The sequence below is a fragment of the Euleptes europaea genome, chromosome 21 (genome assembly GCF_029931775.1).
Source record: "Euleptes europaea isolate rEulEur1 chromosome 21, rEulEur1.hap1, whole genome shotgun sequence".
In the NCBI taxonomy this organism is placed as follows: Eukaryota; Metazoa; Chordata; class Lepidosauria; order Squamata; family Sphaerodactylidae; genus Euleptes; species Euleptes europaea.
The window spans coordinates 1,363,249-1,433,178 of NC_079332.1; the positions used below are offsets into that span (position 1 = coordinate 1,363,249).

The following is a 69,930-nucleotide window of genomic DNA, read 5'->3' on the forward strand; positions in this document are numbered from 1 at the left end:
CCTTTCAGCCAGGAAACAGAAACATTGAGGCCTGGCATGGCACGGTTCACCCCTCAAGCTCCCATCTTGCCTGGGGCAAGGCGGTCAGAATTGATCTTTGGCCAGAACCAGGAAAGGAACAGAAGGGTCTTCTTGTTGAGCCAGAAGAACCGAGTTCAAATTTGCGCTCAGTGGCTGGCCCTTGGCCCAATCTCAGGGTCACAACAGATGAGCTCCGTGATTAGGGCTTCCTCACACCCAGGAGGCCAATTTAGAGGGGTTTAACTCTCAAATCCTCCCCCCTTGTGGATTTGCTGGTCAAAACTGACCCCCCACCCACCCACCCGCTGATGCTGGCTTGCAGAAGAAAAAGGCAGCCACCTACTGACTGGCAAAAGCACACAGAAAGAGAAGAGTTACCCCCCCTTCCCTATCTCCCCAGCGTCCCAATCAGCGTTTTCCCATAATGTTGGCAGGATCCAGCCACACACCCCTCAGCATCTCACCTCCTCACTAGGGTTGCCAACCTCCAGGCACTAGCTGGAGATCTCCTGCTATTACAACTTATCTCCAGCCAATGGAGGTCAGTTCCCCTGGAGAAAATGGCTGCTTTGGCCATTGGATTCTATGGCATTGAAGGCCTCCCCTCTCCAAACCCTGCCCTCCTCAGACTCCGCCCCAAAAATCTCCAGGTATTTCCCAACCTGGAGCTGGCAACCCTATTCCTCAGCCCAGCTGGCCTCTTGTTTTTTTGGGGGGGGGGGGAGAGACACCCTGCCTCGACCTCTTCGCAAGACTGATGCGCCATTCCCTGTTCTCCTGGATCTCCCCCCCACAACCCACCTCCCTGTGGCACAGAAGCCAAGAGGATGAACCCCAAGGGGAATCTCAGAGCAGTTGCCACATTTTGGAGGCCCCATCTTTAACTTGTACTTCTCTGGGAACGGGTCTGAGAGAGAGACAGAGAGACACAAAGAGAGACCCTTTTGGTTGAGAAAAACCACAAAGCAACTGTTGAAAAGGCAGCAGGGGCCGCCCCCCCCCCCCCCCCAGGAATGGAGCAGAGCGTTGCAGTTGTTTGCAAGGTTTTTATTATGAAGAAGAGCGGCAGGGCTCCAGGTTCACACATTGCATTTCCCTAACTTCCAGGCCAAGGGTGACGACACAGACAGGCAGGGGTGTGTGTGTGTATGTGTGTGTGACAAGCAGGGAGGCAGCGTAGCGGCGGAGCTGGGAGGGGGCCCCACGAATCCTTCCCGTTGCCCGCCTCTGAACGATTAGATCCCCAGCTTTCCAGGACAATAAATCATCCTGTCTCTGTGAGTAGAAAATTAAATATAATTTATGCTTTGCTAATTGAAATCAAACACAAAATTCAATCTTTTGTGTGCAGGAGAAGGCTGACATTTGAATAGGGGAGACGACAAGAGAGAGAGAGAAAGAGAGAGAGGGTGCCAAGACTGCATTTTCTCTGAGCTGGCAACTTCCTCAGAAGACAATTGTCCTGCCCTGCAAATGCACAGGGTTAGAGCTGAGGACCTGCGGGTGGGTGAGTGGGTGGGTGGGTGAGTGGGGGGCCTTGCCCCCAAACAGGCTGGCTCTTCCTCCTCTGTGCATCCAACCCTGGGAAATCTCCATCAGTGCAGTCCCACTCCAAGAAAGCCCTGTGCTTGGGAGGAACGCTCGGTTTCCTGACAGCCGCTCGTAGGCTCTTGCTGCCAGCCCTGAAGCAGCCCCGCTTCCGCACCACGCCTTCCTCTCACTTCCGCCCTCCCAGTCTCAGTGGCTCAGGTAGGCCTTATCAAAAATAAACCTCTGAAAATATGGCGAGGGGTGCAAGATGCATGTAGCGGCTGTTCTCCCCCAACCCCGTCGAGAAAACCACGTCCGTCTCTCACAGAAAGGGCGCCCTGAAGAGGTGGCGTTTCTCAGAAACCCTTGCCAAGACATATCCGGTCATCCTTCCTTCCTCTCCGAATGCGCCAAGACACAGGCTGGGTTCTGCCAGGACGGCCCAGAGATGACGTGTCCTGGGGGCATCCTCCGTTGCTCTTGGAACGTGGGAGAGGTGATTGTACTTCTTCCAGGTGCAAAAAAGGAGCTTTGGCTACCCGCTTGTGGCAGAACATGTCGTGTGGATCTCCGGCTGGGGAAGTCAGACACTCCTCCAGCTTCAAGCAGATTCTGAGCTACGGGGAAGAAAAGGCAGGAATGAAAGGGTGGCGGGGCTTTCGGCTCAGGGCCCCCGCTGGGCCTTTCTTATGCTCTTATGTGTGTGTGTTTGCTCTGTGGGGAGGGGGGGAGATGAACAGAAAGGTCTGGTTTGCAAACAGTGGCACGGCGGCCGTGCGGGGGCCAGCCTCCCTTCTGCCGTGGACTCTGCGGGGGGCTCGGCATGGGAGATCTTGGCTGGGGGGCTCTGGGATCCCCTGGGGAAGTCTGCTGCTGGCAAAGGCTGAGGGGCCCCAGTCAGTCAGTCAATGAGGAATCCTGGTTTGGGTGCGATTTAAAAAACTAACCCTACTTCCTGAATCCATTCATCGCTGAAAATTGCATTGCAGAACGCCATGCGATTCCCATTCAGCAGAAGAAATGACAGTTTCAATAACTTGTGAAACAATTTACAGTCAGAGCTGGTGCATATTTCCAATTGTCACGTAATAGTGATTTCTAGGTTTGGAGGTTGGTGAGGAAAGAGCTCCGTGCTGGATCCTGTCTCTATACCTCACTGAGCAACGAGGGACGTGTGTGGAGACCCCCGGGTCCTGGGGCCCGGCCAGCCGGCCCACATGTGACAAACGCCTTTCCCACCCAGGCCCCAGTGCTGGAGGGTCCTGCCTGGCCCTTGAACCCCTGAAGGGGGTTGGAGCCCCCTGTGTTTCTCAGCCTGGGGGTGTTTCGGTGGCTGGATGCCAAGCAGAGCCCCTCTGGAAAAGGGTGGGGGTCACTTGATGAGTTCACTACACAGACCCAGCAACAGCCAGTTTGGCGTAGTGGGTGAAATGGTGGGAGTTGGGATGCTGGGTAACCTGGGCTCGAATCTCCACATCTGTCATGGGAGCTCGCTGGGTGACCTTGGGCCCATCACAACTCTCAGCCTAGCCTACCTCACAGGGGCTGTTGTGAGGAAATGGAGGAGGGGAGAATGATGTTCTAAATGCCACTTTGAATCTCAACTGGGGAGAAAGGTAAAGGTCCCCTTTGCAAGCGCCGGGTCATTCCTGACCCATGGGGTGACATCACATCCTGACGTTTCCTAGGCAGACTTTGTTTACGGGGTGGTTTGCCAGTGCCTTCCCCAGTCGTCTTCCCTTCACCCCTAGCAAGCTGGGTACTCTGGGGAGAAAAGCAGGATATAAATAAATTCATAAATGCAATTGCAAGTATGTGGGATGGGGTCCAGCTGCAGAAACATTCCCAGCTGTCTCCAAGTTAAGACGACTGCTCGGAACGGGCAGATAAAAAGGAATTCTGGCCCCTTTTTGGGGGGGGGGCAGAAAAAGAAACCCCCAGAAATGAGCTCAGTGTCACCCAAGAACAGAGTCCCCTGCAGTTGCCAATTCGCAGCTGGCCTTTCCTTCCCTTGCTTTGATGGAGAGCTCTGCAAGGCGGAACTGCAGGCCTCGCAGGAAGCTCCCCTTTCTCTTCGGATAAAGCAACTTACCCTTGGGTAGGAGACGCCATCCCTGGCACGCTCCCCTCCGGCCTCACTTCTCGCCCTCTTCCTGCTCCCACTGGAAATCCTCGCCCGTCATTTGGTAAAACATGACATTGAAGGGCTTGTAAAATTTCCGCAGCCTCTGGATCACGCTCGGGTCTATTTTGGGATGAGTCCGGCCCTTGGACTTGCCGAGGCACCGTGGGGCGCTGCTGTCCTCGGGCTTCTTGAGGCAGGGGAACCCCTTGGTCTGATTGAAATAGAAATACTTCTCCGTCACGACCCTCTTGAGGCCCAGGAAGTCCTGCACCTTGGCCATCTCCCCCGCCGGGTCTTCGATGAGCCGCTCGCCACTGACAAAGTGGATCTGCGAGAGAGGGAAGTACTGGAGCCAGCTCTCCAGGTGCAGCGCGTAGATCCCGATGCGGATGGCGCTCCAGGAGGCGTCGATCAGGCCCAGCGTTCGGTTCTTGAAGGCCAACACCTCGAAGGTGGGGATGTCCGGCTTCTTGGAGAGGGTCTGGGTGTAGTCCGAGATGGCCCGCGTCACGGGGTCGCGCACCACCACGATCAGCTTGGCGTCTTTGGCCATGGAGTAGATCCTCTGGGGGGCCTCGCTGGTAACGAAGTAGCTGGGGGTCTTCTCCATGGTGAGCTGCCCTTCGAGGGTCGGGGGCATCACCTCCCTGCAAGGCAAGAGAAGTTGGGAAAGGGGTTAGAGCTGATGCCAGAGGAGGGCAACCGAGATGGTGAGGGGTCTGGAGACCAAGTCCTATGAGGAAAGGTTGAAGGAGCTGGGGATGTTTAGCCTGAAGAGGAGAAGACTGAAAGGGGATATGATAACCATCTTCAAGTACTTGAAGGGCTGTCATATAGAGGAAGGTGCCGAGTTGTTTTCTGTTGCCCCAGAAAGTTGGACCAGAACCAATGGGTTGAAATTAAATCAAAAGAGTTTCCGTCTAGACATTAGGAAGAATTTCCTAACAGTTACAGGGGTACCTTGGTGAAACAGGCTTCCTCAGGAGGTGGTGAGCTCTCCTTCCCTGGAGGTTTTTAAGAAGAAGTTAGATGGCCATCTGTCAGCAATGCTGATTCTATGGCCTTAGGCAGATCATGAGAGGGAGGGCACCTTGGCCATCTTCTGGGTATGGAGTAGGGGTCACTGGGGGTGTGTGGGAGAGGTAGTTGTGAAATTCCTGCATTGTGCAGGGGGTTGGTCTAGATGACCCTGGTGGTCCCTTCCAACTCTATGGTTCTATGATACCGACTTCCCACCTAGGAAGGTAGCAGCAGAAGCGTAGCGGAAGCAGAGAGGCAGCCCTGTGGAGTGGGGAAGAGGGACGCCTCTGGCTTTTTGGCTCCCGGGCACAGCAAGGGTTAACACCACTGGTCCCAGGAAGCCATTATGCAGTCAATTTGCCATCGGCATATGTAGACAAAAGTTAATTGACAATAAACCTGTCCCGTACCTGCCGGAGCAGCAGCCATCTGCTCAATTAAGTCTCTTCACTTCAGAGCCTTGTACCAAAGTGGTACATTTAGGATTACACAAGACCTCTTTGTTAGGATGACATGCTTTTAAATGTCTCCGCTAATAAAACATAATACAGACGCAGATCCCCTGCCTCTCGTCCCATAATTAAATTTATTTACTATCTTGCGTGCAAGGAGGAACGACGACTTCTCTTTTATCTCAAATTCACATGCGCCGTCAATAATTAACTGCGTCGGGGTTTTGAGTTTCCCAGGCAAGAGCCTTTTATTAGACAGGAGAAGCAGGACTGCCTGCCTGCTGCTGATGGCGTCCATGGGCAGCCGCCCACCCTGGGCAGCGAGCCTGCGCATCAGACCGTGGGCGTCAGAGGGAATGGGCAGGGCGGGGGTGACGGAGGCTGTGGCCGTTGAGAGGACAGACAAGTCGACCCATGGAGAGGGGGATTAACGGTCCCAGAGAGTGGGGGGGTATGCATCCAAAGAGGGATTCTGCAGGCAGGGAGGTGGGTATTGTAGGGTGCCTTCCCACCCCACCCCACCCCATGCCAGGCCTGGCTCTCTTGCTCTCTGCCCAGCTCCCAGCACTCCTGAATAAAGAGAAAGCACCAGATGGGCAGAAAAGGCCCTTGTGGGGCCTCGAGCCCCTCACGGCTTTCTTCCTTCTAACTTGCCTGTGGTCGGTCGCTGGTAATTCTGGTTTGTCAGATATGTGATTGTTGGGTGCCTGCAACCCCAGATTTGGAAGCCAGCAGGGCCCAGAGAGGGCTGCCCCTTGGCACTCCTGCTGCCCATCTGCCTGGCTAGGCTCAGAGGCTGGTCCACCTGGATGTGCCAGGGCAGGGGGACACACTCAGTGGGCTTGGCAGACCCTCCTCCCTCTGGCCCAGGTGGGTGCCAGGTCAGCAGCTCCAAGAGCTACACAGAGTCTCTGCCCTTGACGCAAGCGGGAAAACCTGGCGAAATGGTTCCCCTCGGGCTGGAACAGGCCACGTCCGTGCTCCAGAGCGGCAGGCAGGCGTTATTTATCTGTGAACAGCAGGCGATCCGTCTCTCTCCCATCCACGGCTGCTGCGGAAGAGGCTGCCTCTGAAATCACCTCTGGGGTGGGGGGAAGGTGCTTGAATAATGGCTCTTAACTGCCAGCTTCAAACAAGCTCTTAATTTTGAAAGGAGGCGTTTTACAAATTTGTGAATTTGCATGTTGCCAATCCCCCCCTTGTGGCTTGTTTAAATCCAGATTATCCTGTTTATTCCTCAGCCACAGCTGCCATTTATCTCTGCACAGGCAGCCTCTTCGTTACGGGCGGGCAGTTTCCTGCCATCTAGCCCCAAAAGGCACCTTTCTTAATCGTGTCTTGTTGCCTGTGCCATGAAAGGGAAGAAGACCCAAGCGGCGCGGACAGGCCAGAGACAGCCCACTTTCCTTAGGGTTGCCAACCTCCAGGTAGTGGCTGGAGATCTCCTGATTACAACTGATATCCAGCCAATACAGATCAGTTCACCTGGAGAAAACAGCCGCTTTGGCAATTGGACTCTTATGGCATCGAAGCCTCTCCCCTCCCTAAACCCCACCCTCCCCCGCCCCAAAATCTCCAGGTATTTCCTAACCCGGAGCTGGCAAACCTAACTTTCCTCCAGGCCCCAGGGGCTTGCAAAGGGCAGGAGAGAACACTGAACAGGCCTGCCTGTCTCCCACTCCAGGCCAGATGGACACCCCTCCCTCTGCAGCCCTGGCTGTCTCAGCATCCTAGTCAGGCAGACAGGGGAGGCCCTTCTGGGGGGGTGTCGTTGACTCCAGCCTGCCTGCCATTAAAGGCGGCAATCTGCATGAAAGCCAAAGTCTATTTGCTGTAAGCCCCTGAGTCAAATCTCTTGTTGAATTTGGGGGGGGGGAGGGGGGAAGAAAAGGCCTGGGTTCGTGCAGCAATTTGCATGGATGTGATGTCTTGCAAATCTCTTCCTGGTCTCTGAATCCATATTCAAGGCTGGGCGCATTAACTCGGAACTGTTGTGCTTAATGCTGAAAATAATGTTAATCTCTCCTGAGCCACACCAGCGAGGAGGGACGCCTGGCCTCCAATCCCTTTGCATAAGCCGCTCCAGAGTGGGGGCATATGGCTCTCATTCCCCGGGGGTTCAGCCACCCTTAAGCACAGCTCGCAGTAAAGCGCTTTGTGAAGGCACACCCTGGCCATCCGCGACACACGGAGAGAGCACTGAGAAAAGCCTCCCTCTGCTCCGAGACCCTGGAGAGCCGCTGCCAGTCAGAGCTGGTGACATGGAGCTCAAGGGTCGGGCGGGCAGGTCGCTCAGCTGGGATCTGCGGCAGAGAGCACCCTGCGGAGGGGCCTCCCTGGCCGAAAAGAAAGGGACCCCCGGCTGCTTCCTGGCAGGCTGGCCCTGCAAGAGGACAGCTGACTGTCAGCCCTCCTTAATCCGCAAGGCTCAGGGTGGGTCTTGGGAGCAATACGCAGGTGCCCCCTCTTTGGGGAGGAAAGCACAGAGAGGCAAAGTGAGAAATATTGGTATGAAATATAAAACATGCTAGTTGTTTTTTTTAAAGACAACATTTGCTCAACCTTCAATCCTCCCCAGCAAACCCAAAGTCTTCTATCTTGTATTTGGATCCGACACGCAGCTCAACTAAACCCAGATCCAGCCACTAAGAGTGAACAGCCATGGAAGCGCCCCCTCTGCCAGGCAAAGGTCTGCCCCAAGCATGGAGGGGTCACAGGTGCCCCCAGGCCTGGCAAAGTGGCTGGCTTGCCAAAGGAACCTGGACCTCCTAAGTGCCCAGAGAGCATATGCCCTCCTTCCAGGAAATGCCCTCTTGGCACCCATCTGGAACACCATCTGCCCCCCACCAATGACCAACATCTTGACTTAGGGGAGGGGCTGTGGCTCAGTGGTAGAGCCTCTGCTTGGCATGCAAAAGGTCCCAGGTTCAATCCCCGGCATCTCCAGTTAAAGGGACTAGGCAAGTAGGTGATGTGAAAAACCTCTACCCTGAGACCCTGGAGAGCCGCTGCCGGTCTGAGTAGACAAGACTGACTTTGATGAACTGAGGGTCTGGTTCAGTATAAAGCAGCTCCATGTGTTAAGGGGAAGGGCCGTAGCTCAGTTTGTAGAGCATCTTCTTGGCATGCAGAAGGCCCCAGGTTCAATCCCCGGCATCTCCAGTTAAAGGGACTTGGCAAGGAGGTGATGGGAAAGACCTCCACCTTTGACCCTGGAGAGCCGCTGCCAATCTGAGTTGACACTACTGACTTTGATGGACCAGTGGTTTGAATTAGCATAAGGCAGCTTCATGTGTTTAGGGCTCTGCTTCTACAGACCATCCACTTCTGTGAACTAGAGTAATTATAGAAAACAGCAAGAGTCTAGGACCACCTTCAAGACTAACAACATTCCTGGCAGGGTAGGAGCTTTCTAGCTGTTCTGCCGCAGACTGGAACAGCTCCCTCTGAAGGCCCTTGCTGGAGAATAGGGGCCTTCGCCTTGGGAGCTTTTGGGGGGGGGGAGGCCACGGTCCAGCCATTGCAAACAAGGGCCACAGGTCTCCCCCCCCCCATGTCAGGAGAAGGTGTTTGAGAGGGTTACCGTGACAACCAAGGTGCCAACATCAGCCTTGACTGAGCCGCAAACTGATAGCATCATTAAAAGCAGATGAAAAGAGGGAAGGACCAGGTTGCTACAGCAACCTGGCAAAACGTGTCACTTGCCTGGCTAGCAAGGAAATGCAATCTCTTCCTCCTCTTCCTCCTCTCCTCACCCCTCAGCCCCAAGCCGCTGGCCCGGTTCCCAAGGGAAGGCCTGCCTGGCTTGGGATGGGGGGGGGTGGTCTTGCTTCAAAGCGCCACCCCTGGAAGTGCGAGGCCAAAGGTGGTGGCGGGGGTGCTTCGACAGAGGGGAGAGTTGTGAAGTCCCAACAGTTCGCCAGCCAGGAGGACCACCCTGGGGAGTTGCAGAGCAGGAGAACAGGAGAGAAGTCGGCCACCCCGACTCCACATTCCTTGGCAAATAGGCCACGTTCCTCTGGGCCCAGTGCAGATCCTTGGGGTCGCTCTGCCGATTGCAAACGCAGTCCGTGGAGCCCTCCTTTCTGCTTCCTGTTTATTTAGTAGCCTTTGGTCAAGGCCCTTGTGAAGAGCCTGCCTAGTCATAGAAATCATAGAGTTGGAAGGGATCACCAGGGTCATCTAGTCCAACCCCCTGTACAATGCAGGAATTTCACAACTACCTCCCCCCCACACACCCAGCGACCCCTACTCCATGCCCAGAAGATGGGCAAGATGCCATCCCTCTCATGAACTGCCTAAGGTCCTAGTCACCCTGACCCATACTCTGGTTGACACAAAGAACTCCCAAGGGCAGGTTTGTGTGTGTGTGAGGCAGGGCTCCCCTCTTTAGAAGCCAGGCTGAATCAATCTCTCGGCATGGCTTGTTCCTCCTCTGGAAGCTCAATCAATCTCTCTCTAATGGCGTTTCTCGCCAGCTGAGCAGGAACAGATGTTGGCCTCCCCTGGATTCCCTTTTTTAAAAGCCCCGTTTCGTTGGCTCCTTCCCAATCCTCCCACAAAGAGGCAGATTTTCTGTTAGGAGATCAGCAATCTCACTTGTCTACAAGATAAAAAAAAAACTGGTAAAACCTGTCCCCAAGCTCCCATCCATTTCTGCATGGCCAGGATCTCTCTGAGCAGCTGGCAGGGATGTAAATACACTCCAAAAATGCCCTGCCTCCATCTGTCCAGGCCGAGAGAGGTTTCTAAGAGGCCTGAATAGAGAACCAAGCAGCTCCATCAAGGTTTCTGAGTGGCAGTAACACCACTGCGGCCACTAATCCCGCACCCTAAACAACAAGCCAGCCGAATTCAGCAGCGGCTGGTGGACCATCTTCAAGGACTTGAAGGGCTGTCATATAGAAAGGAGGGTGCTGAGTTGTTTTCTGTTGCCCCAGAAGGTTGGACCAGAACCAGTGGGTTGAAATTAAATCAGAAAAGTTTCCATCTAGACATCAGGAAGAACTTTCTAACAGTTAGAGAGGTTCCTCAGTGGAACAGGCTTCCTTGGGAGGTGGTGGGCTCTCCTTCCCTGGAAGTTTTTAAGCAGAGGCTAGATGGCCACCTGTCAGCAAGGCTGATTCTATGACCTTAGGCAGATGATGAGAGGGGCGGGCATCTTGGGCATCTTCCAGGCATGGAGTCGGGGTCACTGGGGGTGTGGGGGGGAGGTAGTTGTGAATTTCCTGCATTGTGCAGGGGGTTGGACTAGATGACCCTGGTGGTCCCTTCCAACCCTATGATTCTATGATTCCTGCACCAAGGTGTCCAAGCGAGGCAAAATCACAGCAAGGCCCAGCTCCTTCCGGGAGTCTCCTCAGCAGCCCAGGTGTGTGGACTGATCAGCAAAGCCACACACACCTCTCCGCAGAGGCTAGCAGGCCCTCCAAACTGCCACGATTGCCAGAGCTGAGGCAGGGTGGAGCTGTGGGGTCTCTTTCCTTCCCCCCTGTCGTTCTAGAGCCGCACAGCAGTGACAGCTCGCCCCAAAGGTGGGACAGCACAGAGAGCTCAGAAGCACCCGGCTCTCTGTAGGGCCTGATCCAGCTGAGGCAATCAGGAGCCTGTGCTACAGAGACAGGCTGCCAGCCCGTGCCACCCCTCCTTGCAGGGTGAGAACAACGGCCTTCCTTCCTCACGCCCCTTGCCCTTTCATTTCTGCCAGGCTGGATCCCAGCCCTTCTGACAAGCGTTACATGGGACTTCTCCTCCTCCCTGTCGGAGGCAACTAAGCATCTTTGCAGGATAATTGAGGGAGTTGCCAAGAAGCTGCTCAGAAATCCCCAGGGAAGAAGAGCTTGTCATTCGAGAGGAAATGTAGGGGGTGGGTTACCTGATGATTTGAGAATGCCTGGCAGTTGTGGGGGCTTAGGCACAGCTGCCAAGCCGCTTGGCCTGTGCCACCTGAGCCAGCTGGGAAACATCCCTGCAGAGCATCTAAGTTTTCCCATCAAGGGAAGAAGATGAATGCACCACCGGGTGGCCCTCACAGCTCAGACCAACCTTCTGGGGCTGGATGAGATGCCCGTCTCAGCTGGAGAAAGCCATGGCTCAGGGGGCAGCAGCTGCAGTGGGCACGGAAGCCCCAGCAGTGGAGGAAGCACCCTTGACCCCAGACAGCCGGGGGGAGGGGGGCTCAGCCAGCTTTGAGGCAAAAGGGGTCGAGCGGCACCCTTGGATTCACCATTAAGAGTTTTAAAAGCAGGCTCTCTTCTTTGGTTAAACCTCTAAGCTGCTTTGAGGAGCCCCACTCCAGAGAGCAGTTGTGCGTGCTGGTGGCAGGAGGGGACCTGTGTCACGTGGCTTCCTCGGTCCGTCAACGTGGGCTTGTAGTTCCAGCCAGATCCGGCGGAAATGTCTGCACTACTGCATTCCTCTGCTCTGGGGGCCCTCCCTTCTGGGTGCATTCAACAGCCCCCTCCCAGAACTAAAACCAAAGTCCATGAAAGGGGGGAGACACCATTTGCTGCAGCGGGAGGGTCAGAGCGGCCCTTGGGAGGGGCTACGTGGAGGCATGAAAAACAGTCATAGAGGGCCGGGGGGGGGGGGGACATGCCATTTGATGCAGCTGGAGCAGCCATGACCGCGGTTGCAGAGAGAAATCCAGGCCTCCAGGACTTTCCCGGTCAATCCCGCAGTCGTGCTGAAAGAGGGTTGATAATGCCCAATATATTAGCATTACAGTTACACTCCCCAGGAAAGCCAGTTTCAAACAGGGAAGTGATAGCGAAGGGGAGTTCCCTGTCCAAACCACAAGCAAGATTGATTTGACTCAACTGTGCAATTTTAGGCCGTTCTGATTTTCCCCTGAGAGGAGCTGCCGTTCCCGAGGAGAGAGGAAGATTTTCCAAATGGAGAGTTAAAATCGTAATAACCAAGATGTCCATGGTGGAGAATTCAGTTTCATCTGCGGGGGAATTTACTCCCACCAAAAAGAGCGGGAGGAAAATAATGGCCCTCCGCAGGATCAGCCTCAAAGCTTTTCAGAGGAAAACAGTAAATACGTTCCAGCACTGGCTGAGGGTGTGGACGTCATCTGAGCACAGCCAAGCCCATCAGCTCTGACTCTTCCAGGAGACCGGCTACGGAGAAAGACCTTTTGCTGCAGGTAGACTTGAAGATGGCACACAGGTCAGAGAATCCAGATGTGTCCTGTTCTGAAAGGCATATCTAGATGGCTTTCAGCCATAGGGGGTGGGCAGGGGAATCTGCCCCAGGCAGTGGGGCGTAAAGAGGAGGTTTCCCGCAGAGAACCAGGAGAGCCGTTCCTGCTCTTGCAGAGTTTTTGGCTGCAGCGTCATTTCGTGAGATGCTTCCCACATGAACACATGAAGCTGCCTTCTACTGAATCAGACCCTTGGTCCATCAAGGTCAGTCTTGTCTACTCAGACCGGCAGCGGCTCTCCTGGGTCTCAGGCAGGGGTCTTTCCCATCACCCACCTCCCTAGTCCCTGGAGATGCCGGGGATTGAACCTGGGACCTTCTGTGTGCCAAGCAGATGCTTATCACTGAGCCACGGCCCCTCTCCATGGCCCCATTCCCCCCCCCACAAGCCTTCCCCCCTTCATTGGCTGGTGTGCCCTGCAACGGGCCCAGCCCTCCCATTTTTCTATAGGGGGCTTAATTGTAGCAGAGGGGCCATCACAGCCAGCGAAGTCACCAGCAATTGACTGAATCCTCATAGCCGTGAAGGCGGCAGCGGAGCTGTGGCAGCCGGAACAGGGCTGGAAGTGGTGGTGGGGGACGGACGGATGGACAGGGAGGAGACAGCAACCTGCCCAGCTCTGTGTGGAGCAGTACCTGGTGGGGGCGTTCCTGCCCGCGCGTGCACGCCCAGGGTGACAGTTCGGGCATTAACACAGATCGAGTATTATTTATATCAGTTTGTACATCTAATCAGATTTTTTGCAGTTTTCAGCAAGATGCGGACTCCATCCCTGTCCGAGGCGTTTGGTTCAAATCAGCAGAGACAGAGCATAATCAAGATTTATGATGCTCATTCCGACTCCGGATCGCCGTTGGTGCAGCTGGAACAGCTTGGCTTCTTCTCCTGCAGCCTGACTCTCCTGCGCGCCAGCGATTTAATGTCCATCTTGCGAACTGTCAAAACGCTTCTGCTTTGCCGCTGCTGAGAATGACAATGCAGGCCCTGTTCCCCGCTGGCGGAGCTGCCCCCGGGCATCTGTCCGCAAAGGGGGCAGCGTCCCCGAGGGGCAAAGCAGTCCTGGGCAGGGAGGTATAGGAATCCCCTGAGAGGGGTTTGGCCCAGGCAGGTATTCCCCTCTCTGCCGTGGGACGCACCACCACAAGAGAAGCCCATCCGTTCGAGGTTGACTCTGTGCACCATCGCTTTTCCGGCCAGTTTGCTGATGGCTTTCACCCGCTTCTTTGCAAACAATGGTGTGTCACTGAGAAAAGGAAATCCAACAACACGTGTCCGTGTTTGTGAAGCCATCCTTCAAACGGTTCATCTGTGCCAACAGGTCCTCTCCATGCAACCACTTCAGAAAGGCCCCGGCGAATCAGGCCAGGGGTCCATGAACACATGAAGCTGCCTTATACTGAATCAGACCACGGGCCCATCAAAGTCAGTACTGTCTACTCAGACCGGCAGTGGCTCTCCAGGGTCTCAGGTAGAGGTCTTTTCACCATAACCTACTTGCCTAGTCCCTTTAACTGGAGATGCCGGGGACTGAACCTGGGACCTTCTGCATGCCAAGCACATGCTCTGCTACTGAGCCACGGCCCCTCCCCTCCATCCTCTTTCACAAAGAGGACCAAGAAACGGGGCCCAGAGGCCAAGGCCTTCCCTACCCTGGCTTCAGCCCTCCCACCTCAGATCTTTCCTCCTGCAGGGGAGGCGATTTGAAGCAGGCTGGGATGGAATCTCCCTGGGAAAGGGAATGAAATCCTCCCGCCTGCAGCTCTACTGCCAGTTCTCCTCTTTGGAAGTGGCTTGGCTCTTGTCTTTAATGAGCTGCCGGGGTCTTGTTTCCTGCATCCGTGTCAGGTGTAATTGGACCCCTTGTAGACCCTGACGTGTCTTGCTTCTTGCCTGGACCACGGAGGACCCAGAATTATGCTATTCCGGAGGCCACAATTTGACCCAAGGCCTCCGCTACAGCACACTCCGCCAAATGGTTAATCTGCCCCATGCAAAACGTGCTCCCTCCTCAGCTTTGGCCAGCTTTGCTCTCATATCAAGAGCTGACGGCGCCTTTCAGAGGCCCCCGTCACAAGCAGACTCAGGCTGCCATCACACCGAGACAAGCCGCACTCTCTGCTCCTGAAACACTGACCCAGGGTTTCTCCTTGCTGCTCATGTGCTGCTGAAGGGCTGTCATAGAGAGGAGGGTGCTGAGTTGTTTTCTGTTGCCCCAGAAGGTCGGACCAGAACCAAAGGGATGGAAATTAAATCAGAAGAGTTTCCATCTAGACATTAGGAAGAACTTTCTAACAGTTAGAGCGGTTCCTCGGTGGAACAGGCTTCCTCGGGAGGTGGTGAGCTCTCCTTCCCTGGAGGTTTTTAAACAGAGGCTAGATGGCCATCTGTCAGCAAGGCTGATTCTATGAACTTAGGCATTTCATGGGAGGGAGGGCATCTTGGCCATCTTCTGGGCATGGAGTAGGGGTCACTGGGGATGTGTGGGGGAGGTAGTTGTGAAATTCCTGCATTGGGCAGGAGGTTGGACTAGATGACCCTGGTGGTCCCTTCCAACTCTATGATTCTATGAAGCCTCCATGTTTTTATTCCAAGGGAAATCAGGCCGAGTGAAGTAATGTGAAAAACCTTCCAGTCTAAGTCCAAGAGCAGCCAAGGAAGAAGCAAAGCACAACAGGCCCTGGCGACTCTTCCCTAAATTCGTGAACACCTGAAACGGCCTATCTAGACCAGCAGCCCCCTCTCCTCTGAAAGATAGCCCCTTGCCAAGAACTTACCCCTACCTGATTTGGCCAACTGGACTGGGACCTTCTGTGCCCAAAGCAGGAGCTCTGCCACTCAGCCCCTCCTCTTGAGGAGCTTCCTTGTTTTGCCTTAGTTTAGGGCCGGTTCAAACATTGCCAGAGAGAACTTCTGCCCCCAGGATCCATATTGGATTTATTTATGATTGGGAAGGTTTATGCCCTGCCTCTCAGCGTATGGCTCCCGATGCAACTTCCAGAAAGTGTTCAAACACAGACACGCACAAACACAATAAAACCGCAACAGTCAATTAAAACCTGCAGCAGACCAAATAAAAACCAGCAATAAACTCTGAGTTCTTGCAATGAAACCACCATAAAGCCAAGCAGGAGGGTTCTAAAACACAGGCGGGACAAACAGAAAGAGGGGTCACAGCCAGGCGGATGCGATGCAGGGCCCTTTTGGATGGCATGGCCCTTCCGCACGACAGACGGCGCAGGGCTCTGGGTGGCAGGACGGACTGGGCAGGCCAGCCAGGGGAGGGGACCCCTCACAGACTACCCCACATTCACCAAGTGTGGCTGAGAAGCAGGGGTAGGGGGGTGGTAGCTGCCCCCAGTGCTGGGGCTGACCTTCTAGCTTAATGCTAAACAAGTCTTCTGCTGCGACTGGAGCCATACACAGCCTGGCAGCAACCACCCCACAGAGGGGCCTCTCTCCGATGGAGGGGCGAGGACACAACCCTTGCCGGGCCCACCCTCTGGCCCCAGAGCCAGCCTGGCAGACCCACAGAGGGGGGGCGCTTGGCGAGGGATGGCATGGCTCAGCCACACTGGCGCTGCCGCCTTCATTGCAGAGAGCGATTGGCTCCGACGTGCCCAATGGCAGGAACTAATCCTGCCGCCACTGGACAGGTGTGACCACTGCCACCAAGGTTAACGGAAGGGAGAGGGCTCAGCTGGCACGGGGGCTTGCAAGGCTGGCCGGCTGACCAGAGAGCCGTGGCAGCAGCCTGCTTGGAGCGAGGCATCCCGAGTTTGGCTCCTCTGGTCCTCTGCGGGCCCTGATTAAAAATAATCTCCCTCCGTTTTGGAAGCTGCCAGTCAGCTCCTTCTCGTAGGTGGAATCTATTAAAAAAATTACCCTTCGGCAAAGATGCTCGAAGAGTCTTTTTGACGGCGAGCAGCTGCCAGGAAGCAACAGGCGTGAGCGAGGGGCGTGTGCGGAGGCTCGGGGGAGCTAATTGGGGCCAGGCGGGGCTGGCCCAGATTGCGGGCTGCCACCGCGACGCCGGGCTGAGTCAACACGCTGATGGCTCTGGCAGGCCATTCAGCCATCTCCCCCCAATCGGAGGGGGAGCGGCTTTTATTCTTCAGGCTAATGAAATGTAATTGCGGCACTCCAGCCAAACAAAGGCCGGCTGCACATTCAGCGCAGTCCGGTGAGTAACGCGCTCGCGAGGAGGCCTCGTTATCTCCACGGAGGAGGAGGAGGAGGAGCAAATGAACGGCGAGCCAAATGGCAGCAGCGCCTGTACTCTCCGAGCAGAGCTGCGCGCTCGACTCAGACGCTTCGGTGTCAGGCCTAAAATAACATTTTTATGGACACTCTGAGCATAAACAACCCCGCTGACTCAAAAGCAGAATGAAGCAGCTCGTTCATTTGGAACAAGATGCCCATTTCGAGCAAATGCGCCCGATAGCAAAGGCAGCTGGAGGAAATGTTCTCCCGGCAATCTGCTGGCCTTGCCTTCAAGGAAGCCACGTGCTGCCAGAAGCCCTGCCTGCAGTCTTGCACAAGAGCCTACATTGGGTCCTGAACCCGGGACCTGAGAGATGCCCAGCTGGGGTTCTGTGGGGGGCGGGGGAGAGAATCCCTGTGGCCCCTCCATGGTCCCTCTCTTCCTCCCACTCCCTGGGCTGGTCATGGCTTCATCCTTAGCAAACTCTTGCCCCTGCACGCTTTTGCAGGGAGGCTCTGCCAGCAAAAACGGCTCTCCTGGCCCAGCACTCTCCAGCGGGGTGGCTGCTGGAGCCCGGGCTTCTGGCAGGGCCCACAGCTGCTGGACCCCCACAACACACCCTTTCCCTGGCCGCTCACTGGCCAGGACCCAGCAGGGGGGCGGGCAAGTGGTCAGCTAGTTAGGGCCGTCACCCTTTTTTCACAAATCTTGTCTGTCCTTAGACTGATATTCTTAGGGGACAATTTCCTCCTTCTCGGAAGTCCTTTTATGCTCTCACTCCTCCTTAGCTAGATAGACAGCTGGAGGCTCCGTCTCTCAGCTTTCCTATCCTAAAATGTAGTTCCTTCAATAAAGGCAACTTTTTCTTTAATCAGTGAGTCTGACCCTTCTCTGCATAAAACAGCAATTTACAATGAATTAGAATGGCTTCTTTCTCCTTGTAGACAGAAAACTTCCCATGGAGTCACGGCTGGGAGTGTTAGATGTTTTTCGGGATAGAGCTCCATGAATGGGCGCCTGCCTTCCTCATCACCATCTTGGATCCTCTCCCTTCTCTGCGTACTTAGCATGCTCTGCCAACACATGCTGCCCTGGGCCATCAGGGAAAGGGGAACGGGCAGGGCAGAGGATGGCTGTAAGCAGGGCAGGATGTATGGGGGGCAGGAAGGGGACCCCCTGGGGACTCTCTGCCCAGGGCCCCCCACAACCTGGAACAGGTCTGTCAGGGGGACCTGCAGGGACACCAAGTGGAGCCCCAGACGCAGAAGTGGAGCCTTAGCTCAGCCGACAATCCGCAGGCTCCTGGGGGCAGAGGAGAGCTTGTCCCGCTGCGTGCAACGGACTATGGGGGCTCCTCTGACCCCCCCCCCCAGCCCTGTGAGGGGAAGCTGGAGAGGAGCTGGGCTGGCCAGCAGCTGGGAGGGGAGGGGGAGAAACAGGGCAGCAGAGCCGGCAGGGTTTTAGCTCCTCCTGGCAAATGGAGGAGGATCTCGCTGGTGAGCAAGGAGCAAAGCAGGCGGGTGCCAGGAACAGCGGAAGGAGGGGTGGGTGGACGGACCACAATGGCAAGATCGATAGTTACTTAACACGTCGGCTACCCTTTGGAGGCCCTTAATTGTAAATTAATCATCATTAACTGACAGTAATTGAATTCACTTAGAGCCCGGCACTCCAGAGGAGCCCCCGACCAGCGGGGGGTAGGCCACGGCCTCATCCGAGAGTGCCAGAAAGAAGTCCCCTGATAGGAACCCCCCTCCCCAATGCTCTGAGAAACCCCAAGGAGCCCCCCAGCGTAAAAGGGGGCCTCTCCTTGGCCTTGGGGCAAGAGGCCCCCCTGCTTCCCAATGAAAGGGCACCTCTGACAGAGTGACTCCACCAAGACTCTGCCAAGCCAGGTGGGAACGCCGCTCTGGCTACCCAGGAACGTCACCCATGGCCACATTCATTTCCGGGGACCAATTGTGACGTCACCAATCCAAACCAGCCCTTGACTTCCGAAAAGATCCTCAAGAAGTCACCTGGAGAGTCTCCCCAGGATGGAGAGGGCAAAGGGTCCACTCTTGGGTCACCCTCGGGAAGGCCTCGGGCCTGTGGGCTCCCCAGGGCCTTCAGTCCGTCTGGCTCTGATGGGCAGCCTGTCTCTGGCGCCTCACCCAGAGGGTCCCTCCATTGCACCTGCCACGCCCATCTTTCCCACTGAACCCTTCGCAGGCCAGCGGACGCTCGGCCACTGAGCCACGGCCCTGCTACGGCCCTTGCACTGCAGGCAGCTGCTCACCCCCAGCCGCACTCTCAAGGGACGGGGCCTTGGCACCAATGGGCAGGATCTGGGACGAGGCAGGATTCACCACCAGCCTCGGCAGCCCATGCAAACTCCTCGCCCCCCGCAATGAGCAACGGGCATGTCGAGGACAGCCGCGTCTTTGTGCTGCGCTTGTTGTGAGCCACAGAGCTCAGGCGCGTTGGCACGAATCCGGGCCTCCCGCTTCGCTCTTTTCAATGGGCCACAACAATGTCATTTCAAAGGGAGCCACCGCTCTTTAAAGAGGAGCTCTTCCCACCGGTTGCCTCTTCTGAAGCGAAGAAAAGGCAGGGAGGCATCCGAGCGCAGAGGCCTCCGCACACATTCAGTGGGGAGGGAGCGAAAGGGGAAGCTTGTTTTTACGGATCAGCAGCAGCCAGCCCGTAAAAGCAGAGGCCCCTCCCAGAGCAAAGAAGCCATGCAGCCGGATACCAACCCCTGCCCCCAAGAGGCACGGCTGCAAAGAAGAAGCATGCAGGGCTGACGGACGCACCCTGTATACAGGTGCAGCAAGAGACCCCGAACAGGTGTTGGGGTGGATGGATAGCGCTGCCCAGTTCCGAGGCATTCCCTGGCTAACTGGGAAACCGGGCGGATGCAGAGGAAAGGCCATAGCTCAGTGGTAGAGCATCTGCTTGGCAGGCAGAAGGTCCTAGGTTCAGTCCCCGGCATCTCCAGTTAAAGGGACTAGGCAAGTAGGTGATGTGAAAGACCTCTGCCTGAGACCCTGGAGAGCTGCTGCCAGTCTGAGTAGATAATACTGACCTTGATGGACCAAGGGTCCGATTCAGTATAAGGCAGCTTCGTGTGTTCATGTGAGGAGTGCAGCCGGCCTCGGGAGCAGGCCCTTTCTGCCAGGGCCAGGGGGCGGCAGGGACATCTCAGGGGAGCAAGTCACAAGCCAGGCTCAATCCCGGCAAAGACAGACCCCGGAGACACATTCACACAAGCCCTCTCCCCACCCGACCACCAAGGAAGGGAGGCGTCCCTGCGGCCTTCTCTCAGTGCCCCACCTGTTCCTTTCGGCACCATCTCCTCTGTGGCCCATAAGGCCAGGATTCCCCACAAAGGGCCCCAGCCTCTTGGAGCCACATGACACAGTTGCAGGTACCTGTGAGCAGCTCGGGGAGAGGCGGGGAGAGCTGGCTTCCAGTGCTGTGAGAAATTATACCTCTCCCCCCCCAAGCTGAAGCAATCACAGATTTATAGTTTCATCTGCAAGGCCTCAACACCTCCTTCGGCGCAGTTATGCAGCCATTATTAGGGCGATTTAGCAATAAAATGTGACTGACTTCATTACGGGCAAAGAAAAAGAGCCCGGCTGCTCTTAAATCACAGGCAGGCCACACACAGGAGCCGGGCATGTAAATGTGCTCCCGATGAGGAGGAGGAGGAGGAGGCCGCTCCCTTCGCAGCCGGAGACCCACAGACTCGCAACACACATGCATGGGGGGGGCTCTCTCCTCCTGGGCAGGCTCCAGGGAGGGGCTGTCAACAAAGGCACTCTCCCAAAGGGTGTTCAGGACGCCCCTCAGGAGAAACCGCAAGAAGGGGGTTTGGGGCGGGGGTGGTGGTGGTTGTGGCTTAGTGGAAGAGCCTCTTGATGGGGAAGGGCCGTGGCTCAGTGGCAGAGCATCTGCTTGGCATGCGGAAGGCCCAGGTCCAATCCCCAGCGTCTCCAATTAAAGGGTCAGGAAGTCCTCAGCCTGAAACCCACTGGGAGCCACTGCCGGACTTCGTAGACAATGCTGACCTGGATGGACCACGGGGGGGGTGGGGTCTGAGTCAGCAGCATTAGGGATTCATGTGTTCATGGGGCTGTTTGTTGGTGCAGAGGAGGAGGCAGTGGCCAGCCAGCCGAGGGAGCGCCATTGCCCTGGGGGAGATCTTTGGACCCAGGCTGGATTGAGAGAAGGCTGCACTTTCCTGGGGCCTCTCTTGCCAAGCTCTGAGCGAGCCCCTCTCACTACCCCCCAGGCTCAGAGGAGAGGACGGAGAGGGGCAGGTTGTCCTGGGCAGGAGCGCCTGCAGAAGAGAGGGTGAGCAGCACACCCCTTCCATCGCTCAGATGCAACCAAGGGGAGATAGGGCCGCCTGGCCTGGAGAACGGGGACAGCTATGCCAGGAAGCCCCCTCTGCTCAAGCCCGGCCCAGGCTGGAAGAGACCCGCCCCGGCCCCTCCGAGGACCCTCATCCAGCTCGCAGGCGCGCCGGCAGCCTGGCCTCTCCCCTCCACGTCAAGAGCCGTGAAATCCTAAATGTGCTTGTTAAATGGAGAGGCTTCTCTGCACTCGGGCAGCTCTGCTGTTATCTCAGATAAGTCAGAGCCAAAATCAATTTTGCTTGACAGGTGATGCACTTCAAGTAAACCTGCTCTACAGGCCTCGGGGGCCGCTGAGGAGTGGAAGCTTCTGGGCTGCTGTGCAAAGAATGCAGAGTAGGATGGCCGGCCGGCCTGGAGCGGGGTGGGGGGCTTTGAGAAGCAGAGGGCCTCCAACCCTCCCTCCCTCCACAGGATCCCAAAAGGGTGTGTGTCCAGGCTGAGGATCCAGCCCCACCACGGAGAACCTGGACCACAGGGATATTGTCACTGGCTGCCATGACAGATGGGGTGGAAGTTGAAGAAGAAGAAAAAGAAGAGGAGGAGGAAGAAGAGGAAGAGAAAGGGTTGGTTTTTATAGACCGACTTTCTCTACCACTTAAGGCAGAATCAAACTGGCTCACAATCACCTTCCCTTCCCCTCCCTACAACAGACACCAGGTGAGGCAGGTGAGGCTGAGAGAGCTCTAAAGGGATTTCAGCTGGACCTTAGAAGAATATTCAGTGTTAGCCAGAGATGCCTAAAAAAGGGACACTCCCGGATCCTGACCCCGCTCCCCAGCTGTTCTCCTAGTCATTAATAAGCCAAAATAGACACCTCTGTGTATAAATGTAGCCACTCCAAATCTAACACAGATCAACCATACAAAGTATAGCTTAACAACAGACTGTATTATACAATAACATTGACAAACACATACAAAAAGTCCTATTTCTTAAGCATAAAGACACAAAGTCACAATATTCCAAGGTTTCCAAAATTCACTATCCTAAAGACAGACAAAAAACCCAACAGATACCAATTGTGGGTTTTTTCCCCTCCTAGTCATGGCAGGGGCAGCCCCCTGCATGTGATTCACCCCCTCCAGCCTCCTGTCACCAGCACACCCCCAAGGCCACGGTGAAGCACTCCGTGGCTCCCGGGGGCAGGAGAGGCTTGGCTGGAGGGGCCCAGGGGACAGCTTGCCAGCTGGAGAGGATGGAGGCTGGGGATGCCGCAAATGGCTAGAAAAGGTCCTGGCAAAAGGACCACTCGGTGGCAGCGCCTGGCCGCTCGAAACCGTTCCCAGCATCAGAATGCGGAGCCAGGCACAGCTCCCAAAGGTCGGGTTCCTGGCATTACCGTGTTCTCCAGAGACCCTGTGGGATTTCGGCACACTTGACCTACAGAGTCTGGCTATAGCCAGTCTCCGTGCACAGAGACCCGATTTCCTCAGCCAAGGATGACGCCAACGACATCTCCAGATGGACACTGAGGACTTACGTTCCCCAGAACTGTCACTCTGCAGCAGAAGGAACTGTGTCTGTGGGGAGGGGAAGCCCAGGTGTCCCCCTGGAGAAAGCCACATTTCCCCTGGCAGATCTGTGGGGCATCTCTTGGCATCCTGCCCCATCAGTGAGAACTAATGCGAGGCACGGCTTCAGCCCTTCTTGGGACCTGGGAAAACCATTATTCTTTTCAATGTTATTTCCCACTTTATCAATACATCATCTCAAATGGGGCGCCTTGCATGACCCCCACCCCACCCAGCTTCCCTCCTTAGCACTGCAAGATGCCTAGCCTAAAAGCCTCCAGGAGCCCAGCGCCAGCTCTTGGGGGCAGGGGGGAGTGACAATATTTTCTGGGGGCTGCTTGAGTGGGAATGCCTTGGGAGTCCGCATAGGCAATGGGAGGCTGCTTGGGGGGGGGGCTCTGGGAAACCAAAAGCCAACCAGCCACAGTCATGCAATGTGGGGGGTAAAGAGGGGCATACCCTCCCGCTCAAGAAGAAGAGTTGGTTTTGATAAGGAGACTCAAACTGGCTTACAATCAACTTCCATTCCCACAACAGACACCCTGTGAGGTGTCCTGGAGTCAGTTTATGAGAGGGAGGGCACCTTGGCCATCTTCTGGGTGTGTGTGGGGGAAGTAGTTGTGAATTTCCTGCATTGTGCAGGGGGTTGGACTAGATGACCCTGGAGGTCCCTTCCAACTCTATGATTCTAGGTAGGTGAGGCTGAGAGAGTTCTGAGAGAACTGTGACTGGCCCAAGGTCACCCAGCAGGCTTCATGTGGAGGGGTGGGGAAACCAAACCAGTTCAGCAGATTAGAGCCTGCCGCTCCTAGCCACTCCACCAGGCTGGCTCAAGGGCAAAAGGATCCCCGGCTTTACAAGGCAATTGGCCCATTCTGTCCAGGGCTCCCGAGGCTATAAATCCTGCCTGTTCTGCAGGGGAACAGCTGGCTCGGCCGGCCAGATTTCCACGGCACTTTTATAGTGGCCACAACTCTGATCTATCTCTTTTACTGCAGCAGCAGCAGCAGCAGTGTTTGCACTCCCGTAAAGATCCGCCTGAGTCAGCACTCGTCACCTGACTGCCGGGCCTTTATTGCTCGGGGGGGGGGGGTTATCGCCATCAGGGATGTGAGGCAGGGGGGCTCCCTCACAGCAGACTTAAGGCCCGAGTGCATCATGCCTTTCTCCGGACACCCCCCCCCCACCTTCAGAGGCCGGGGGAAGGGGAGGGGAGAGGGGGCCATCCTCTGGTGGCAGCCGCCTGGAGACTCCCCTCCCCACAGTGGCTCGCCTGCCAAAGACCCTGCTAAGTTCCAGAGGCCAGGCAAAAACAGGTTTGTTCCCCTCAACTTTCAGATCATTGTTTTGTGCTCTCTTGCTTGCCGTCCAACTTGGGGGGGGGGGCGGGAATCTCCTTTTAATCTTTCCCTTCAAACTGTTTTGTTTTCTCTGAACCGGAGGTGTCACTTGGGTTCTCTGGCCTGTCCTTTTTATTGGCTTTATGCGACGCTTGATTGTGCCAGGTTTTAAACGCCATGCAGAAGGTGCCCTGGGAGCGGAGCTGGTGAGGGCAGGGGACCAATCAGCTGGCCTTGCCTGCCAGAAAGGACCTGGGCTGATTCTATGACCTTAGGCAGATGAGGAGAGGGAGGGCACCTTGGCCATCTTCTGGGCATGGACTAGGGGGTCACTGGGGGTGTGTGGGGGAGGTAGTTGTGAATTTCCTGCATTGTGCAGGGGGTTGGACTAGATGACCCTGATGGTCCCTTCCAACTCTATGATTCTATGGGCGACATTCTCCCTTTTGTGGACCTGGCTCAAAGGCTGGATGAGATGGCCACGTTCTCTCTTGAGTGGACCTTGAGCTCGAGCAGCTGCCCGCTGGGCAGATTCTGTCATACTTCCATGCCTCCATGCCTCAAACCTTCTGCCCACAACCCTGTTCACAGGAACACATGAAGCTGCCTTATGCTTAATCAGACCCCCCTCGGTCCATCAAAGTCAGTATTGTTTACTCAGACTGGCAGCGGCACCCCAAGGTCTCAGGCAGAGAAAGGTCTTTCACATCACCTACTTGCCTAGTCCCTTTAACTGGAGATGCCGGGGATTGAACCTGGGACCTTCTGCATGCCAAGCAGATGCTCTGCCACTGAGCAATGGCCGCATTTATGCCCATGTTGCGAGGTTGGATCCTGACCTCCTGTTGTCAGTGGGGATGGGGGCTCCAAAGACACCTGGGTCACCCGGCGTCTGCTTCAGGTCAACTCTCTTGCCAGTCAAGACCTGCCTTGCCTGGAGCCAGCCTAGGAGCTGGCCATGGTCCTGACCAACAGACAGCTACTGGAAGAGGCAAGGGCAGAAAGCCCACCTTACCTTTCTAGGATGTGGTTGGCTTCAGCCCCATGAAATGCCAGCCAAACGCATTCCCCCCCCCCTCCAGTCCCCCTGCCCTTCTGCAGATGAGAGGCAAGGGCTGCTTTTCAGTCACTGGCTCTCTCTAGCCGCCCTTTCTTGCTGCCAAAGGGGCACATCCGCTCCAGCCCCAGGCAGTTGCTAGTGAGGCACCCGGACCCATGGGGCTAGGCACCTCCCAGGACAGCTAGCCACTGCAGCCAAGGAGACCCAGGAGATCAAAGCCGACTTCACATTCTTTCTGGAGGGGAGGGGCCCTGTCAAAGAGCACAGCCCATTAGAAAGTCAATGGCGCGTTCGACTTCCCTTCCAGCGGCACACCCTCTGGCGGGACTGGACAATGATAGAAAACAGATTTGTGTTCAATACTGCCAATAGCGCCTCATTGTTCAAGGTTACGTGGTTCTTCGCGGGCAGCTGCTGCATGTAATCTACTGCCTGGGAAGGAGTGCCGGGCCCCATCCGTTATCGGAACCACAAGCTTAAAATGCACAAATCCAGGCTCCGGGGGGATCCAGCTGCAGCCATAAGCCCAAGGCTCAGCGGGCTTCCGTCCACCATCAATGCGGAGGTAGGTGCCAGGGCAGCCTGGGCAGAAACCGGCCACTCTGCAGCTGGCCCAGCTCTGATCAGATTAGACCTCTGCACCTTTCAGGGGAGCCACACAAGTCAGATCGTTGGGCTCACGGCTTCGTTCCACTGGATGCAAACGTCAGGTTTGGGATTTGGTGCACTTCTGCACATCTGACCAAAGCCTCAACTCTGCCTTAAAATCAACAACACTAAACAAGAGTGGGAGACTGGTGCCCTTCTCTGTGCCAGGGAGAAGCCAAGGCACCGAGTTGCCGGGAGCCCCCCAAACCCACTGCAGGGCCACTGCTGCCCTGGAGGGCTACTTCACACCACAAGGCTTCTTTTTGACAGGCACCTGGGCATCTGCCCTGGTCAAAAAGCCAAACCGCTGCCGGGGCCATAGCCCAGGCCCGTGCAGATGGCGGGGCTCATGCCAAGTGGGAGAGCCCGCAAAGCCGTGCCTTTCTGCTCCATCACCAGGGCAGCGGCCTCTCTTGGCTCCTGAAGGCTGGAGGAGCCCTTTGCATGCAGCTAGGATGAGGCCCATGAGAGATTGCGTACCGCTGGGAAGGAAAGGAGGTAGGTAGGAGCTCCAGGCAAGCAGGGAGACACACGTCCCAGAAGCCCACAGAGCAGGGAGCCTTGGAGAGCCCAAAGCCGGAGGGGGCGTTATTTGCAGCAAGCTCCCTTTACGCCATCTGGCTGTAATTGGTGTGGGAATACAACACAGGAAACAGGCACACACAGCCCCCCCTGTCCCCTGTCCCATCTTTTGGGGGAAGAAGCAGCCCCTGCTAAGTGTCCATAGAGGATGCTGGATTCCCGTCTGCTGCACAGGAGCAGTGCCCTGGCTTCTATGGCTTTGGCAAGTGCCCCCCCGCAGCCTTCCATCCAAGCACATCTGCCTAGCGGGGGCCTTTGTGCCCGAGATCCAGCTGCCAGAGCCCCGCACCGAGGCCTCATTAGCTCTAGATTGAAAGAGAGAGCCAGGAGGCAAAAGGAGGAACTGAGACACGGGGAGGGGGTTGGATCCGCCTACTACAAGCCTGCAGGAGAGAACAGCCACTCAAGGGTCTGTTCAGGAGCGTGTATGTGGAGGGGGGCACGCAAGGGCTACAGATCTTTACCCCCCCAGACACCGCCTGTGCGGAATTCATTCATTATTTGCTCAGCTCTCCACCCTTGCAAATGAATAATGCACATCTCCCTCTAACAAGCAGCAGCTGCTCTGAATAAGGAAACAGACTGAGGAGGCTTCCGTGCCCCTCCCAGGCAACAGTCCCCCCACACACAACCCAGCTCAGCTTCAGCTCCTGGGGGTTGCAAGTAGGAGAGCCTGAGGGAGGAGAATTCCCTGCAGCAGCACAGTCCCCAAGGGGAGGAAGCCGCCAGCTCCCCGGAGCTGGGCCTGCACCTTGCAGCTCTGGGCTGGTGTATGGGTGCCCCCCCCCCATGGTGGGAGCTGAGCAAGTCCAGCTCTAGCCCCACCATTTCTAGGAGCAAGGCTGGGCAGCAAGGAATCACCAGAGGTGCGAGGGCACGGGAGGGCTGCAGAGGAAGCCGGCTGCTCTGTGTGGGGTTTCAGCGCACAACCCAAGTCCTCCCCCAGGCCCACAGGTAGAGATGACCCAGAAGGTGGGGCTGACCCAGAACTCCAGCAAGACAACAGAAAAGCCCGGGTTCTCAGGGGGAGGTGGGAGGCCCTCCTAGCCGTGGCCAGCCAAGGCCTGAGGGAACTCAACACTCCCTCTCTCTCCGCCTTTGCGCTAGTCCAGGTCTGACTTCAACTAGCAAAGCCCTTTGTTGACAATCATGCCCTACACACCTTGGCCCAAAATAGGAAGGTGGAGCATAAATATTTAGATAAATAAAGGGAGGAGGAGCCATCGTCCATGCTTAAGTTCCACGTCTTTGCCCGCTGAGATTCCACGCCCCGACTCGGCCACATTTTCTTCCTATTGCAAATGAGCTGGGTGTGCCTGCTTCCACTTCTCCTACTAGGGTGGCCAGTTCCGGGTTGGGAAATACCTGGAGGTTTTAAGGGTGGAGCCTGAGGAGGGCTGGGTTTGGGGAGGGACCTCAGTGGGGCACAATGGCAAAGTGGCCACTTTCTCCAGGTGAACTGATCTCTGTCGCCTGGAAATTGTAACAGCAGATCTCCAACCACCACCAGGAGGTTGGCAACTCTATCTCCTGTGCAATGAATAGTCATTGTGTGGCAACATGCAAGCCTGCCTCCAACCTGACAGTGGCCAAGGTAAAAGCATTGCCGCCACCCCCTTCCCCAAAATCCCCATAGAGAACTGCCTTTTCTTGCCACAGGAGCATTTCCTGGAAGGGAGGGGACTGAAGGAAGGACATGCAAGAGGAGGATTAGCCCGACACCACCCCAAGGGGGAAGGGAAAGGGGGCTTCTGGCAGAGGGACCCCAGGAAGGGCAAAGGCGCTACAGTGTCCGCACTGGGAGAATGCCTTTGCCAGGAATAAGCCCACTTCTTCCGAAAAAGCATTTTACTGTTTTGATTCTGGAATCTGGCTATGGACCAGGGCAGCTCAGGGGGTGGGGGTGGGGGGCCTTAAGCTCAGCAAGGCAGGGATAAAATGTGAGCCAGGAAGAGGCCACTAAACCAGGCTTTGGAGGAGGGGGGTACATGGCCAGAGGGAGCTCCCACAGGTCAGGCCCCCAATGTGAAGGGAGTCGTGTTTGCAAGCAAAGAGCATCTTAAGGCTCCAGACTGACACGCCATTCCCATTCAAGCTCTGCAGCATCTGAAAAGGCTCAAAAGGGGCAACATGATTATTAATTAGGAGGACGGGAAGCGGAGAACAAAGGCCTTCCCTTGATTGCCCGTGCCGGAGGAGGAGGCTGCTTAACGGGCAAGCGGGGGCTTAAAAGCAGGCCGGAGATTAATTAAGTGGATCCGTGTCCACATTAACACGCCACCCATTGAAAGATGTGTGTGGACGGGGGGGGGGAATCACTCAGCTGGGGTCAGCACACACCCAAAATCCATTTCTAGAGAGAGAAGCTTCTTCCTTTCCCTGGAAGAGGAATCTGTGGCCCTGCTGAGAGTCCAATACCAGGATGGTGGCAGGAACACCCAAGATGGTGGAGGAAGAAGAAGAGTTGGTTTTTATATGCCGACTTTCTCTACCACTTAAGAGAGAATCAAACCGGCTTACAATCACCTCCCCTCCCCTCCCCACAACAGACATCCTGTGAGGTAGGCGGGGCTGAGAGATCTGTGACTGGCCCAAGGTCACCCAGCTGGCTTCGTGTGGAGGAGTGGGGAATCAAACCCAGTTCTCCAGTTCAGAGTCCACCGCTCCAAACCACCTCACCACGTTTAGGAACACCCAAAATGGCACCTCCTTCCACCCAGAGCACCTCTCTTGGCAGCCCCAGGGATTCTGGACTCTCAAATGACTGGGTGAAAATCTGCAGCATTCCCCAAGCGTCCCTTGGAGGAGTGGGTAGGCTGATGCCCCTGAGCAATCCGGAAGGGGGGATGTCTCCAATGGCCAAATCCCACCTACCCACCCCGTTCTCTTGCTGATGCCGGGGAGGAGAGAGGCCTTTCTGGGTCCTGCCTTGGGACGGAGTCACAAAATGTGACAGGAGCCTGGGGAAGTCCCTGAAGCGGGGCAGAGGCAGAGGGTCAGCTTCAATAGGGGTGCCAAGACCTGCCTCTCTCCGCCAAGCATCCAAGAAGGAAGGGGAGGGATCCACAGCTGGGGGGGGGTACGGCTGACGGCGCTGACACAATCCCCCCCCCACGCACAGCGAAGCCGCCCGTCTCTTCCATTATTTATTAGCCAGATCAGTTGGAATGTTCTGTTTGCAGAAAAACACGCGCTGGAATGCACTTCAGCCCCTAACAGTAAAATATATGCTTATTTAAAAATCAATCTAAGAATCAAGGTTTCCTTTTCAAATCATTTACTGGAGAAAAGAAATACATAACAAAAACCCTTGAGTAGGGCACCTGCCGCATGACGCACGCACGCGGCTACACATTTTAAAGCATCACAAATGGGCATTGATTGTCGGACAGGCAGAATAGGTGGGCTGGCGATGCACAATGTGAAAGAAGCCGCCTCACACAGGGGCCCAGGAATTAGACTGCCAACCCTACCGGGCAAATGGGGACAGGCGAACAACGGCATTGGCAGCTGCTCCGCTGCCTCATCAGGACAAAGGAAAAGAGCAGGAGAGACTCCGCCCCCCCCAAAAGAGCAGCCCACAACCCTGAGTGGACTGACTAGAGGCAGTGTGGTTTAGCGGTCAGAGTGCCGGACGAAGGCAGGGGAGGCCAGGGTCTAAATGCACACTCCGTCTAGACATTAGGAAGAATTTTCTAACAGTTAGAGCGGTTCCTCAGTGGAACAGACTTCCTTGGGAGGTGGTAAGTGCTCCTTCCCTGGAGGTTTTGAATCAGAGGCTAGATGGCCATCTGTCAGCAATGCTGATTCTATGACCTTAGGCAGATCATGAGAGGGAGGGCATCTTGGCCATCTTCTGGGCTTGGAGTAGGGGGTCACTGGGGTTGTGTGTGGGAGGTAGTTGTGAATTTCCTGCATTGTGCAGGGGGTTGGACTAGATGACCCTGGTGGTCCCTTCCAACTCTATGATTCTTGGCCAGGTGACCTTGGGCCAGGCACTCGCTCTTGGCCCGGCCTGCCTCACAAGGTGGTTGTGAGGACAGAATGGAGAAGGGGAACCCACGTAAAACTCCCTGAGCCCCTTGGAAGAAGGTTGGGACTAAAAATGTGGCTGATAATAACAAGAGCCTACCCCACCTGTGAGGAGCCTTGTTGAAAGGCCACCCTGATAGGGACCTTGGCAGAGCTCACGGCTTCTGCCACCCAGGCAGCCCCTACACAGACAATTCACTTTCTCCCCCCACCCATGCTTCACCCCCCTGGACGCGTTCGGCCCCGAGACGCCTTCAGCGCTGGCTTCTAATGTCTCCCCTTTCCTTAGGACATTGTGTTTTCATTCTTAAAGCCTTATTTTTGAGCAGAGATGGAATCAAAAGATGACCTTTTAACAAAGCTCTCTCACCCTGGCAAGCCCATGCGCACTCGGCATTAAATAGAAGGAATCTCTGATCCTGGTCGGAAAAGTTATTTTACAAAAAATCTGTACATGAGCCCTGAGCAGCGAGCTGTTTTCCAGAACAGGAAGACCAAGGTTGTCACGGGCACAAAGAAGAACCACAGTCGAAGCACGGCTCCCTGTCTCCTGTTTCCAAGCACTTTGCTTCTCTGCTTCAAAATTAAGCCTCACTACACACAGCAAAAAGGTTGTAAGTCTGGGTGTTGCCTTCGGGGTCCTTCTCTCCCATCCCTCTCTAGACAGCCTTAGAATCCCTGGCTTAAGCTAGCCTCAGAACAGGTGGAGACCTTGGAGACAGTATTTCCCCGTTCTTACAGCCCAGGACCTCTGCCTCTCTTTGGGTCAGGCTTCAATCCACCCTCCTCCCCAGCATAGCTCCTTCTGCTGCCTTTTATCCCTCTCTCCCCCTTCAATCCCAGCCCCCACCCCTTTCTCCCAGGTGCTTTCCTTTCCCCCTGTGCCTCTGTTACCCCATGGTTGTCTCAGCCTTGGTCTGGCTCCCCCTGTCCTCCCAGGGCTATTCGTGAGCCGTCTTCCCCAGCTCTGCTGGCCTTCCCTTGCTCCCTCCACCTGGGACCTGGCCTCCCAGGTGTAGGCCTTCATCAGCTTCTCCTCCCTGCTTGGCAGCCAATGCTTTTGCAGGGCTGTTGGGAAGGAGAGTTCTGCTGTTGCATCTTCCATTGAGGCAGCAAGTGGGCAGGGCCGGTGCCCTCCTGGACTGTGGGGTCAGTGGGCTCCTGCTCTTGCCCCCTTGCAGGTAAGTGGGGCTGGGGGTTCCTGGTAGGGGCTGGCAGAGGAAGCCAGGAAGGCCTCCATGCCTGGTAGGTTTGCCAACCTCCAGGTACTAGCTGGAGATCTCCTGCTATTATAACTGATCTCCAGCCAATAGAGATCAGTTCACCTGGAGAAAATGACAGCTTTGGCCCCAGGACTGTATGGCATTGAAATCCCTCCCCTCTCCAAACCCCACCCTTCTCTGGCTTCACCTCCAAAACCTCCCACCAGTGGCAAAGAGGGACCTGGCAACCCTAACGCCTGGGCAGTTGGCTTTGATGGCTGGGATGGACTCTGCTGCTGCGGCAGAGACTGCGGCGTTGGAGTCCATTCCCGGAAAAAGGCGCACGGGGGGCCCAGGGCAAAGAGCCAGAGCTGCCCAGCAATGCAGCCCCCCCCTCTGGGACTGGGTCAAGGACAGGGTGGCCGAGGGGCAGCAACCGATCAGACTCTCTTTCAGGGGCACCTGCAACTCAAGACCAGGGTTCCGGCATCAGAGATGCAGCAAACGTGCGCTTAAAGACTCAGGCCGCAAAGCCTGGTCCTCTCAGACTTCCCATTCTGCAATCCTGGCTCTTTGTGCCAACCACTGGCCACCTCTTACCATGGGCAATCCTTGGTCCCCTCCCTCTGGGGTGAAGGGCGTGGCATGCATACTGCCTTGGCAGGGCTGGGAGAGACTAGTGTGCCAACAGGAGGGGCTGTGGCTGAGTGGCAGAGCTGCCCGCGAGCAAGTCAAGGACCTCAGACAGCAGAGAGATCTCCAGGACAGACCCCAGAGAGCTGCTGCCTGTCGAAGTGGAGCGTGCAGAGCGAGAGAGAGGTGTTGCCTGCCGTGCCGGAAGGCAGCCGCAGAGGGTCACGCACACAAGCGTCTGGCACCTTTCCGGGCCGCGATTTCATTCTCGTTGGCTGCAAAGCAGGATGTGTGTGTTATATTTATAAAAGGATCCTGTGTTTTGTTTGTATATGTTGAAACAAGTATATAGCATACTATTTGATAAAATCTTTCAAAGTTCACACAAAAGAGAAAGAAAAAAAGACCAGAGAGGCAAAGCGCCAGCTGGCACACAGCAGACGCAGGCTTGGAAACCAGAAATGACAATCTGGAGTCTGGGGAAAAACAGGAACAAGACATACGCGGCAGAGGGAACCAGCGCCGAGGAGGGAGCTGGGAACTCCCACGCAAGAAGAGCCAAAGCCCTGTGGCGCCTGCTGGCTCCCTCCTGAGCACCCTGTGGCAATGTGGGCAGCCGTAGGGCACATGGGCTTGCTTCGAGGAATCCCTCCGCCCAGAGCAGGGGTGCCGGCCGCACGGTTCTGTCCCGGGCCCAGGCCCCAGCACTGTATTGGTGTTATGCCACGAAAGCCGCCAGTGCACCCCCCCCGGCCACCTCCCAGGGACATCCCTTTTGAGTGCCAAAGTCCAGCATCACACCCCGTCCTCACCACCCTGCTGAAGCTCCCCCATCACATCTTTACTTTTTACCATTTTGAAAACCATCCACCGCTTTTCCCAAGTTCAAGATCTATAAAAAGTCCTATAAAACAAGTCAATAAAATATCAAATGCAGATCACGGAGAGGTTAAACAGCAATGGGGAGAGTATCAGACCCCCACATGCACACCACTCCCCACAGTGCTTACACAGAACAAGTCCTGCGTTGTGCAGGGGGTTGGACTAGATGACCCTGGTGGTCCCTTCCAGCACTATGATTCTAAGTCCTGGGAAGATGGGCCACGATGACACCTCCCTCCCTCAAACTAAACCCCAGGAGAGCCGATCCTAAGAGTCCACCCAGGTTGCCCCAATCGGCCCAACATGGAGGAGTGGCTGACCTTATCGAAAGCCACAGAGAGGGCCAACAGAGCCGTCACGGAAGAATTCCCCGGGTCAATCGCCCCCAGGGCCACTGATTTTGTCCCCACCCCACAACCATGCCTGAAGCCAGACTGAAGAGGTATGAAGCATGGCCTTGCCTTCAGAACGGCCAACCTCCCCCACCTAGCCCCAGCCTGCAGTCAAATCCTGCAGTACCGACGGCCCTTGATCGCCCCCTCCCAGCTGTTGAGGAGCCAGGAGCCAGAGGAGGGTGCAGGAGGGAGCTGGAGAGGGTTCCTGCCAGCCGGACAAAGCCAAAGGGAGCGGGGGGTGGGTGGGCTGTGGCTCAGTGCTTGGTGTGCAGAAGGTCCTGGGTTCAATCCCCAGCCTGTGCAGTTAAAAAGATCAGGCAGCAGGTGATGGGAAAGACCTCTGCCTGAGACCCTGGAGAGCCATTCTCAGCAAACAGTATTGACCATGATGGACCAAGGGTCTGATTCAGTACAAGGCAGCCTGCTGCACTCAAGTGCCCTTGGCTGCTTCTCTTTCCCAAAGCCTGCAGCAGTTCGTAGGGGAAGCCGCCCTGCTGTCCCCACCCAGGGAAAGGGACCCTGGCTGGCTGGCTGGCTGCAGACACCTCCTTCGGTAGCCCACTCCTGTGCCCCACGGGCCCGCTGGCATTCTGGGGCTGCGGAATTAAGGCTGGGCCCCTTAATTTGTATACAGAGAGCAGTGCGGAGCCAGCTCAGCTGTCCCCACAACCGGGTCTATCCAGCCGTGTTATTATAGATTGCTCGTTCCCTTGAAAGGTCAGATAACACAATACAATTGAATCATATTAGCGAGCCAAGCGTCTCTCGGCTTGGTATTTTACTGCAAAACCCCATAAAGCAGGCTGGTGGTGGTGGTGGGGAAACATACATTGTATAATAAAGTCGGCGTAATTGTCTCCAGAAACAAACAATCCGTTTATGAGCGGAGCTGCCTGTAATTGCCCAGCCCCCAAACAGCTGCCGGCCCAGCCAATGCGCAGGCAAAGGCGCGGGGAGAATATTGAGTGCGGATATTACCCGGACGCATCTTAACGCCATTTCAGTGCAGTACCTAAACGCCAGGCAGAAGGACGCGGGGAGGAATAAACAACCGGCGAGTGCATTGTTCTGAGACCCAATATTCAATACTCGGCGTAATGTATAGGTTGCAGTTAGCGGTTAATCTAAGACAATGGAGGGAGCGGGAGAGAGGCCGACCCCCGTTCCCCACAAGCTGCTATTAAGGAAATGCAGAATTGATTGCCGGCATGATTGAAGATTTCTGAGGAGGGCAATTCCCCAGCCAGCCGTGGCCCTTGCTGCTACTGTTTAAAATTTGCCTCTAATCTGCTCCAGCAAATCCTTTTTAGCACGTTTATTTCCTTTCCCCGTTACCATCGGTTTGATTAATCGCCGAACGTGCCCGTCTCTCCTGTCCCCCCTCCACGGTCTAATTTTTCATCGGGCTGTTAAAGGGCTTTCCATCCTAAACGGACATCATTTCTTTGCGAGATTCGTTACCGTGTTAGGTTATTAATGGGGGCTCCCAATCAGCTCCATCTCAGTCCCAAAGAGATTAGGGTATTGTGCCGGGGATCGTCAAGACTTGTTCTGCAAGCGGAAGGTGTCATTTGTCACTTCAGCAGCTCTTGCGGAACGGAGTGGGTTCTTTCTTTCTCCATCTGGGGTAGATGCAGGTTACTTCCCAGGTCCTGCAACATTGGCGCTCCAAGCAGGATGGACTCACGGGAAAGCCTCTACCTAAGAGTCCCAATGGAACAAGCTTTTAAGTCACATGAAACGATTCATTGGGGGGGGGGGAAGCGAGCTTTGCAGACCTGGAGAACCAGCAGGGCAGACACGATGGGAAGGGCCATTTATATCATATTCATGAGAGATTCACACGCTGTAAACAAGGCACCTTATGAGATGCGACAGCCATTGATCACAGTGTCACATCTGGGAAACCCAGGTTCGAATCTCCACTTGCTGGATGACCTCTGGCCAGTAGGGTTGGCAGGTCCCTCTTCGCCAATGGCAGGAGGTTTTTGGGACGGAGCCTGAGGAATGGGGAGGGACTTCAGTGCCATAGAGTCCAACGGCCAAAGCGGCCATTTTCTCCAGGTGAACTGATCTCTATCGGCTGGAGATCAGTTGTAATAGCGGGAGATCCCCAGCTACTACCTGGAGGTTGGCAACCCTATTGGCCATTCACACTCTTCTCAGCCCATCCAACCTCACAGGGTTGTTCTGAGGATAAAATGGAGGAGAGGAGAATGGGGTGAGCCTCTTTGGGCGCTCGCTGGGGAGAAAGGGGGGACAGAAATGACACAAAAATAAATAAATAAATCTGACACAGGGAGCCTGGCTGGTCTATGCCCACTTCCTCAGCCAGTTCACTGCCCGGGTGATAACAAGTCATGGGTTCAAAGAAGTGTGCATGGCCACCCTCCCCCCCCCCCACTGCGGCTGGCCTCTGCCAGCCATCTGGAGAGTAGGAAAGGTCATTGGAAGCGCCGCCTGCCTGCTCGCCGCACCACTCTGCGCATTTTAGTGCTCCCTCAATGACCTCTGTGGTGTGCCAGCAGAACAATCAGATGTAAATCTGCTCTCCTGCTGCTGCTGCTGCTGCTGCCTCTTAGCTGCAGGGCCAAAGAGAGAGAGGACTCGGCCGGGCTGTTTGGCCCAGGGTGAAGGAGAGGGAACCGGGGATGGCTCCGGTCAGACTGCTGCCCACCCGCCCCCCCCCAAAGGAGAAAAGGACTTCCGGGGCAGGGTCAGCCCTTCACGCAAGCACACAAGGCAAAGAGTCTCCAGGATCGCTGCAAACCTTTCCTGCCATCTTCAGAGCAAGCTCCCATCCTCGGCCACCAGCTTGGCCGGCTCTCAAGGGGCCGTGGCTCAGTGGTAGAGCCTCTGCTTGGCATGCAGAAGGTCCCAGGTTCAATCCCTGGCATCTCCAGTAGGTGATGTGAAAGACCCCTGCCTGAGACCCTGGAGAGCTGCTACCGGTCTGAATAGGCAATACTGACTTTGATGGACCAAGTGTCTGATTCAGTACAAGGCAGCTTCATGTGTTCAAGACTGGGGGCTTCAGCAAAGAAAGGCCAGTGCCATATCAACACCCACACCCACCCACACATCGACTATTTCCAGGAGAAAAATGCAGCTGGAGATGCTGGTTGTGGGGATGCTGAATTTGATCGGGGCCCACGGCTCCCCCACGGCAAGGCCGGTTGCTTGGTCAGGCCAGGCAGCTCACAAGCGAAAGCAGAGCACCTTTGACAAGAGGACCCCTCTGGGCCTTTGGCTGGAGGGGGCACGGGTGGGGGGCAGCGTCCCTCCTGGAAGCTCCCCTCCCCTCAGAGGCCCCCTCACCCCCATTTTTAATAGTGGGAATATGGAGCCAAAGGAAATAACGAGAGGCGGCTCATTTTAATGCCACAGAGGGAATTGTTTTATTACTAAAGCAGCAAATAGAACTAATTGAATCCACAGTGTAAAAAGAAGCAGGGGGAGAAGGAAGGGGAGGGGGCAAAACGAAGAAGAAGAGGAAGCTAGAATATTCATAGGGCAGGAAGCGGTGGCGGGGAGGGGAAGCGTCTTCAGAGGAGAGGAAAGGAGAAGCAGCCTCCTCCTCCGAGGAATCCTGGCTGTCGGCACCAATCCAGCATGGCGCAGACTGTGGAGGGTGTGGCCTAGGGGGGCAGTGAGCCCCAGACACCTCCAGCCACGAGCCCGGCTCCCTTGACCAGGAGAAACCGAGGGAGGGCAGCCGGAGCACAAACACAGCGGCACAGGCTTACAAGCACCTGAGACCCAGGACGGATCTGAAAAGGCAGCAGGCAGGAAGGGCCACTAGTCAGAGGGACGGCCCGGCCACTGTATCTACTGCATTAATTTCTTGACGCTATGTACAGTCAGAAAGGCCCTGGCGAATCAGGCCAGCGGTCCATGAACACATGAAGCTGCCTTATACTGAACCAGACCCTCAGTCCATCAACGTCAGTATTGTCTACTCAGACCAGCAGCAGCTCTCCAGGGTCTCAGGCAAGGGGTCTTTCACATCACCTACCTGCCTAGTCCCTTTAACTGGAGATGCCGGGGATTGAACCTGGGACCTTCTGCATGCCAAGCAGAGGCTCTACCACTGAGCCACAGCCCCTCCCCATGCCTCAGTGGCCCAGAAGCAAACTCCAGAGCCCCCAAGCAGCTCTGGGGAACAGAAGGCAGGACAAGCCATGGGCCCCGTGCAAGTGTGCGGAGAGCAGCCCTGCAGGAGCGGATTGTGGCCTGTCAGGTACTTGTGAATGCCTCTCTCCTTTAAACAGGCAGTCCCCAGCCAAGCCAAGTCCTTGTTTGCCCGACTGGGCACGGCCGGTCACGGGCCAGTGTGCCTTCGCCGGCTACTGGTGCTCGGGGGCATTTTCACTCTCCACCAGGGTTTTAGCATACTGTGAAGTCCACTCCGGGTGGCTTCTAATCCCCTTCGTCTCACCACCTGATCCTGAGCTGGCTCTGTGGAGGAATCCGGCCGCCGCCCCCCCGCCCCCCATACAGCAGAGCATTTAATGGCAAAATCCTTTCAGCGCTGTGCACAGCCAATTAAACCTGCCACTCGCTTCTCTGACTCCCCACCATTTATGACCCTCCATTTCCAGTGGCAACACAAATATTAATTACAACACAGAATGCTGCATTAATGTAACACCGAGGTTATTCATTAACCACCACGGAGTTCAAGCAATAAGAACAGGGGGGGCATGGCGGGGGGGCACGTGCACATTAACAAAGACCAATCCATGTTCCAAGAGGCATAGCGGCATTGGGGTCTCCAGGGGACCCACTCCTCCGCCACCCCAGCCCCCCTTTCCTTCAGCAGAACCCCTGATGGCGCAGCTAGCCTCCGACATGAGCATCTGAGACTGTGTGGCTTCTGCCACTACAAGCACACCCGGCCTGCGGCTCTGGGAGGAGGAAGGAAAAGAGGAAAGGACAGGTGGGAAAGGCTGGGATTCCCCACAAGTGTTCGTCACACCCGAGAGGCCTGCGTTCAGGTTCTGTCCCAATGGGTGCACGCTCGCCCGGGCCCCTGAGAAACACGGGCAGGGCTGCTCCCTGCAAGCACGGAGGCACGAAGTCACACGCCTCAGGAGTGTTCGGCGGACGTGCGGAGCGGCCCTGAATGAAGCAGGGATTCATTTAGTCCAAATAAATAGCTGGGAAATTAGCCAAAAGGTGAGAACGCTGACTGTGCATGCCAAGCAGGGCAGGATCAATGCCTCCACCCCCCCTCCACTCTCCGGGCGAAGAGCCTGTCGTCAATCAGAGTGCCAGGGAGCCGCCGAGCAGCTTCTCCCAGGACTGCCACCAGCCTCCCAGAGCACCCGGGCACCGGCCAGCTGGGGTAGTTCATGGCAAGGGCCTATGGAGCCCCCCAGGGCAGACAGAAAAGCGACTTCACCGCCCTGGGTGGGGGCAGGCAAGCAGGCAGGCACTGGTGCTCCTCACAACAGCCCTCCCTGACCTTGACACAGAAGCAAGGGGGCAGAGTGGCAGAGGGCAGAGCCAGAAAAGAGCCGGCACGGTGGGCAGCATGGGCGGCGGACAAAGCGCTGGGCTAAGGCTGTGCGCATATCTCCACTCTGAGTAGACCAAGGTCGCCCAACGAGCTTCACTGCACTCATGATCCACCTACGCTACCTTGCAAGGTTGTTGTAAGGCTAAGAAATGGGGAAGGGCCTGGTACGCAGTCCTGAGCTGCCACCAACGCTCTCCTGTGCTGACCAGGGCTTGTGATTCCAGGCCAGAGAAGAGGAAGGCATGGAAACGTGTCTCCCATGGCTGGAAAGTGGAGCTGCACCACAGAGACATGACGGCACCTTATGTGCATCTTCTGGGGGCCCTGCCCCCCAGCACACCTGCACTGGAGGCTGAAGGTGGACTTGACACTTTGGGGGCAACTGAAAAGGCTGGAAAGGGGAGAGGGACCGGACTCTTTTCTTTAAAAATGGCAGTCACTGCAAATGCGGCCCTCCAGCCTTCTGAGTCTGGCAAAAAAAAAAATCCATCATCTCTGGAAGGGAACTGCTTGTACCAATCAAGGAAAACCTCTCCGCCATGTGGACTTGCCCCCCCCCCCCAAGATAACAACCCCCTCTGCCTTTGCCGTCACCATCGAGCACGCCCATTAGTGCCACAAAGTGAACGGCAGCCAGGAGAGGACCCAGAAGCAGCGGCAGGCTGGAAGCCAACGGAACGCCCCCCTCTCTGTGCAGCCTTGCACCAGCCCTCCCTGGCCCCCCTTGGCCACCCCCAATACCCATTCCAGGACCTCCCTCCTGCTGCCTTTTGCCATCCCAATACTGGATCTTGATTCTCCTCCAACCCAGGTACTGGTGAAAAAAGGCCACTGCCGGCCAGGAACCATCCCGAACCACCAAAGCTGGGGAGGGGGTGGCACAAGACAGAAGGTGTGGATGCAGTGCAAGGGCTCAGCTGGCCCCCAGCCATGGTGGGGGGAGCAACAGGCCTTGCTTCCTGGATCCAAGCCAAGCCCTGTGGCTTTGCTGTGGGGCTCCCTTGGGGCCAGCTTGGTGCAAAAGGCGAAACCCAGAAGGGACATTGCCAGAAGAGGGGGGGGGAGATACATGCTGGGGCTCGCTTCTTCTGGGGCTGACACTCAGGAAGTTGGGCTGCTATCCAGGAAAGGCGGCAGGGCCACCCTCCACCCAGCCCCAATCCAAGCAGGCCCCTTGCAGCCACACTGGACACCCTTGGGGCAGGGGGGGGCTCCCCCCTCTTGAGAGGGGCCCAGGTGAGGCCCATTCTCCCCAGCCAGACAGGAAGTAGCAGCCAAGGACACACCAGGGAGGCCAGCCATGCAGCAATGCCAAGGGCCAGGGAAGCCCCCGGGATCCCTGGGGGTGCCAAACTGTCCATTACAAGCACGTTCCCAAGGAAGTTTTCCTGTCTGCCCGGCCGGCTGCCCCTTTGCAAAACACCGGCAAAAAAATATTCCGTCTCTGCGGTGAAAGCAGGCGGATGCTGGACCCGGAGCCCCCTGCCCTGTGATCCGGCGCTCAAGGCCTGGCCGTCCGTCCATGTGCCCTCCCCTTTCTCAATTCATTGAAAGCATTTCAAGCAAAAATCATTGGGAAGAAATTACCTCTGTGTATTACATCACGAGCAATGAAAAATGTCCCACATGAGCCTCACCAGCCCCAAAAGCAATAAAATTTCTGCTGAAGCACACAATATAATAACTCAGGGAGAAGAAGTCCCCATGACAACGAGAAGGGGGAAAGAAAGCCGTGAAAGACAGAAGATTCAATCCTCTTTCCGTACAAGCTGTTGCCAATTTGCGCCGCTGTTGCGCCGGCCGGGAGGATCAAAGGCCTTCCTTCCGGATTCTCCCGGGCAGCCGGCTCTGCCTGCCGCTGACTCCCTCCCTCTCAGGGGGTCCCTGGGAATCCCAGCAGGGCTGAGCCAGCCCACCTCGCTCCCAGACCCTGGCCTGAATGGCCGGCACAGCCCTCGGAAGGTGCAGCGGGAATCCCCAGGCCCATTTCCCAGGCAGTCCCAGGGGTTGCTGCAGGCTCCAAGGGTACTGCGGGGCTGCTCCACTTCTCGGCCTTGGGCCTCTCCACCAGCGTGGTGTAGTGGTTAAGAGCGGTGGTTTGGAGCGGTGGACTCTGATCGGGAGAACCGGGTTCGATTCCCCACTCCTCCACATGAGCGGAGGAGGCTCATCTGGTGAACTGCGTTGGTTTCCCCACTCCTAGACATGAAGCCAGCTGGGTGACCTTGGGCTAGTTACACTCTCTCAGCCCCACCTACCTCACAGGGTGTCTGTTATGGGGAGGGGAAGGAAAGGTGATTGTAAACCGGTTTGATTCTGCCTTAAGTGGTGGGGAAAGTCGGCTTATAAAAACCAACTCTTCTTCTTCTTCCACCAACCCACCCTTGCTCGGCCTGGGCAAAGCTCTGGTGTGCCAGAAGGAGCCCGCCTGCCTCCCCTTCCCAAGACCCCAGAAGCCTAAGCTTGGTTTTCCAAGAAGGCACAGAGCCAGCCTCCTGCTGCAGGAGTGGAGCAACCGGGAGCTTCCTGCCGCTTCTGCGGTCCTTCGCTTCCTTCCACAACCCAGGGCGGTGTCAGCTCCACAGACCTGCAACCTACAAAGGGCACCTGAACTCGCTCCCATTCAGTGGTCGGAGGCTCGCAAGAGGAAAGTCAATATTCCTTTCGAAAGATGTAAGAAATGCCGAGGCTACAGATGGCATTGCACACAAGCACAGGAATCCTCGAGGGACCGGTACAGCTTCCTTCGGCAGGAAGAGAAAATAGTGGCCCCCGCCCAAAAGGAAGGAGCCAGCCTGGCATACCTTCGCCCAACCAGCTGTCCAAAGCCCCCACCCCACCGCCTTGAAGTCCAGAAATGGGTCCCATTCTGAAATCTTGGCCAGCAACTGCACATTCAGAGTAAAATAACTTTGTGACTATTTCCCACCAAACCATCATTCTGCAACCAAACGACCATTCAATGACATCGGGCAGCAGGTAAACAGGTTTGGCAGGCCTGGCTGCATTTCCCACCTGCCCGTGGGGTTGATTATGCTTTTTCTGTGTGTCCTCGCAACCAGATGTTGCTTTGTTGGCCGCCTTGAGTCTAAGAAGACGAGGCAGACTTTAACAGTAGCAACAATGCAAAGAGCATGGGAACTCTTTGGTTGCCAGCTTTCAAGGAGCACAGGGCTCTTCCTCGGACCGGCTTCTGGTGTGTGTGTGTGGGAGACACTGCAGTGCCCGGTGGGGACAGCCCTGGCCCAGGTCACAGGCTTTGCTCAGTCCTGTCTGCGGGGGTGAGGGGGGACCCTGCAGGGTCAGCGTGCATCTTGCAGCTCCACAAGACCGCTCGCTTTGGTAACCTTCCGCTACAGCAGCAAGAACGCCTCTCCCGTTCCCAGGTCCTCCAAGCATTTGGACCAGCAATCAGTCAGGAACTATTTGAGACTTCCCAGGAAGGCAGTGACACCAGCAGTGGCGCTAATTGCCTATTATTTCATAGCTGGCTAATTCACACATGCCACTTAGGAACTCCGCCGTGACCCTTTGCAGATTCACACCTGTGCCCCCTGGGAGGATACTCTCAGCCACAGCCACGCCACGCCCCTCTCCGGCCACAAAAACCTGCCCTGCACCAACAGCTAACAAGTGATGACCGCAAGCAATGCCAGCCTGAGGAGCAGAACCAGCGTACTGCAATTGTATAATCTGAAAAATGTGCGACGTTCATGCGTGCACGCGTGCGCACGCCCTGCTTGGCACAGTACTGAGTGAGTTGCACAGGAGATCCCAAAGCTCTAGGGAGGGGCACTTTGAGCTTTTGGGATGCCAAGCAGCTCCAATCTCCCCAACCTGCTCAACAGAAGGGGGGATTCGTGGTGTGGAAAGAGCCACGCCCAGAGCCAAAGATGTTTGAAGCCTGACTCTGCTTGGCCTCAAGCCCGTGGTTCCCCCCCCACTCTCACCCCCCCCCCAGAAGGCAGGCAGCATGAAGACCTGTCTGGGACCAGCTGCAGGGATGGTAGAGATTTTGTCTCCAGAACATTTCCCTCGAGCCGATCTGGGAGGTGGACCTGCCTCTCGACGTCCACCACCACCGAAGCGTGGAAGAAACCTTCCCCGCCTCAATATGGCCGGTGGTGCCCTGCCAGCCGCACCTCTTGCTTTGCGCAGGCCCACAGTGCCACTCGCTCCTCGGGCAGCCCTGAAGCCCCCTCGCAGCCGGATGGCCACAGGCGGCAGGAGCTGAGGCCCCTCGCTTGGGGAGCCCTTTGGAGGTGCACCAAGAGGGTCAGGAATCCTGAGACCAACCCAGCAAGGGCAGCGTTACCCTCCCCCCCATTCACATGCACACACACACACGCTAGAGATGGCTGGACTGAGACCTCCCCACCTCCCCAAAGGCCTGCCAAGGAGCAAGAGGTGGGCAGAGGCCCACAGACTGAGCTTCGAGGTTGCCTCCTTGTCTTGATGGCAAAAAGCGGCTCCCCTCCGACACCTTCCAGAATTACAAAGGTGTGAATCAGGCATTGAGTTGTCCATTTATGCACAAAATTTGTCCCCCACCTTTTTGTCCTCCCCAGGGCTGCCAAGGTAAAAAGCTTGGCGGCCTCAGATTCCCCATCCCCCAAATCCTACACCACTCTGCACCTCCTCTCCAGAAAACCTAAGGGGCCAGCCACTCTTGTAAATCACTCAGGGTCACCCTGGGAGCAAGAGGAAGGAGAGACACGGGAAGGCAGCCTGAGCCTCTTTCCGGACATGCTCCCATGCACAAAGGGGGATGCTTCTGTCCCAACAGGAAGGGGCTGGCTTCAGCACCCTGAGACTGGGGCTGAGTGATCAGATTCAGGCAGGCTGGAAGGTGGGCAGAACCCCTCGCCCGAGGCACTGGGTCACCAGTCCAGGAAGCTCTCGGACTCCTGCCCACAGGCAAGCAGGGGCCAGGCAGACCCCGGCAGGGGCATCAGGGTGCTTCCTCTGCGGCACCCGAGGGCGGCGACATGGGAGCTGGAAGCCCTCGCCCCTGGGACAGGCCCTCCCTGGCGGAGAAGGGGGCTACTGCTCTGCCACCCCCTGCCTGCGCCTCTCCCGGTCCCCCAAGGGAACAAGGCAGCATGAACACATGAAGCTGCCTTCTACTCAGCCCGGCAGCGGCTCTCCAGGGTCTCAGGCAGAGGTGTTTCACATCACCTACTTGCCTAGTCCCTTTAAGTGGAGATGCCACTGGGGATTGAACCTGGGACCTTCTGCATGCCAAGCAGATGCTACACAAACTGAGCCACAGCCCCTCCCCATCTTTGGAGCCTGAGGGCAGAAGGAGCCTCTTTGCCCAAACCTCTTTCTCGATGCAGGATGCCCCAGCCCGCAAGGGTCCTTCGGCCGGGCCGGGCCCCTCTTCCTGGCACCCCTGTCCCTGGGACAGCGCTGGGCCAGGCCACAGAAGAAGCCGAGGTGGCCGAGCTTCCAGATGTGGAGGCGGGAAACAAACCGGGGCCTCTTCAGCCTGTACATCCCTCCCGAGGCTCCCTTCCTGCGGGGGGGGGGGAGAGGGGGGCTCCAAAGCTCGACTTGGAGAAAGTCTGACTGCAAAGAACAAGGAGGAGGAGAAGGAGGAGCAAAGGAGCCGGCCTTGGCCACTCTGTGCCCTGGGGCAGCTGCAAGTACCCCGGGGGAGGCAGGAGGGAAGGGGACCAAAACCACCCCCGCTGGGAGCCGACCCCAAACCCTGCCAGGCTGGCCTTTGCTCCACACCCAGCACACGCAGGCAGGAGGGGGGGAGGCTCCCGGACAGCCCCACAGAAGGATGGAGGGGCCCCGGCGCCAGAAGGACAGCCGCGCCTGCCCCGGCCTGTTGGTGGAGTCCAGAGAGGAGGGCTGCCTCCCGCGCCCCCCGCCCAGCCCCCGACCCCCGCTTGGGGACAGCCCGCAGAAAGTTTTCCCGTGGCCTCCCATCCCGGCGGCCGCCCATCCCTGCGGCTCTGGCGATCACTTCCACAGGCAGCAGCACCCCAGCGAGGGGCTGTGGTTCAGTTTGTGGAGCCTCTGCTTGGCATGCAGAAGGTCCCGGGTTCGATCCCCGGCACCTCCAGTTAAACGGACTAGGCAAGTAGGCGATGTGAGAGACCCCTGCCTGAGACCCCGGAGAGCCGCTGCCGGTCTGCGCAGACAAGACTGACTTTGATGGACCGAGGGGGGTCTGGTTCAGTAGAAGGCAGCGTCATGTGTTCACCCGCCCCCCTCCGCGCACACAACAGCCCCGCAGGGAGGCCGTGCGTGCCCCGCCAGAGCCAGAAGCGGAGAGCGGAGCTACCCGCCGGGGGGACAGCGACTTCCCGCCGAGGCTTGGGGGGCTCACCTGTACCAGTCGAGGCCCTTGTGGTAGTTGCGGTCGAAGAAGTGGGGCTCGGTGCCGACGGCGCGCACGTCGGGGTGGGCCCGCAGCGCCTCCAGCAGGGCGCGGGTGCCCCCCTTCTTCACGCCCACGATCAGCGCCTGCGGCAGCCGCTTCTCGCCCTGCTCCGGCGCGGCCGTGGCGACCCCGGGGGCGGCGGGGCTGGCGGCGGAGGGGGCGGCCGCCGCGGGGCGGGTGGGCTGCGGGGCGCCGGGCGTCGTGGTGGCGCGGAGGCCGGCGCGGGCGGGCGGGGGGCTGGAGGGGGCGGGGGCGGCGAGGGGGGCGCCTCGTCCGGCGGGGCCCCCCATGAGGCTGTAGCAGAGGTAGGTGAGGCAGAGGGAGAGGCTGCACATGCAGAGCAGCTTGCGGGCGGCGGGGCCCTTAGGCGGGGGGGCCATGCCGCCGTCCCAGCCCCGGCCGCATCCTGGCCGCCGCCGCCCGGGGGGAGCCCCGCATGGCACAGCGCCGCCGCCCCCCCACCCCGCGCCCAGCCCAGCCCAACTTCGCGCCGGCAGGCGGCGGGAGGCTGGCGGACGCGGCTGGCGGCCGCCCGGCGCTGCCAGCCAAGGCGGGCCGGCCAGGAGCGCGCGCGCGCGCCCGGCGCGGCTCCGCCTCCGGCCCCGGGCGGGGGGAGCGCCGCCGGCCGGCCCGGCCCTCTGAGCACGTGCAGAGCGCTCGGCCCGCCCACGCCGGGCCGGGGTCCGCGCGGTGTCCTTTGGAGCGGTGGGCAACGGGCTGGGGAGGCGGGTGCGGGTCCCCGCTCCGACCGGATGAGTTGCTGCCTAAGAAGCTCCTGACGGATGGGAAATGATCACCTTTGGCACCCTTGGCTGCTGAATTGCAGCTCTTCAGATGCCTCGCACCCGGACACGAGAAGAGTATCAGAAAGACTTTACTACGCAAAATATCAAGGGGGTCACACCAAGTTGTACGATATTCATACACGTAATATGTAACGTTTAGGCTTAGATTATTTGTAGTAGCAGTAGTAGCTGTGGGGGTGGTTTTCATATTGTCTATTGTGGCTGTTGTTTGCTTGTTTGTTTTTGCTAGTCAGTGACCCTATTAATAAAGTATTATTATTATTATTGTTGTTATTATTCCCCTCTCCTCCACAGGAGCAGCAGAGGTTAATCTGAAGAACTGTGTTTGTTTCCCCACTCCGACACATGAAGCCAGCTTGGTGACTTTGGGCTAGTCACAGCTCTCTCAGCCCCACCTACCTCACGGGGTGTCTATTGTGGGAAGGGGAAGGGGATTGTAAGACAGTTTGAGTCTCCCCTAAGTGATAAAGTCGGCATATAAAAACCAACGTCTCCTCCTCTTCGTCTTCTACGCCAGCTGCAAGAGGAGACGCACACCCTGGAGCCCCCAGGCTGGCCAGCCGGGCTCCCTGCCCTTGGCGCTAGGCAGGCGAGGCCACAGCGCCTCCCCCCCCATGGTTGTTGGCACAGAACCAGGTGACTTTGGCCAGCCAGCCGCCCACTTTTGGCCCCAGCAGCCTCCCATGGCTGGACTCTCATAGAATCATAGAGTTGGAAGGGGCCACCAGGGTCATCTAGTTCAACCCCCTGCACAATGCAGGAAATTCACAACTGCCTCCCACCCCCACACACCCAGTGACCCCTACTCAGCCATGCTGCCCATGGGAATGGAGGCATGGCCTCCTCTTCAGGGCAGTGCAAGTGGGGGGTGGGACAGGGGCAGGTCTTCAGAGGCAGAGAGCTGTCCTTAAATCTGGGAGCCCTGGTTGCCCACTCAGGGTTCCCTGCAGGGCCTTGGCCAGGGTGGCCCCTCCCAGTCTCAGGGCTCTCATATGTAAATGTGGCCTACTTGGCAAGGGTGCTGTAACAAAGTCTGGAGGGCTCTGATGGGGGGGAGGGAGGATGAGGCACTGAAAGGCCCATTCCGGGGCCAAATCCATGTGAAGAGGACCTTTGGCAGCCGTCACTCGGGAACGGTGCCAGTGCTAGATGGAAGGAGGGAGCCACCATGGTCAAGGAAGAGGAGCCGGTGCCCCCTCTCCCCTTTGGTGTGCCCTCTAGCATTCCCCCTTCCGCTCCCTCCTTAATTGCCACGCAGATTTGAGTGCCCTCTTCATGCCTTGCTGACGGGAACAGGAGGAGGCAGAGAGCAGCTTGGCTGAGCCAGTGGCTGCCTCTTCCCGCTGGCCAGGAGAAGTTGCCCGCTCAGAGAGCTCTCCATGCCACCTGCGCCAAGGCCCCTGTGCCAGGGAGGCCGCCTGGCATCACTTGTAGCAAAGCCATTGATGCCTCAGCCTGTGTTTGATCCTCCGACAAGTACAGCGGTTGGAGGAATAAATGTGGGCCACGATCCGTGGCCTATTAAACATCCTCCCTGGCTTTTCTCCCAGCCCTGGCAGAAGCCACCGGAGGAGGAGTGCGCGGGCTTCCTCCTCTGCCAAGAGAAGCTCGCTGCTGCTCCCAGCTGGACAAGCCGCACCGCTCACGGTTGGAGCCCAGATAAAGATTATTCCTTGCTAATATGTTTTGATGGGACGCTGGGGACAGAAGGGAGGCAGGCGGGGCAGCAAATCACTTTCTGCAGCCGGTGGGCTCCTTTCCCACTCTCTTCCAGGCTTTCCCACTGCACGGGCCTTGGCAGGCGCTGCCAAACAAGAAAAGAGAGGTGGCAACAGGGGCCTGGAGAGACAGGGGAGGGAGCATCCCGGTGCCACTCTCTGAAGCGGCAGAAAAGCCGTGCCCGGCTTGCTTGAGCTTGGGAAATCTGCTTGTAAGAGCACTGGGAGATCCTGAAAATAGTTTTTTGGTTTGGTTTTTTAAATCTTGTGTTCCCCCCTAGGAAGACTGCAGGGCTGCATTTGCCGAAAGGGACGTGCCCCATGTTCAACTGGCCCTGAGGTAGTGCTCCACTCTGCCCCCCACTCAGGGGCTTGCAGGGGCTTGCAGGTGGGTTTGCGCTCAAGACAGTAGCAGCAGCAGCAGCAAACCTGCCTGCCTTTTCTTCCTTGCCTGGATGTAAAAGGCCGTCACTCTGGCTGGCAATGAAACCCTGCAACGGTTTGCAGCAAGAGCTGGCGGCGGCAGTGGAACTCTTCCCTCAAGGTCCCCTTCCTTTCTGCAGCAGGCCAGCCTCTTCCAAGCCATGCTAATTAGCACAGAAGGCCCCTTAACCCCCCCCCCCCGATCAGGTCTGCACCTTTCATGCTAGTCACACATGAACACATAAAGCTGCCTTATACTGAATCAGACCCTTGGTCCAGCAGTGGCTCAGGCAGGGGTCTTTCCTATCACCTCCTGGCCTAATCCGTTTAACTGGAGAGGCCAGGGATTGAACCTGAGACCTTCTGCATGCCAAGCAGAGGCTCTACCACTGAGCTACAGCCCCTCCCTTCAGGCCAGGCCCAGCTTATTCATTTGGACATTTATTGTCCAGTCGCTGCTGGCAAGATTGGTCCTTGCCTGGGTGAAGCAGCCCAAAAGGAGGACCCCCCCAGTCAGTGGGGAAAGTCCAATGTTTCTCTCGCACTGAATAAGCACCGCCTGCCTACAAGTGTTTGGGTTCCCAGGCAAGGCTTCCCAGGCAGGCCTGAGACCAGCCATGCCTGCTTTACTGGAAAGGAAGCCCACTGAAATGCATAGCCAGGTATGGTGTGCAGAGCGAGGTACACCGTTCAGACTCCACCGGACCATGAGTGGTCCGGAGCTCAGGAGGACTGCCGAGGGGCAGCCGGGATGGTCTGTCGCAGCCAAATAAAGCCCCTTCAAAGCAGGGGCTTCTGGCTCCTTTCAGAAGGGGCTTCTGGCTCCTTCCAATGCAGAGCCAGCCCATGGCCGGAGCTGGCACATGGGGCCGGCAGGCATCTTTGGGGGTGCAGCCAGACCGCCCTTTTTGGCAGGCGTGCCTGTTCCCGCTCCCTCTTTGTGGTGCAGAGCTCCAGCTGCCACGGGCAATCTGCTCCGTTTCGCCCAGCCCGGCGTTGCCGTTCCGTGGCTCCCTTTCATGGGGAAACGATGCGGGCGGCCTCGCCTGGCGCTTCCCCTTCCGTGATGCGGCAAGTGACAGATCATAAGCTTGAAAGAATATCTCAACTACGAGGAAAGAGAAAGAAAACTCTCCAGCCCCTGGTAAATGAAAAAGGATGGGGCTGGGCTCGATCGCTGACATTTTGCGATTCCCAGATCCATCATGCAAGGAATTGAAAATTTCGCGGCTCTGACTCAGTAGAAGAAGGGGGCCTCACACGGGAGGCCAGAGAGACCTTGCAGAGGCCAGGACTTCACAGACCAAGGAAGACTGAGGGGGGCTTAGGAGCTCGTAAGATTGTGTCTCCCAGGCCTCACTCTGCTAAGTGGAGGCAGAAAGACGAGGGCAGTATAAATCCTTAAAATAGGGAACCCTTCATGCTCCGGCGAGGGTCTGCTCCTCATCAGCAAAACCCACAGCAGTTCTTGGACCCGACAGGCCGGTGCAGGAATCCATCCGGTGCCTGGCACTGGGGAGGGGATTTATACGGACCCCAAAGACCCCCTCCCACCAACACATCTGCTACAGAGGAGGAGGGGCTCTCATGGAAAGACACCCCCTCCCCACCTAAGCTGCCTTCCCAAAAGGAATGAGCCACGCAGATGCTAACTGTTGAGGGATTTTAAAGAGCGAATCGCCTAGCAAAGCAAAATGTAAGATAAGAAGACATGAAGCTCTCATGAACCAGGATCAGAACAAAACATTCATGTCAAAGACTTCAGCAGTTCTAACAAATCATTGAGCCTTAATAGCATAATGAATTGCCATTTTCAGTGCTTAAAACAAGAAGGGTCAATAGGAGAGGCTGCTGTGGAAGATGAATGGCTGCCAGCGATCCTCTCTTTGTGCCAGCAATGGGGCTGGGGAGGGAGAAACGGTGTGTGGACTGCAGCACCAGGAAGCACCTTCCAGATCATGAATAGGCAACTGGAAGAGAGAGCTTCCCTGGAATTTCTCCCTCCCAAAGTCTTCCCCCTCAAGAGAACTGGGGTCATCAAGTGTGAAAGCTGGAAGAAACCTTGGGGGTCGTCATCAAGGCCAACTTGTAACTGCCAACAATGACCATCCAGCCTCTCTTCAAGACCCCCCAGTAAGGAAGCATCCACCCCATGGAATCCCCTTCTGTTTCTGAACTCGGAACCTCTTTGGCAATGGAGACAGGATGCTTTCTTCTTTCTTCTCTGTAGACACCTGTGTTTACTCTCCTTGTGTTTACGCATGAAGACGGATCCGATTTGAGCAGGGGGGGGGGTTGGACCGTCTTTTCCTGTTCTCAGATTGCAGCTTCTCCCCAATTGTCTAGTCTGATGCTATAGACCCTGACTGTTTTTGGCAAGCAATTTATCTACATCGTTTGTATATTCATAAGAACAACCACACGCACCGTCCCTTGCCAGACGCCCCTGCCTGGAAACGGGTCCCCAATGCCTGCGCAAACAGCTGCCTGTTCTGCTGTGCTGGCCCCGCCTGTTGTTCCCTTTCTGGGCAAGCTGGGAAAGACCTCCTTGCGAGGAGGGCTGCTGTCTGTTTCCTTGGGGGGGGGGGCTCAGTGAGGGGCGGTGAGCGTGCTGCTTGCCAGAAATGCCCTTCCTTGCCTGTCCTCTGTCCTGCTGCAAATGGGGAGGGGGTGTCGCCCCACAGGACAGGATCCGTCAGCCTGTCTTGACCTCCTCCTATTTGAAGCACGGCCTCTGTCGACTGCAAAAGCCAAGCCAAACCCCGGCCCCATTCGTGTGCCAGACCGACTGCTGAGCCTGTCTGTGGAATTATTGATTAGCCGGAAACCTAAAGTGAGAGAGAACCTTCTAGCCGGACCAGCGCCTTCTGTTTGTGACCAGCCGGGGTTTAAAATGAAACATTACCAGCTTTTTAGGTCACACAGAACTCTTCTGGGGGCCAGACTGAAAAGGGGAAACAAGAGACTAAGGTCTGGAAAGAACTATGGGGGAAATCACGCCTTGTACCAAATAGAAAGCCCCCTCACCCCAGACACATCCTACAACAGACTGGTAGATATTTGGCGCCAGCACAGCCAACTAAGCAGGACGCCACTTGCAAAAAGGGGTCCCGGAAGGAGGTCTATGGAGGAGTATTCATGGCTATTAGTTAGAATGGATACTAGTCATGCTGCATACCTATTCTCTCCAGGATCAGAGGAGCATGCCCATTATATCAGGTGCATTGGAACACAGGCAGGATGGTGCTGCTGCAGCCGTCTTGCTTGTGGGGCTTCCTGGAGGCACCTGGTTGGCCACCGTTTGAACAGATTGCTGGACTTGATGGGCCTGGGTCTCATCCAGCAGGGCTTTTCTGATGTTCTTATGTCCCCACCCTTGGTCTTCTACTGTTCTGAGGTGGGGGGGCGCAGTGACTGAATGTAATTTGGAGATGCTTCCTGGGCTTTGAGCCAGATGGGGGCCTGCCCCTGGTGGGGCTGGTGATGCCGGCCAAGCCTTCCCGCCCTCAGTGGGCACCTCAGTGTGGTAGAAGCCATGTGGCTTCTTCCTCTGGTTGAGAAGCAGGAGTTCATTGGGGTAAGCCAGCCAGGCCAGAACCGCTGGGCAACAGGGGGTGGGGCAGTGCCCACATGCTTGGCATGGCTGGTGGGCTCTGGGGTTCCATCGGATGGAGCAGCTGTCTCACGCCCAGACCAGGGGGGCTGGTGCCCAAGGAGGAATGGCGAGTGGCTGGCTTGCCTCTCCCCGGCTAGACCAGCCTCTGTCCAGACAGCAAGGACCCCCATTTGCAGTCTGGCCCCTGCCTCTGCACTCAGCTCCACCCGCTGGGAGGTCGCCTTTTTAAGACGGGGAGGGGGGGCTTCTTGCCGCCCTTGAAATGGTGATGGCGCTTCAGCAGCTGCTGCGTGTAACACTCTCGGTGGGGGACACTTAATCCTTCCCAATGAAGCAACAGGTGGGTTTATGTATGTACAGACAGACGCTTCCCATTTTGCTCTCGTTATTTTAAAAAATATGAACAATGTAACGCTCAGGAATAATAATGAGGCGAGCTCAAGAAAAGGCCCCCCCTCCCACCACCGCAAAGGCCCCCTTCCATATGCTTCAACATAAAAATTATGCAAATGCAACTTGGCACCGAGAGGCCGTGATAGAACCACTGGCACATTATGGCAGTTACTTCAAAATGTTGTTTTGGCTTTGCTCATTAAATTACTTCTTTAAAAGCTGCTCCGATCCATCCATTGAAGGGCTTCCCCCTGAAGCAGGGACCACAGCCATTCGGGCTGGCGGGCATCCCGGCAGGAGCCAAACAGGGGATCAGGACTTGAACCCAGCACCTCCCTCCCTGCCCAGGCACAGCCGCCTCCGTTCTCCACTGGAACACAGAGCATAAAGACGCACCTTGCAGCGAGGACTCACCAGGCTCCCTCTTATCTGGCAGTCCTGGTGGGCTTCAGCAAGAGCCTCCCCCCCTCTGCATCACTGAGACCAGCAGAAGAAGGGGGTGGCCACTAGCAACCCCCCCTCCCAGACTCAGCTGCCCCGGCAGGCCATTGGCTTCAGGACTTGCCTTAATGATTCTGCCTTGTTCTGCACGCAGCTTTGAGGAGGCTTGGAGTGAAAAGCAAACTGTAAATATCAGGAAACACTCTGTTTCCACTCCGTTGCGTGCCACTGTGGGGTTGCCCCAGCCAGCCAGCCAGCCCCACCCACCCCCCCGCCCCGCCCCCGTGTGCATCGACAGAACAGGGCTCCTGAAGGGATTCCCTTCCTGGGCTCTCCGTGGTGCGCCAAAGCCCAGCCTTGAGGCTAAGGGGGCCCCCTGGGGTCTGCAGCGCTTTGCAAATCCCACGGTTCAAAGCTCTCCAAAAAAAGGGGGGAGCAGCATCTCCAAGCCTCCCAGAACTCGCTCTGCCTCCCACCCACCCCCTTCCTCCCGGGAGTTTTGTTCAGCTGCTTGTTTACTCCTTGGTCAATGGCTGGGTTGCTTGACTTTCAAATTATGTTCCAGGGTAGACAAAGAGCATTCTGCAGAGGAGGGCTCTGATCCGTCTGCTTGGGAGACTCGCTTGACCCGGCTCTGTTTGTTTCCTTGGTGTTAATAGAGGGACTGGATTATTTGGACATGGCGGGTGTTGGGCAGGCAGTCCTCGGCAGGGCAGGGATCCATTTCGAAGAGTCAACACGGCAGGCAGGTCAGCAAACAAGAGGGCTCGCCTGAGCGGATTGTTCCCCATGCGCACGAGGCCACTGCTCAGGGTGACCCAGCGGAAGAGCTCTGGCCCCGGCAGCCGGGCAGCGCCCGCAGCTCACAAGCATAGAATCATAGACTCACAGAGTTGGAAGGGACCACCAGGGTCATCTAGTCCAACCCCCTGCACAATGCAGGAAATTCACAACTACCTCCCCCAACACACACACACCCCGGCAACCCCTACTCCATCCCAGAAGATGGCCAAGGTGCCCTCCCTCTCACAGTCTGCCTAAGGGCACAGAATCAGCTTTGCTGACAGATGGCCATCTAGCCTCTGCTTAAAAACCTCCGGGGAAGGAGAGCTCACAACTTCCCGAGGAAGCCTGTTCCACTGAGGAACCGTTCTAACTGTTAGAATATTCTTCCTAATATCTAGACGGAAACTCTTTTGATTTAATTTCAACCCATTGGTTCTGGTACAACCTTCTGGGGCAACAGAAAACAACTAGGCACCCTCCTTTATATGACAGCCCTTCAAGTCCTTGAAGATGGTTCTCATATCCCCTCTCAGTCTTCTCCTCTCCAGGCTGAACATACCCAGCTCCTTCAACCTTTCCTCATAGGACTTGGTCTCCAGACCCCTCACCATCTTTGTTGCCCTCCTCTGGACACGTTCCAGCTTGCCTACATCCTTCTTAAACTGCGGTGCCCAAAACTGAGCACAATACTCTAGGTGAGGTCTAACCAGAGCAGAGCAGGGCAGGTCAAGCCAGGATGCGCCAGCCTATCGGGGAACAAGGCCCAGTATGCATTTCACTAGCTGCGCAAAAAACATGGAAGCGTGAACACGCGAGGGGTGGTAACGCTCCCCACTGGCCTCACACCCAGTCCCAGCCCCTGCAGTTGCATCGTCTCAAATCAGTACGAAGCACAAGCATTTCTAGGGGGAGAAAAGGCTTCACCTTGGAAGCACCTGCCAGGGGTCCGTTTAAGCTTTCTCTGTTGCGGTCCCCACCTGGTGGAACCGCCTGACCGAGGAGGCCGGGAAGAGCGCCGCCCTGCTCTCATTCTGCAGATGGTGTGACACAGAAGGGATCAGGTGAACGCTGCTCTACCAAACGAGGAGGGCTGTTCTCTAATTCGATGCTATGTTTTGGTCCTGCTCTTACTGCATTGGCTTCTACTTTTAAAATTCTATTTTCCACACCATTTATGATATATCGGATACCATTTTCTTCTGAATTTTTAAAAACTTGTCCCCTTCCTAGACCTATTGCACTGTTTACTGTCTTATGTGCTGATCACAGCATTTCTATTACATGATCTGCCTTGAGTCTTGGGGAGAAAGCTGTCTATAAGTAGGTAAATAAAGTGAGAGAGAAGAAGCACCCAGCGATGTGCCCGTGCAGACGTTCGTGTTTGTGTGCGTGTGAAGAAGCAGCAGAGAGGAAGGGTGTGCTACCAGTGGGCCAGACCCCCTGATGTGGGGCTGCAGGTAGGAATGGCACCTCCTGGCCTTTGCCGCCCCTCTGCTTGCACATGTGTGGATTAAGCACATTTTACCAAATGCCAGAAGTCTCCAGGGCCCTCTCCCCCAAGGAAAAGAAGGGCTGCCAACTCCAGCTTGGGAAATCCCTGGAGATTTGGGGGTGGAGACTGGGGAAGGCAGAGTTTGGGGAGGGGTGAGGTCAGCAGGGCCGTGAAGCCACAGAATCCGCCAGCCAAAGCTGCCCCTTCATCCCGGGGAACCGATCACTGGAGCCTGGAGATCAGTTGGAATCCCAGAAGTATTCCAGGCTCTGCCTGGAGGTTGGCATCCCTAGTTCAATCAACCTTGTTCAGTGGCGCGTGTATAACCCTATGTGGGGGCGCAAGTGGTGCAGCTGGGAGGGAGGGAGGATCCAGCTCTGCTCCAGCTTCTGCTATAGGAAAACCATTTATCACTCCACACACACCCTGTCCGTCCGTTTGGTGCTAAGCAGCACCTGCCAAGACCCTCCGCTCTCTGGCTGAAGGCAATATGATAGATACCGGGGTAATAATCAATCGATACTTTTGTTTAGGCCCTTGTCTATCCGTCTGGCATCCCACGGACTAATTAGATGATAAAATGTGATGAATGTGTATGAAAGTCAGCTTCTCCCTCTCCGCACTCCAGGGACCCTTTCCATTTTCTTGCTGACCTTTTAGATCTCAGCTTTATTGTACGTGAATGCAATTAAATCCATTTGTCAGATATTTGCATTGCACCGGCTTGTTCAGAATTCAATTAGTCAGTGTCACTTCCCCGTCCTTGCGAGCCCCACGGAACAACAGAAACAGCAGCCCTTTTTTTCCAAAAAGAAAGGGAGCCGTGTTCAAAACACCAGGACTCTTGCCAAAGCCTTGACTCACCAGCCCTTCAGGGAGGGGCCGCGCTTCAGAGGCTTTGAAGCAGCTGCCCGAATGAAGCTTCGCAGCAGAACCTGCAAGGGCGGGGTGGGGGGCTCTCACTGCTGCCAGGGTGGGGGCCCCTCTTATTATTGTATGCAACTCAGGAACTTCCCATGGGGGGGGGGCGGCCTCCAGGATCACCTGAACAGCCCTGCACAGAAAAGGGGTCGCGGCGACGGTTCCGCGCACCCCGCAGCTGGTTCAAAATGCTCCTCTCCTGCAGGGCTGGTTTGTTTGGTGGAGGGGCGGGAACGATTGCCCCCCCAGCCCCCTGCCTCTACACGATTTGGGAAACCTCACCCGTCCTGGCCGCTCCCCTCCGCGAAAGCCACCCCCCTTCATTTACACAGCGCTGGGAGAGAATCCAGAGCTGCACAATTATTTCCTTTCCCGCTGTTCTAAAGTGATGGTTCTTTTATCCATATTTGATCAAGCAGTGAGAAGCAGCCCAGATGCAGTGGCTTGATTTACGCCAATTAAAGTCTCTTGGAAATTAGCATACGCCGCCGTCAATTCCGAGCGGCCAAAGAAACGGACCAGTAAAGACCCTCCCAGGCCATGCTGGACCTGGGGAAGCACAGCCAGTCTCAGCGGGGCCGTGGCTCAGTTGGTAGAGCATCTGCTTGGCATGCAGAAGGTCCCAGGTTCAATCCCTGGCATCTCCAGTTAAAGGGACCAGGCAGGTAGGTGATGTGAAAGACCCCTGCCTGAGACTTTGGAGAGCAGCTGCCGGTCAGAGCAGACAATAATGACTTTGATGGACCAAGAGGATCTGATTCAGTAGAAGGCAGCCTCATGTGTTCATGTGTTCATCTTGGCAGAGATGGCTTCCCAGAGGAACAACCCAATAAAAGCCCCCTGAGGTCTGCCTACTTACTGGCGGGCAGCTATTTGCCAGATGGAGAAAGGAGAAGAGAGGCACTGCCCAGGTGGAGGGTAGGGCTTCAGTCCACCCCCCCTCCCTGTGACAGCCCACCTGGCTTCAGCTGCACTCCCAGCTGCCTGAGCTCCAGGGCAGAGGCCTGGCGTGAGCATCCAGAGGTCCAGAGCGTCCTTTGTGAGGCAGGCTTTCAACCCCGGATGCCAGGCAGAAGCCCAGCAGCTCTCCTTGCCAGTCGGTCGCTCCTGCTGGCTGGGGACAGGTCCCTGACTTGTCTGTGGAATGAAGCGTGCCTGAGATGCATCTAGTGGCCCCTCGAAGGGTGGTGGAGCCTCACATCTGGGCTCCCCCACCCTGTCCTGGCGAGAGGACCCTTTGCTCGGAAGGATGCCAGCCAAACCCTGCTTAACCATTGCGGGGCATCCAGCAGCCAGAGGGCAATGGCAGGAGGAATGAGGAGCCAGTTTTTCCCCAGACACACAGCCTGCCTGCCTGCCAGCCACAGTCTTGGGGGCAGCACAGCCCCTCCATCTCCACCAAGCCACTGTGGATTGGCTGCCTGCAGAGACAGCGCTGGGGGTTTCCCTAGCCTCCCTCTTGGCCCTTTCCCTCTGGATTCAGAATGGGACGAGGAGAGGTTCTTGCCCACAGGGAGAGCCGCCCTGGCTGTGTTGGCCAAGGGCCACTTGAGGAATCTGCTGGCCAGTTGTTTCTGTAGGACAGGAGGGCAAACCACAAATACGGCAAAGGGCTCAGTAGCCTCCCCCCTCCCCCCAGAGGAATGGGGCTGTTTTGGCAGTGTGGCGCCATACGGCTTGAGCAGCCCTCCCGCCTCTGGTTTTGTGGCAGCCGGGCATGCTTAGCAGCTGCGTTGGCATCGCATGCCTTCTGACAGCAAACCAAAGCCGCACGGCTTAATTGGTGTTTGTGGCTGGTGTTCGCAACACCCCGGGTCTTGCTTGGAAACAAACAAGCAAATGAGCAGCCCTCACGCCAACCGGCACTGTGGTGCAGCCGTGTCAGCGGAGCCCGAGAGGGCATTGTGTGGGTCTCATAGCAACCGGCAGGCGAGTGGGGCCCTGGCAGCCGAGAGGCGGCATCACGCGGCGGGCCGGACTACGTGGCCCATGAGGAAAGACGCTGCGGTCCCCATGGGCAGGAATGGACACATTCTACCCAGTACTGAGGCTACTGCAGGCTAAGGCAGCCCAGAATCCCAGATGAATTCTATCTGTCAGGGGAAGGAAGGCCTTGTTGGCACTCCGACCCCCTTCTTTGAGCTCTCTCCCTTCCCAGGACCATCTTGTCCTCTTCTGCTGCCCAGAGCTGCTCTCTGGGGCAGAGCCATTAGTAAGAGCTGGAATGCATTTAGCCAAGATTAGTTCCAGAAGCCCCTCTGAGTGGCATAGGGTTGCCAGGTCCCCCTTTGCCACCGGCGGGAGGTTTTGGGGGCAGAGCCTGAGGAGGGCGGGGTTTGAGGAGGGGAGGAGATTCAATGCCATAGAGTCCAATTGCCAAAGCGGCCATTTTCTACAGTTGAACTGATCTCTGTTGGCTGGAGATCCGTTTTAATAGCAGGAGATCTCCAGCTACTACCTGGAGGTTGGCAATCCTAGAGTGGCCCCTTCCAGGAAAGAGCTGTGAGCCCTTTGCAGAGGCCAGGGTGGAGGGCAGTCTGGCTAAGGGAGCAGAGGGTGTGCCAGTAGTGGTATGACTCATGGCCTGCCTTCATTCCTGATTCCCCCTTTTCAGTCTGTTGCTTTTTCTTGTTCCACAAAGGACCGTGGCTAGGGCTGCCAGGTCCCTCTTCGCCATCGGCGGGAGGTTTTTGGGGCAGAGCCTAAGGAGGGTGGGGTTGGGGGAGGGGAGGGACTTCAATGACATAGAGTCCAATGGCCAAAGCAGGCATTTCCTCCAGGTGAATGGATCTCTATCAGCTGGAGATCAGTTGTAATAGCAGGAGATCGCCAGCTAGTACCTGGATGTTGGCAACCCTAACCATGGCAGTGGAAGTTGGCAGGCCTGTTAAATCAGACAAAGGTCTTCTGCCCCCCTCGCACCCTCCATGCCAGGCAGAGCCACTGCCAGTCCACCCCTGGCGACCGCCCAATAATGAACAGCCTTCGTTCTCCTGCTTAATCCGGCGGGCCTCTGTCTTCCAAACAAGTCAATAGGAATCAATCAATGTTTGTGCCCCTTCGATAGCTCTATTAAATCCTCAAGGATGGAGGATCAAAGCAGGCCCCGGAGAAGATGCTGCCGCCGCCTCTTCCTCTGTCAACACAGGAGGTGTTGTGGAGATTGCTAAGCAGGCGCAATTCATACGGCCCTTGACAAAAAGCCGCCTCGCAGGCACAGAGACGCCTGGTGGCCTTCGGCTCACGCTGCACAAAGAGGCAACCCCTCTCTTGGGGCGCAACAGAGGCCCGAAAGTGGAAGAGGGGGCAGGAATGGCTCTTTGAGCCTGGCGGATCAAAAGCAGCTGCCACATCCTGTTTTAAAGACAACAATCCTCTGAAATCGGCCTGGACAGAGCCGAGCAGAGCTGGGTAAACCACAACCCAATGATCATAGAATCAGAGAATCATAGAGTTGCAAGGGACCACCAGGGCCATCTAGTCCAGCCCCCTGTACAATGCAGGAAATTCACAACTACCTCCCCCCCACACACACACCCAGTGACCCCTACTCCATGCCCAGAAGGTGGCCAAGATGCCCTCCCTCTCATGATCTGCCTAAGGTCATAGAATCATCATTCCTGGCAGAGGGCCATCTGTGTTTGTAAAGTGCCTTCAAGTCGCAGCTGACCTATGGTGACCCCTTTTGGGGTTTTCATGGCAAGAGACTAACAGAGGTGGTTTACCAGTGCCTTCCTCTGCACAGCAACCCTGGTATTCCTTGGTGGTCTCCCATCCAAATACTAACCAGGGCTGACCCTGCTTAGCTTCTGAGATCTGACGAGATCAGGCTAGAATGGCCCATCCATGGCCATCTAGCCTCTTCTTTAAAACCTCCAGGGAAGGAGAGCCCACCACCTCCCGAGGAAGCCTGTTCCACTGAGGAACAATCTGTTAGAAAAATCTTCCTAATGTCTAGACGGAAACTCTTCTGATTTAATTTCAACCTGTTGGTTCTGGTCCGACCTTCTGGGGCAACAGAAAACAACTTAGCACCCTCCTCTCTATGACAGCCCTTCAAGTACTTGAAGATGGTTCTCGTATCCCCTCTCAGTCTTCTCTCCAGGCTAAACATACCCAGCTCCTTCAACCTTTCCTCATAGGACTTGGTCTCCAGACCCCTCACCGTCTTTGTTGCCCTCCTCTTTACACGTTCCAGCTTGTCTACATCTTTCTTAAACTGCGACGCCCAAAACTGAACACAGTTCACTGCACAGTCCGTGAGGAATGCTGACTCCCAACCAGCACAGATGTTGGGGACACCTGCAATTCGAGGACTGAGCAGAGGTTCTCCGGGGGAGGGGTAGCCTGCAGGGTCATTTGCCCACTAAAAGTCCTCGGGGGCCACAGCGGGAGGAGGAGTGGTGGTCCAGCTCGGGGTGACAAGGCTCTCTAGGGGCCAAAGCCCCCATCCTTTCTCATGGTCTCAACCATATCCCTCGGTGGGCATTTGACAAAACAGAATTCACAACGTCTGTCGCATCATAGGTGATTGTGGCCGGGGTGCTTTGAAAATGCGAAGAGAAGAGCGCAGCGTTTTTTTGTGTTTTTTTAATGAGTGAGGAATACTTTGGGTTTTGTCTACTGAGTGTATGAAATTGTGAAATTGCAGCCATTTCCTCCTCTCTTCAGGTCAGTAAAAGCTGATGAAATTGGGATGGAGCAGATCCGTCCGCTGTGGCCAGACGGGGGGGTGGTGGTCTTAGTGGTTTCAATTGAGATCTGGGTTAGTCAACTATAAATCCTGGTCAGCACAACGGATCGATCCATCAAGTTCAAAAGCATCTTTTAAGAGGCACCACACAAACAGCCAGATGGAAGCCTGTCTCTTTATCATCTGTACCTGCATGAATCTCATAGTAGGTTCACTAACATCATAGTTTTTAAGGAAATTACTTATAAGGTCCGGAAATGATTGAAAAGGATGGCTTCATTCCCCCCTCCATGTTGTTTGCTGGCTGGTTTTAAAGGACTGACCCACACGGTCCTCTCCATGCACGCACAACCAAGCGGGCCTGTTGTGGAGCAACGCCCCCGTAATCCCATCATGGGGTTCCACTGTCTCTGTCACACCAGAGCCCCTCTGCAGACCGGACAAGTGCTACTGGAAAGGATGCATCCGTCCCCCAAGCACGGGCAGAAAGCTCAAGCACATGGCTGGCTGGAAGAACAGCAAAGTGTTGGCCGTCTCACACCTTGCATCTGCCGAAGGGAGATGTGTGACTCTCCAAAGCTGACACCCGGGAAAACTTGTTGGTCTCTTAAGGTGCTCCTGGGCTCGAATCTAACTGTTCCACTGCAGACCAACAGGGCTATCCCCTGAAACTGCTAGAATGTCACAGAATCACAGCAGGGGGATCCTTTTCGGAGGATCACGGCTGACCCTTGGGAGACAGGGCACTGATCACATCAAGCTGGCCTGAACAAATTGCCCCACCACAGCCAATGCCTGCAGCATCCTGCTAACATGGCTCATAGGGTTGCCAGGTCCCTCTTTGCCACCGGCGGGAGGTTTTTGGGGCAGACTTCAATGCCATAGAGTCCAGTTGCCAAAGCGGCCATTTTTCTCCAGGGGAACTGATCTCTGTCGGCTGGAGATCAGTTGTAATAGCAGGAGATCTCCTGCTACTACCTGGAGGTTGGCAACCCTACTCATCCTGGACAGAAGCTGTTGCATGAACACAAACGGGGGGGGGGGGCACCGCAACCTCCTCTCAGTTTCTAGATAAACTCCCCAAAGAAGCCATACAGAAGTCTGTTTTCATCCCCCCAAGAGCCCCACAGCTGCTCTGCGAGCCCTCTATCCCTACCTCCCGGACTGGGGGTGGGGCTCCATTCCAGCTTCCCCTGTGGAAAAGAGGGGGAATCTTTGATCCGTTTCCCCCCTCCCCAAATCCTGGCTACATGGAGAGAGGTGAACAGGGCTGGCTCTGTCAACTGGAGTGGGCCCCAGGCTAAGTCCTGCATACATTGTTTGAGATGGAGTTAAATAAGGAAACCGACATCAATATAATGCAATTACATCCTCGGTCTTTTCGGGATTCTGTTACGAGGCAGATAACCATCTCCCCAAACACATTATCACAAAGTGTTCTCTTTTCAATCCAAGACCGAACTCTTGTGAGTTGCATCAGCAGAACGGATAACGTTTAATTAAGAATCTCATTTTTGGTATATTCACTCTGGATTTTTTTTTTTTAAAGAGAGGTATTTTTAATTTTCAAAGATAAATGGGATTCCCTCTTCTCCTTCTGGGTCTGGAAGCCCCCCAGCAAGAGGATCTCTGGGGGGGGGGTCCTTTTCTGGAATGTTGTGCCAGCGGGGCACGGAAGTCCACTGCACAAGGCTTCGAGGAAGGGAGCATGCCAGCTCTGAGTAGGGTTGCCAGGTCCCTCTTTGTCACTGGCAGGAGGCTTTTGAGGAGTAGCCTGAGGAGAATAGGGTTTGGGGAGGGGAGGGGCTTCAATGCCATAGAGTCCGATTGCTGAGATGGCCATTAGCTCCAGGTGAGCTGATCTCTGTCGGCTGGAGATCAGTTGAATTAGCAGGAGATCTCCTGCTACTACCTGGCAGTTGGCAACCCTATAGTACCAGGTGGTTGGCAACCCTAATCAGAACCCAGCTTTTCCTGACTGCGTGTGCGCGCGGGGGGGGGGGGGGCGGCAAACAGGAGAGTTTTGCCTGAATCTGGAACAGGAGGCAAAGCAGGGCTAAGTGTCCATCTTTTTGCTTGGGGCTGCTGGGAACTTGAGCGGCAGGTTTGTCTGAGCAGATTTGTAGCACTTGCTGCATGCTCCCGCCAGTGGCGAAGAGGGACCTGGCAACCCTAGTTCTTATTCTGCAGAGGCCCAGGCTTCAGGAAGCGGCAGGATGATCCAGCTGACTCGGGACCCTGAGCCGGAGCACAGAACAACAGCTAGCAGCAGTTTAAAAATATCGTGGGAAAGCCCCAATAAAATACAGCCCCTAATAGCACAAATCGACCTCATATTTTCCCATGCTTTATTTATGGCTGCTTTTCTGTTTCCCCCTTCGTTTCTTTAATGTAATCTGCCGATTATTATAGAGTAGGTTGCGAAATAAAATAAAAACTGAAGTTTAAAAAAAATGTGAACAGCATAAATACTGCGAAACGCTACGGAAACTTCACAGTAGCCGCTAATTTCTGATTTCCAAGAGCAGTGGCTTTCTGTGTGGATGACACAGGCCGCTCCCCCCGATTCATGCCAGTCTGTTTAGATGGCAGTTGGAGAGACACCCGCCCGCCCGCCGCTGGCAGCGTTGTACCCTTTGCTTGGTCCCATATGTCAAATGTTTGTTGCAAAACCGGAAAGCATTTCTGAGCACAATAAAATCTGGGCCTGTTCTGTCCCATGGTGTCATCCATGGGAGGAACTCCGGCAGGAGCTACGATGCTCGCTTGGAGCCAGGACGGTTCAGCCCAGCCGGGCCTCCAAGCCCAGGAAAGGCCTGCAGGTGTGGGCCCCGCCTGGTCATTCACCCTGCGGGGCTCGCCTTGCCCGCCGTTCTGGCTTCAGAAGCCCCAGCTGCCTCCGCTGGAGCCTTTCATTAGCTAGCAGAGCCCCATCACAACAAAAACTAATTGCAGATTTGCCAGGAGGAAGCAGGGCTTGATCAAGCAAATGTTTCAGGGACGGGTCCTTTGATGCTGCGCTCTTTTGCGCTTTGATGTGGGGTGCCAAAGGGAACCAACCGGCAGGAGACGCCAACAAGAAAGCCAAGGAGGGATTGGAAGACCTCTGCCCAATAGACAACTTCTCCAAATACTGGTGGCGCATGGGGTTCTCTGTGCCAGGGATTTTGCCACCTGGATAAGGAGGAACAGAAGCTGCAGCTGCCTCTCGCAGGAGAAAACCTCAGAAGCTCTTTGGGGAACAATGCTGGGATCGGGCCACCTCAGGGAGGCAAAAATCCACCTCCTCAAGAGAAACTCTCTCTTTTGAGGAATGGCTGGGAAATGAGCGGCAGAAAGAGAAGTCAGCTTCTTGTAGGCCGACAGCTCCCTCTGGAGCTCTTCTGAGCGGCAGCAAGTGCAACAGCTGGCAAGCAGACTCCAGTGGCTCAGAGGCCCCCCCTTGGGGTGGGAGAGAGCTGGTACCAGGAGCAAAGCAAGAAGGGACTCTCCCGGCCTATTCCAGCTGTTGGGAATGAGCTCTGCACTTTTATTGAACTGCATTTTCCGTGGGCCACGACGGGAAGAAATTTCTAACAGAGCGGTTCCTCAGTGGGACAGGCTTCCTTGGGAGGTGGTGAGCTCTCCTTCCCTGGAGGTTTTTAAGAAGGGGCTAGATGGCCGTCTGTCAGCAATGCTGATTCTGTGACCTTAGGCAGACCATGAGAGGGAGGGCACCTTGGCCATCTTCTGGGCATGGAGTAGGGGGTCACTGGGGTGTGTGTGGGGGGGAGGTACTTGTGAATTTCCTGCATTGTGCAGGGGGTTGGACTGGATGACCCTGGTGGTCCCTTCCTACTCTATGATTCTATGACACTTTGACCCTGCTGCTTCCAATTTCTTTGAGCGCCAAAGGGGGAACTTCCCTCTCTCTCACATACACCCCGTGTTCTGCTTATTTTGTGACCCGATGCAGCGAATAACTGCTACGAGTTTTACATTTTGCTCAGGCCACCAAAGTCCCCGTCTTTACCACCAAAGAATGTGATCAGCAAAGGAAAACGGTTTTGCCAAACAACTTTTTGAGCTGCAGAAAGAAATTCGCCTGGAGCTCGGCACTTCTAGGTCCTGCTCTTGGCAGCCATCGCGACTAGTCATGGCACAGAGCGAAACGATCTTGCTTAATTTCAGACCCTTTCAGTATTGTTAGGCGTTAGTATTTTTTTAACACTTTGGCTGGTTTTCAAGGCTACTTCATACATGCATACATTCTATTGTTGCATTCCTGAATGCATCTGTCGATTGTACATGTCAATGCAATTATAGAATAAAAGGCCTTTCCTCTGAGCCCCGCAAGATGGCACCACTTTCCCACTCCCTGGAACAAACCTCATCTGCTGGACAGTTTGGGAGACCTGGAAGCCTCACGCCCCATTTTAGGATTTCTTTTTGTGAGAAAGAGGTCACGGACATGCGTTTGGTGGCTGGGATTTTTTTAGAACAAAACATACACACGGTAACTCCATCCCTAGGGTTGCCAGGTCCCTCTTCACCACCGCCAGGAGGTTTTGGGGGCGGAGCCTAAGCAGGGCAGGGTTTGGGGAGGGGAGGGACTTCAATGCCATAGAGTCCAATGGCCAAGGCAGCTATTTTCTCCAGGGGAACTGATCTCTATCAGCTGGAGATCAGTTATAATAGCAGGAGATCTCCAGCTAGTGCTCTTGAAGTCCTCGTCCTTGAGAGCATCCGCAGCATCTCACAAAGCCAGAAGGAGCCCCACCCAGCCCCCAAACCCAGGCCCAGTTTCTTCCCCTTGGATTATCTGCATCGAGCCAGCATGGTGTAGTGGTTAAAAGCAGTGGTTTGGAGCGGTGGACTCTGATCTGGAGAACCGGGTTTGATTCCCCCCTCCTCCACGTGAGCAGCGGAGGCTAATCTGGCAAACTGGATTGGTTTCCCCGCTCCTACACATAAAGTCAGCTGGGTGACCTTGGGCTAGTCACACCCTCTCAGTCCCACCTACCTCACAGGGTGTCTGTTGTGGGGAGGGGAAGGGGAGGCGATTGTAAGCCGGTTTGAGTCTCCCTTAAGTGGTAGAGAAAGTCGGCATATAAAAACCATCTCTTCTTCTTCTTGACTCTTGGACTCAGTCCAAGCAGCTGAACCAACTCAGAGTTCCTCGTGCAGAGCCTGCCCATCATGATCCCAGAGAGCACCCCCTCCCGTGCTCCCACACCCTGCCAATGGCTGGGGAGTCCCTCCCTCCCTGCCTTCCCCTCTGCCTTGTCAGCGACTTGCGGCTCTCCTGCTCTGAGCAGATGACACTAATTCTCCCCTGCTGATTTACTGTGTAAACACAGTAATGACATGTGTGATTAGCGAGGAGCCAGCTCCTGCTAAATGAGCAGGAGGGCCCTGAGTCAGCCGGCGGGGGTCGGCCGTGGGGTTTCCTGGTGCAAATGGGCAAAAAGAAAATCCCTCTTCCCCCCTCACCCCTCTCTGCTGGGGCCCCTCGATCTGGTACCAGTCCAGCAAACCAGCCTGGTGCTGGAGATGCTTTGCCCAGCAGGCTCCGTTCATGCCGGGGAGGCGAGGTGGATTTGCCAAGCGAGGCTCCAATATTGCTGCCCAACTTGACTGAGACGGTTTGAGAATTGAGAGCTTGGAAAACGTCACTCCACGTTTCATTTCAAAATAGACATGGCAAGACATGGGACCTGAATGGAGGCAGACCACCCAAGAGGGCCTGTTTCATTCTAGGGCCCCTCTTCATGGCCCTTCTTAAACTGGGATGGAAGGGCCGGGATGTTCATGAAGCCACCCCCCAAAAATCCTCAGGCAGGGGAGGCTCTGGCACAAGGTGGCCACGGGGTGCGTCTCAGTCATTCCGAACCAGGCCTTTCCCTCGTAGGAGGGAGGGAGCTCTGCCACCCACACCCACCAGAAAAAATAAATAAACCACGTAAGTGCAAAGAAAAACCAGCACACAGGCTCACCATAAATCACAGAAAACTGTAATCTATATCACAATGGATAATTCTTATTGTATTCTATCACTAATATTTACATATATACTTACAACATTCAAAACTGTGTGCAAACAACGTGCATCATATATACAAAGGTTCGTATATAACATAAAGCGAAAGAGACCAAGATGTTAAAAAGAAAGAGACCAAGATGCTGGGAACTTTTAACACCTTGGTCTCTTTCGCTTTATGTTATATAAGAACCTTTGTATATATGATGCACATTGTTTGCACACAGTTTTGAATGTTGTAAGTATATATGTAAATATTAGTGATAGAATACAATACGAATTATCCATTGTGATATAGATTACACCCACCCCCACCAGGCACGCCACCCAGAGAAGGATTTCCCAAAGAGGGCGGTCTGTTTGGCCAGAGAGTAGCCAGCAGGTGGTGCCAGCGCTCTGGAAGCCAGCTCAGGCACAGGCAGTGCCAGGCCAGGAGGCAGAGGAGAGGCAACCTGGCAGGAACCACCCCAGACATCCCCGTGTGGGCAGGAACCAGAGGATGAAGAGGAGGAGACACAAAGCAAAGAGATGCTGGGGCTCAGGGTCTAGGTTGGGGGGCAGAGCACAATCAGCCAAAGAGGAGGAGTGCGCCAGCCCCCTCCAGCACTCTGGGCGCTCGCATTAGCACCCTCCCCAACTGCCCCAGCAGCCTCCCCCTTCTCCCGGCTGCCCTTTGACAGCCACATGAGGTCTGATTGCTTCCTGAAAGGAACCCTTCGCCCCCCGCACCACCACCATCAGCACATCTCTCTGATTGCAGCTGATTGTGATTATCTCCAGCCTCTCCTCCGGGGGAAGATCGCCCCAAATCAAGCTCCCACTGCTGAGCCAGAGGAGGAAAGGGCCCTCGCAGAGGCAACAGAGAAGCCCACACATGGACCCTGCCAAAGGTCTGTAGGGGTAGCCTCCACCCCCAGCCTTGCTGGCCAGGGCTCCAGGCTGCCAGGAGATGGATACTGTCGCTCCCAGGCAGGGCGATGTGTGCCCTCTCACTCACCCCATGCCGCCTGTCCTATGCCACCTCCAGGAGCGGCAGTGTTTCTCTTCCGAACTGCCTCAGAGGCCAGGGAAACTGACCCAGCCAGGAACACGGAATCTGCACAGATGACCCTCGGGACCAGGGGTCTGGTTATGCGGTGTGTGAAAGGAAACAAACCGAGACGTTGCTTCGGAGCATGTGCAAAATACAATGAGGATAGGAAAGGACAAACAGAGTCCCTTATCCTAATCTATCTTGCTAGCTTTTTAGATATGAAAAGGTAACCTGCCCTCCATCCTTTGTGGGATTGGAAGGCCTGAGTGCAGCAGCACTCGGCTCTACCAGCTTGCTTGGATGAGGAGCAGAAGGGAAGAGAGAGGGAGAAGGGAAGTTTCTCTGACAATATAACTCTAAACATCAAAGGGGACAGGAAATGAGGGAAAGGTGTAATCAGAGGCGACCTTCTGTATCCTATCTATCTGACTCTATGGTCAGTTCCCCCTCTGAATGTGGAGGCAAGTGACACTGTTAAGAAGGGCATATTTTCCAAAGGACCTTCCATGCCCCTTGGGTTAACGAGGCAGAGAAGGAGGGCTTCTGAATTGAAGGGCACCGTTGGCACCCAGCAGGTGTGCAAGAGCCTGGCACAATTTAACACATAGTTAAATTATGGAACTCCCTGCCCCAGGATGTGGTGATGGCTGGAAGGCTTTAAGAGGGGGGAGGACATGTTCATGGAGGATGGGGCTATCCATGGCTGCTAGTCCAAATGGATACTAGTCATGATGCATCCCTATTCTCTCCAGGATCAGAGGAGCATGCCTATTACATGAGGTGCTGTGGAACACAGGCAGGATGCTGCTGCTGCAGTTGCCTTATTTGTGGGCTTCCTAGAGGCACCTGGTTGGCCACTGCGTGAATGGACTGCTGGACTTGATGAGCCTTGGTCTGATCCAGCAGGGCTTTTCTCATGTTCTTATGTTCACCTCCCCGCCCCCCCAGGAGGGAGCCTAACCCAAGTGATCTGGAAGGAGCTCTTAGGAGTATGTGAGAGAAGCTTCTGGAAGCTGAGCTGGGATTTGCAGCCCCACAGGGTCGCCGGCAGGGAATTCCCCTCCCAAAGCGTGCCCCACCTCCCACTCCCCTGGCCCTGGCCACTCCCTGATTGGCATTTACGAGGAGCAGCCCCCAGCCTGGGAGGGGCTGGCTCAGCGCCTCCGCCTCATGTGCCCCTTCCCACTGGCTGCGCCTCACAAACAGATCAGAGTTTGCTTTGTGTGAATATTTTACAGGGAAGTGTAATTGAAATTCTCTTCCCCGTGCCTGGCAAGGATGACTCATACATCACTGTTACTTGTCTGTGGAATAAATAAGACCCAAATCGGAGATTGCAGGAGCCAGCCTTGGCCAATGACAACCGGCGGCTGCATTTGGAGCCACTGATGGCACCAGCATCCCAATCCCACGGCCCCCAGGACATCACCCCGCCTGCCACGGCAAGACGGCCAGGAGCAAAAATGCCCCGCCGGCTCGGAGATCTCCCAGGGCAAAAGAAGATGCGCTGCCTGCTCCGAGGCTCCGGCAAATGCCCAGGCCTTGGAGCCTGCCTCTGCCACCTTGGAGTTCTTTTGTGCAAGAAAGGGGTGGCTGCAAAGACCCTTGTGTGTCCTGTTTGAATATTTGGAAGTGCTTTTCCGTGAGCCCTCTGCAAAGAGTCCCTGGCAGGTGTGGTGCAGTGGTTAAGAGCAGTGGTTTGGAGCAGTGGAGTCTGATCTGGAGAACCGCGTTCGATTCCCCACTCCTCCACATGAGCAGTGGAGGCTAATCTGGTGAACTGGGCTTGTTTCCCCACTCCTCCACACAGAACCAGCTAGGTGACCTTGGGCAAGTCACAGCTCTGTTAGAGCTCTCTCAGCCTCACCTTCCTCACAGGGTGTCTGTTGTGGGGAGGGGAAGGGAAGGTGATTGCAAGGCATATAAAAGCCAACTCTTCTTCTTCAGTGAGCAACCTTATCCGAGAAAGGGAAGGCAAGGAGACCACTGCTTGTTCGCCATCACAGACATTTGGTCGACTGGAAAGAGGCACAGCCAGTGCGGGGCATCCCAGGGGAATCCACTCCTCCCTGCTCTTTGGAATAAACCTCCCTCCTCTGCCAGCCTCGCTGGTTCTCTCTCTCTCTCTCTCTCTCTTTCTCTCATATCTCTGGGTAGGCTGTGCTGTCATCTGGCTGCTCTTTACAGGGCTGCCTTTCCCTTGCCCCAAGACTTCTCATGCCAGGCCTGGCTGGCACCAGGGCATCCAGCACCCACAGACCATCAGCCACCACCCCTCTCGCAGAATGACCCCTCCCCCACTTTGAGGACAAGCTCTGATTGTGGAAGGAAGGAAGGAAGGAAGGAAGGAAGGAAGGAAGGAAGGAAGGAAGGAAGGAAGGGCTTGCCCTGTCTGAGGCCAAGCTACTTCCTAATGACCTGAGA

General features: G+C 56.0%; 1 protein-coding gene across 1 annotated transcript; it reads right to left on the bottom strand.

Annotated features, from left to right (window-relative positions):
- Positions 1–3,669: 3,669 nt before the first annotated feature.
- On the bottom strand, positions 3,670–45,560 carry LOC130492759 (heparan sulfate glucosamine 3-O-sulfotransferase 4-like). Its single transcript, XM_056866543.1, has 2 exons — positions 45,112–45,560; positions 3,670–4,323 (listed from the first exon to the last, which is right to left on the bottom strand). The coding sequence occupies exons 1-2, from the start codon at positions 45,543–45,545 to the stop codon at positions 3,687–3,689; spliced, it is 1,071 nt and encodes a 356-aa protein (XP_056722521.1). The 5' UTR covers positions 45,546–45,560; the 3' UTR covers positions 3,670–3,686.
- Between the last annotated feature and the right edge of the window lie 24,370 nt (positions 45,561–69,930).

Bases quoted from the DNA above. Each gene is read 5' to 3' on its own strand.
- LOC130492759 (XM_056866543.1), bottom strand. From the start codon at position 45,545: ATGGCCCCCCCGCCTAAGGGCCCCGCCGCCCGCAAGCTGCTCTGCATG. The intron at 4,324-45,111 runs GTGAGCCCCCCA...CTTGCCTTGCAG, and splicing joins AAGGGCCTCGACTGGTACAG to GGAGGTGATGCCCCCGACCC.